Genomic DNA, 72,089 nt, shown 5'->3' on the forward strand with positions numbered 1-72,089 from the left:
GGTCACAGGTCTCCCCCACATGCCCAGACGTGCCCATTTCGTAAACTTTTCCATTAAGTCTCATTCAGGCCTCAAATTTCACCCGTGGCCTACCTTGACAAGAAATATAATAGTCCTTCAGTACGTTTCAAGATACAATGTACTGTATGCTAGTACCTGTTAGAGAAGAAGTTACAGAAGTCGCCCTTACATTTGAAGGCAGCCTGCATCTGCATCTACACTTGTACCCATACCCCGCAAACCATTGTGAGGTTCATAGCATATGGTACCTCCCATTGTACCAATTAGTGTTTGTACCATTCCATTCAAGTATGGAGCGTGGGAAGAATGACTGTTTCAACGCCTCTGGATATGCTGTAATTAACCTAATGTTTGTCCTCTTCATCACTACGAGAGTGGTACGTAGTAGGTTGTAGTATAAGGGGCAGTCAAATGAAAACGAGACAGATGCAAAGAAAATTAAGTAAACCGTTTATTAGTTCAGAAGTAATAGACTGTTAATATATTTATCCCACTGTGAGACAAGACAATCAGTGCCTTCATGGAACAAAATGTTGGGTTGACTATGGAACCACGTTTGTGTCCAGGCGTGCAATTCTTCGTCCGAAGCAAATCAACGGCCATGAATGGTTTTCCTTAGGGCTCCAAAAATATGTAAATTGCGTGGCGACAGATTGGGATTGTATGGAGGATGTCGAAGGGCTTCTCAGTGAAACCTCTGCAGCATAGTCCAAATAACCTTGGCAACATGAGGTATAGTGTGTATACGAAGATACATTGATATCCGCCCACGTCCCCTGGGTGCTTCACTTTCTTTGTCAGGCAATAAATACCGACGCATTCTACTTTGGTTGCAGATTTCGAGTTGGGTTTATTAAATCTAGACTGTATTCCATGACGGTGCCATGCAGCGGCCGTACTGCTGCTGGAAGTCAGATATGGTTTCATAGCTCTGGAGTGGCGAGTAGAGGAGAAAGTGTGCTGACTCCACGCCCGGTAACACACGTGGTACAGGAAAGGTGGCGTGTCCGCGAACTACGTGCAGCACTGTCGCTAGAGACTCAAGTTGGTGTGTAGTCGGACGGTGTTTGTTGCTTTTGTCTACGCTTATTTTGTAAATTTGTTAACGGTGTTGTGAGTGATCGTTGAAGAGTTGCGGTGACAAAGAGATGTTAACAGTTACTCGTATTTTCAGAAAGAAAAGAATACAAAATTCCCACGTTGCAGCATGCAGATCCGTCTGCAGAGAAACTAAAAGTAAATATTTTTAGGTCTCCAAAAAACGAAGTACAGTTTTCTAAATGGGGGAGAGGAATTCCTCGGAAAGACGAAGATCTAACTCGCAATAGTTTTGTGTTCAATTCACATTCCAGTGCGGAAAAACATCAGCACACTTCTTTAACATCGATAAACAAGTTGAAATTCCTTGACAACGGTGGAACCAGGAGCAGTTCAGCGGTTCCTCATTTATTTCTCAGTTTACTGAAATATCTATCGAAATATTACACAAAAGCAAATTGCCATTAAGTCACTAGCAAAAGAGAAGCTGCGAAAAGAAGGTGGTAAACAAGGCGCAGCAGCGGTGTCTACTAGTGTTTCTTTTGTCGAGGGAAATGCAGGGAACGGATCAGTACTGTACGCAGCAGTGACTACGTTAAGAACAATATCGAAGAGCAAGAAACTGAAAATTTTGCGATTACTTAACAAACTAAGAACAGTGAATGCCAAATCAATCTCCTGCGAAAGCAGCTCTCGAATGGAAAGCGTAAGATAGCTCAGTCATATGTCCTACACCATTGTAAACTCAATAAGAAACAGGAAATCTAGCTGACACTATGTAAAGGAAATGACAATTGAAAAGCAACTAAGGAATACGGTATGATAACGAGCTTCTTCTGGACAGCGTGCTCTTAAAAATTAGGTAGTCCAAAGGATACAGACGTTGTTTGAAGTACGGTTTGTTGCAACAACCTTCCAAAACAAGTCCCGGAAATTTAGTAAATGATTTTAAAAGCTCATGTAGAATTATCACACAGCGGCGGAAGCAATTAAGAATTATTTTCGGAAAGAACAAGGTGAAAAGAAAGGTGTGCTAATTTTTGATGAAGTTAAGCTCCAAGAAAACAACACGTCGCTGAACGTTGACGGTTTCGTCGATTTAGGGGAATGTATTCCAGAGGTTTGTAATAATAACCTTACAAATCGTGATCTGGTGTTCATGTTTGTTGCTCTGCTCGATAACTACATTCAAACTCTTGCTGTGTATGCAAGTCGCAACGCTACTCCTAGTGAAGTCTTGCATATATTCAATCAAGTAATGAATCAGGGGGAGAGCAAGCTGGAACGAAACTTATTACATTCGCTTCTTGTGGTAGTCAGCTGAATAAAAATGTCTGCCAATGTTTAGAAATTATGGGCATAAAAATGTTACCTGCTCCATACCAAATCTAGTTGACGAAATCAGAAGAATGTGGGCATTTTCAGGCTCGATACATGCCGTAAAGAGCGTAAGAAACAGTTGATGTAATAAAACTGATGCACTTTTCAGCGATGAAACCATCAACTACGAGTCACTTCCCCAGAATTCACTGGATTCAAAGTTTGCCACAAGTTAACTTCCGCTTACTTGGATCCAAAGCCATTTCAACGAATGGACATAAGATTAGCCCTCGAGTAACTTAGTAGCCAATGGCATAATATTCTTCAAGGAATTTAAAGCGATATGATTCGAAGAAAGTGAATCAACGGGATCATTCATTAGACGTATGAACAACTTTGTGAGCGCACTTTTATTTTTATAATGATACTCTGTATACAAAAACACAGAAGCTCACAAAACAGCAGTGAAATGGAGAAGCATTCTCGCCAATAAAAGTAACAGCTTTCCTTCCGAAAGAACTCTCTAGCTCCAAGGACTAACTACTGGTAGTATCTTTGGAATGTCTCAGTGTTTATGGGAAAGAGGACTCAGCTATTTCCAGACACCAACATCATTTCGGTATCATACTGTCTCTGAGTTGCAATGATGATCTGTCAGTAACAGACTTCTTCATATTGCACAAGTTTCAGTGTGTTTACACTTCGGTAAAACTTTCATGATCTTCCTGTGGAAAATGTGAATATAAATGTCAGTTTTCATTGACATCATACGCAAGCCAAACGCGGATGTTAGCTAGACATTAGTAAAAGAAGACCAGAGACAGAGTTTTGGAACGGCAAAACATAACTAAGAAAACACCGTGTATTGCACACGACTTCACAGAGGCTCAATGCGATGCACACCATAAATTTCATGAATGGATGAGTCCGGGTGCTGTTATTGCGGTAGTAACACGTACATCTGTGGGGCACAAGCGGAGCAACTGACATCTCGCGGTGGAACCACTGAACTAAGGGATCAGCACACTTTCTCTTCTTTTCGCTATGGATCTGTACAAGGACTGCTGGGCCAACGTCTGCGGTCTGTGCAGCAGCTGTGGTGACGTCACACAGCACACAGTGCTAGCGGGTGAATCAAGGCCACAGGGGCATCGGGCACTTCCAGTTCTCGCTGGAGTTCTTCCGTTGTGTATGACCTGCTTCCTTGCCGATATCCGATATGGGTGGCAGATACGTAGTCTGCTGACAGTTCAAATCGGACACGCACCCCATCAGAGTGACTCAAAAGACTCATCCGTTTTCACAAGACTGTATCTTCTACGGCACTGAAGATAGAAATTTTGGACAGACCTTAACTTACGCATCAAAACTACGAGGGTGGTTCGGAAAGTAAGGAACGATCTGTCACGAAATGGAAACCACAGTGAACATCAAAACTGTTTTGTTTGCACATTTAGCTACACCTTCCACGTACTTCTCTATATAGTCAACGCTCCCACTTCGACATTTGTCGGAGCGTTATACCAAATTTCCAACACCATCGCCGTAGAAGGCAGCCGCCTGTGCTTTCCGATAATTCTTTACGCTGGTCTAGAGGGCGTAGCCTGGCCCAAGCGTTGTCTTCGTATCCAGCGTTTCATGTGAACAGAGATGATACTCAGGACGAGCCAATTAGGGCTGCGTTGCGTGTGATCGAACACCTCCATTCGAAAAGGCGCAGGAGCGTCTTTACTGCCCCTGCAGAGTGCGGCTGAGAATTGCCATGAAGGAAGTGCGTGGCAGTTGTGTTAGGTGGGCTGCATTCATTAAGGCGAAGCCTCTCAGTGCGCCCTCCTACTTTGCGGGAGACATTGTTGTTTTAGGCACCTTTACTCCCTCAAAGTGTGCTCACAACTGAAAAGAGTGTCTTGATGCGATCAATGGGCATACTAGAGACACTGCCCAAAACGTTTCCATTTCACGACCGATTGTTCCTCACTTTCCAAATAGCCCTCGTATAAAAATGCCCATGCATCCATTGCAGGTGTCCGTTCATTTGAATGCCAGTGAGAGTCTCCTTCATGTTGCTGGTTCACTCTTTCGCCCTCACAGTTATTACTCAGTGTGCAGCGCGTCGAGATAACTATGACACAACACCGAAAGATATTTCACAGTTGCAACTCTGTGGCATGATCTTCGTGAAGAGCACTATACTGCTCCACCTACAGCTCAAAGCATTCGGCAATGACACCATCATTTTCAAGACTCTGGATGTTTATATAAGGGGAAATCCACAGGTCCCCACGTATGCTGTTTCAGGATGCAGAGCAGACAACACAGATTTCTAGATAATCCACAGAAGTCTACTCGTCATGGCAGCTGAGAGTCAGCCAGTCATGCGTCTGTCTGGCGTATTTCGTGGCGACATTAATTTTTTCAAACCATGCAGGATACAGTTACTACTAGCCCTTCATGATGATGATAAACAGACATAGGTAGCGTGTTGTGAAATCATTCCAGGCGTGCAGATGGGAGATGATACTTTCTTCTAACCTTTAGTGTTCTTTGATGGCACCCACGGTTCACAAAACAGGTTAGGGCACAGTTGCAGAAGCAACGAAAAAAACATGCCAAATTTAAAAGAAGTCAAAATCCCCAAGATTGGCGAAGTTTCACAGAAGCCCAAAATTTAGCGTGATCTTCGATACGAGATGTATTTAATGCTTCCCTCTACGAAACTGTCTCAAAATCTGGCAGAAAACACGAAAAGATTCGGGTCATATGTGAAGTACACCAACGGCAAGACGCATTCTATATCTTCACTGCGCAACAGCAATGCTAATGTTTATTATGACAATATCTCTAAAACGGAGTTACTAAATATGATTTCCGAATTCCTTCACCAAAGAAGATGAAGCAGGTATCCCAGAATTCGAATCAAGAAGAACTGCCAACATGAGTAACTTAGAGGTAGATATCCTTGGTGTATCGAAGCAGCTTAAGTCACGTAATAAAGCCTCAGGTCCAGATTGTATACCATTTAGGTTCCTTTCAGAGCATGTCGATACAATAGCTCCATACCTAGCACTCTTATAGAAGCTCTCGCTCTTTGAAATATCCGTGCCTAAAGACTGGGAAGTTGTAGAGGTCGTGCCTAAAGACAGGGAAGTTGTAGATGTCACACCAGTACTCAAGGAAAGGAACAGGAATAATCTGCTAGATTACTGACTCATACCACTGACGTCGATCTGCAGTAGGATTCTGTAATATATGCTGTGTTCGAACGTTACGAATTACCTCGAAGAAAACGATATTGACAAATAGCCAACGACGATTCAAAAAATGTTATTCTTGTGAAACGCAAACATTCTCAAGAAATGATGAGTGCTATCGACAGGGGATGCCAAATTGATACTATATTTTTAGATTTCTAGAAGGCTTTCGACACAGGTCCTCACAAGCGACTAATAATCAAACTGCGTGGTTATGGAATATTTTCTCAATGGTGCGAGTGGACTTATAATTTCGTGTCAGAAAGGTCACGGACACTAGTAATTGAAGGAAAGTCATCGAGTAAAACAGAAGTAACATTTGGCATTTCCCAAGGAAATTTTATAGGCCCTCTGCTATTGGCCGGCTTTGGTGGCCGTGCGGTTCTAGGCGCTTCAGTCCGGAACCGCGAGACTCCTACGGTCGCAGGTTCGAATCCTGCCTCGGGCATGGATGTGTGTGATGTCCTTAGGTTAGTTAGGTTTAAGCAGTTCTAAGTTCTAGGGAACTGATGACCTCAGATGTTAAGTCCCATAGTGCTCAGAAACATTTTTGAAATGGTTCAAATGGCTCTGAGCACTATGGGACTCAACTGCTGTGGTCGTAAGTCCCCTAGAACTTAGAACTACTTAAACCTAACTAACCTAAGGACAGCACACAACCATTTTTGAACCTCTGCTATTCCTGACGTATATAAACTATTTAGAAGACCTTCTGAGCAGTCCTCAGAAACTGCTTGCAGATGAAGCTATCATTTACCGTCTTGCAAAGTCCTCGGATGGTCAAAACCAATTGAAAATGATTTAGACAAAATATGTGTACGATGCGTAAGGTGGCAAATGACTCTAAATGATGACAAGTGTGAAGTCATCCGCTTCCAGTACTAAAAGCAATCCGCTAAATATCTGTTACACTCTAAATCACACAAATTCAAAGACAGTGAATTAAACTAAATACTTAGGGATTACTGTTACGACTAACATAAACTGGAACGATGAAACAGATAACGTTGTGGGAAAAGACACTTAGAACACCTAGAAAATGCAATAGGTCTATAAAAGAGACTGCCTACACTACGCTTGTCCGTCCACTTCTGGAGTACTGCTACGTGATATGCAGTACGTACCACATAGAGTTGACGGAGAACGTCGAAAAAAATTCAAAGAAGGGCAGCTCATTTTTTATTATCGTGAAATAGGGACGAGTGTCACAAGTATGATACGCGAATTGGGATGGCAGCCATTAAAACAAAGGCGTTTTTCGTTGCAGCAGGCTCTTATTTTGCTGGCGCCACTTACATAGGGAGAAAGAAACCAGTGCTCGCACGGAAAGATTTAAGTGTTCGTTTTTCCCTCTCGCTGTGCGAGAGCGGAACAGAAGAGAAATAGCTTGAAGGTGATTGGACGAACACTCTGTCAGACGCTTAATTGCGAATCGCAGAGTAATCATGTAGTTGAACATGTTGATGAATTCAATTAAGTGAACCACCATTACGTTAGAATATGACGAACAAGGAAGCCACACCATAATCGAACACTAGAGAGACTCTCCAAAGCCCCGTTTCCCGGGAAAAGATTTAGGGGCCACTCTTTTATTGCAGAGAAGATGGCTTCATGAATCAATTACCTGGATATGTTAGAGACATGGCCTTTGTTACAATTGCGAGCACATGCCGAAAATTTCTTTTTTCAACAAGACCAGTGCGCTGGCAACATCGTTTCAGAGCATTTCTTAACAGTGAGTTGCTCCAGCCATTGACCACTCGTGAAAGACTCCGTCCATGTGACTCCAATTACTAAAACTTTGGGTGAGCTGCGACATCAAACACTAACAGTAGTAAAGGCTCTGAATACAGGCATGCTTCAAAAAGTTTGAAACGAGAGTGTCCGTCGTCTGGACGTTTGTCGTGCTTCCAGTGGAGGACACGCTGAACATTTATAAATGAAAACATTATCCTGGATGCACACGTAAAAAGTGTCTTGATGGTGTATGTGCACGCATGTAAAAGGGGGTGGTTCTTTTGGAAACAAAATTCAGCCAAAGTTTCCATCTTTATTCATGTAGAAGTTATGGTATTGGGAAACTGAATGATTCTTTTTCTAAAATCCTCTACATATCACTAAGTAGTGCGTCACAAATGTAACTTTAATTGTTCCATACTGTAAGAGACCTTCCTATTCCAGCTGCGAAAGGAACGTGATTCTTGGAATGATAGTTTATACTTTATAAATACAGGGTGTTGGTATTTTGATGACAAAATTTTCAGAAAAGATGCAGAAGATCTGAAATATTAAATTAAGAAACGGAACACTGTATTAAACGACTAAATCGGAAGCCACGAAGCCAGCGTTACGCTGACAGTGCAATACGACAGTCCACGATTTCCGATGAGTGCAATGTAAGACACTGGGTTGTTATAGACTATAGTGGTAGATTTTGCTAGGCTTCACTTGGGTAAAACTGGAATAATGATGGATTTTTATCCAATGAAGTGTATAATTCAACTGCATTTGACTGTGGTGTTTTCAGAAAAATAGTAAGAGATGAACTGGATGCGACATTTATTTTCACAAAAAAGGCGCCTTTTCCCGCCATGGCTATGAACGCACTTCACCTTTTGAAATTACTGCTGCAAAACAATTAAGGTCCTCTCATCACTGGTTATGGAATAATAATGTAATGTTGGGCCCATTGACAGTAAAAGATTGCAACGTTCCTTTCATTCTACGTGGGAGTATCCACGACATCGTGCGAAGTCACACTCGTGGCCGCGGCCTGAATTCACGTAATCAAAGTCTCCACGATGCGCCACGAATGACACAAGTTACGCGACATTCTTTTCCACCGATTCAATCGGAAACGTTTACGGAGGACCATGATTAATTTCCCGCTCTGCTAAACACGTAAAACCACTCTAAATAAGAATTTCCAGTCTCAATTTGGCCCACAAGACCACGAGGTTAAACTTCAGAAATCCAAAGTCAATAATTAAACGACCTGTAGCTATCTAGGCCGGCCGGAGTGACCAAGCAGTTCTAGGCGCTACAGTCTGGAACCGCGCGACCGCTACGGTCGCAGGTTCGAAACCTGCCTCGGGCGTGGATGTGTGTGATGTCCTTAGGTTAGTTAGGTTTAAGTAGTTTTAAGTTTTAGAGGACTGATGACATTAGAAGTCAAGTCCCATAGTGCTCAGAGCCATTTGAACCATTTTGTAGCTATCTAACTGTTTTCAGGAACGATTTAGAGAACTGACCACTGGACTGGAATAGGTTCACCGCTGATAGCTCATACACTGCCTCCAACTGGCTCCTAACAATTCATATCCAGAATTTTATTACAACGAAAATACGTTACAGTTCGAAGTCAAATAGGAAGTCAGACCAAAAAATTACTCTCAAATTTGCTCAGAAACAAAACAGATTTATTTGCTGTCAATTAACCCCAGATGAGTGAGTCACTCCTAGAAACACCTCTAGCTAACTCAATGGCTTCACCCCAACTCTGAGGCCTCCCTTTTTACCGGGAAAGACCACGCTCAATAATCCGCAACACGCCGAGGAAAATAGAAAACTGCCTAAGAAAAATTCGGCGGCCGCGCACAGGAACGTACTTTGGAATGCCTTGTAGGCCTTGCGTACCGGAAAAGTAACTCCAGTATTCCAACATAGTAGCTACGAGGGCTATATTTTTCTTCAACTACTGATCGGACGCGAAATGAAAACCAAATGAATATCCGATAAAGCCTTGTGCAGATGTGCTGTGCAGTGTCTTTAGTACGCCCGATGATCGCGTCACATCGTACTTTTCAATTCTGAGAGCACAGTGAGCACATAAATATGATTAGAACAACAGCGTCTCCCGCCAAGTGCGCAGTGCTTGCTGAGGGAGGCCGCCTGATTACACGCAGCCCACCTAACGTGAATGTAATGCTTTTCTTTTTTCGTGACAGTTGTCGACCACACAATAACGACGCTCCTGCAGCGCTTTCCGATGGGAAGTGTTTGATCGCCCACCACACAGCCCGGACGTGGCTCTCTCTGATTTCATCTCTTTGCTCACATGAACTGCTGGCTATGAGGAGAACAGTTTGACACAGATAGCGAGCTACACATCAGCGTAGGGAGCTGGTGGAAAGCACATGCGACTGCCTTCTATGACAGGCTTGTTGGGATACAACAGATGTATAAATCGGAGTGGCGACTATGTAGGGACATAGCTGTAAGGTGTAGCTGAATGGTTGAAATAAACAATTTTCGATTTTCACTGTACTTATCATTTATCAACCAACTGAAGGTTTAAAAAATAGCCCTCATAATTTAAAATATGAATTCTGGCCAAGAGACCTAAAGACTTGCCACCTTAACCCCACGAGGGCTGGTGGGCGACTCCTTTATTTCACAAGCTCCAAACCGCTCCACGAAATTATTTAACGTTCAGGCTTTTCAGCCAGTCAGAATGAGGAACAGTGTCGGCATTCTCACTGACAATTTCCTTCTCCAATTTACAGCACTTCTTTAAGAAGTGTAAGTAGGCTGTTTAGGTTTTCTTATTGGTAACGCCACGTATCGCTCTGTATGAAAATCACTGGCTGTGCTGTGTGCAGTCTGTGGCTAGTTTGCATTCTTCTCTGCCATTGTAGTGTTGGGCAGCTGGATGTTAACAGCACGTAGTGTTGCGCAGTTCGAGGTGAGCCGCCAGCAGTGGTGGATGTGAGGAAGTGAGATGGTGGATTTTTGAGAGCGGATGATCTGGACGTGTATCCATCAAAAACAGTACATTTGTAACAATGGATGTCATGAACTGCTACATATATTATGAATTTTGAACACTTTCAAGGTAAATACATTGTTTGTTCTCTATCAAAATCTTTCATTTGCTAACTATGCCTATCAGTAGTTAGTCCCTTCAGTAGTTTGAATCTTTTATTTAGCTAGCAGTATTGGCGCTCGCTGTATTGCAGTAGTTTGAGTAACGAAGATTTTTGTGAGGTAAGTGATTTGTGAAACGTATAGGTTAATTTAGTCAGGGCCATTCTCTTGTAGGGATTATTGAAAGTCAGATTGCATTGCGCTAAAAAATATTGTGTGTAAGTTTAGTGTTGATCAGAATAGGTAAAGAGCGAAATGACTGAGTACGTTCAGTTTTGCTCAGCTGTTTGAAAATCAAATAATGTAAGAGGTTAATCAGCACAGTAATTCATTAAGTTTTCTAAGGGGACGTTTCATATGTCGACCCTTAGCCGAGGATACCTCACTGGAATCTTCTGATTTTTTCTTGTAGTTTGTATAATTAGTGTAGCTATCGTTTATTGTTAGCGCGTAATCATAGAGAGAATGTCCTTTGTGGTTGCAGTCTTTCATTGTTGTACAGTAAAACAGTTGTGGCATGCATGTAGATTTGCACCAAGTATTTCGCAGCTGCACTTGAAATTAACTAGATATTATTTTCAGTGCTATGTTAATGTGTTCTCTTATTTTTGCTCTTCAAATTGTGCTTTTCTGTTTTATCGTGTGAAATATTGTGACAATAATGGCGCGTGAAAAACATAACACTAGGCTCCAAAGTAAACTGAGAAATAATAGTGACGACGAGTGTAGCTTATCAGGACCACTGAGTAATGAATTAACAGACATTCGAAGTAGTAATTTGGTAATTGTGCGTAGGGAAATGGAGCGGGCGGCAAATAATGGTGTAGACAGTGAAACAAGTAGTGAACAGGGAAGCACTATCGATCGATCGGTCGGCAACAGCTCGCCTCAGGAATCCGAAATGACAGGACACAATATTGCAAATACTGTAGACTCAGGTATTGCGTCCTCACCGTTTTCTCAAATGAGTCAAGACACGTTTGCTTGTCAAAATGTGAATGTTGCCGGTGAAAATGCACTGCCAAAAAGCATAGAGAAACAGATTCCAGACACTAATACATTATTATTGCAATTAATGCAACAAATGGAACAAAATCAGAGACAAACATAGCAAAAGCTTCAAAAGTTAGACACAATGGAACAAAATGAGAGACAAACACAGCAAAAGCTTCAAACGTTAGACACAATAGAACAAAATCTTCGGAAGTTAGACTAACACGTGAAGATTTAACTACTGAGTTACATAACATTGAATCGAAATGTCGAAAAGTCTGTAATAACGTAAAAACACAAATTTGTGAGCATTTTCAACATATTTTTTCGCGGCATGAAAAAGCATTAGAGAATCACGAAGCAGCCGCAAAAGAACTACAAACTACTATTCATGAAAATCATGAGACCTTGCAAGCTAAAATTGACTCAGTTGCATCTACTGATTCGGTTACGCAACTTGCAAAAACTCAGGAAAACTTAAAGGACACAGTAGATATTCTGAAAATTGGTTCAGAAAGACACATGGAGGAAATTAGTTCATTATCAGAGAAAGTAGTTGAACTTTCGGATCAGCTAAATAATTTATCTACGAAGGTAGATGATAATCTGAATGACACAAAACTGGTAGTCTTTAATGACACAGAAGAGTGCGAACAAATTAGGAAATTCTAACAAAATCAGAATCAAATTAATTCGCAACGCCAAAGAGAAATCCGGGAAGTATAAGATCAGCTGACACAGGTAATACAAGAATTACGTATTTCAGAGGACACTCGCGCTCCAATACGGGAAGAGGGACATAGAAATACAGAACAGACAAAAAAAATAATACCACAAGGCACTTCGGAATTTATGAAAGAAATTGGCAAGGTACACCGAATTTTCAGATGGAACCGCCGAAACGACGTAACAATAACCGATACGCGATTCGCCAACATGATGATTTTGACTATAAGCTGTTTATTACTAGACGTAAATTCAAAACATTTAAGAATTCCGGCAACTATACTCACCCACAAGCGTGGCTTCATCAATTCTATCGTTGTTTTCCTCCCAACTGGTCATTAGAGCCCAGATTAGAATTTATGTGTGGCTATTTAGAGAATGAACCAGCTGTAAGAATGTGATCAGTCATTCACAATTATCACAATGAAGGAGAATTTTATCATGCCTTCCTCTCAGCATATTGGTCTCAAGCTACACAAGACCGAGTAAAACATAGCATCATAATGATGAAACATTTCGAACAATCTGAATTTTCCAGTCTTGTGAAACATTTTGAAGACATGTTGCACAAGAATCAGTACCTGTCAAACCCTTACAGCCCCTCACAACTCATCCGCATTTGCTTAATCAAATTGCCCGAACATTTACGACATATTATTTTGGCAGGACGTTGCAAAGACGACATTGAAGCTTTTCAGGGATTGTTACAAGAACTGGAAATTGACACTGACAATCACGGGACACGAAAACAAGAACACAACAATTACAGGTCACATCTGTCACAATTCCGTGATGAAAGAAATAATAACTGGACACGACAAGGCTATTCTTACAACATAAATCGTGACTAAAACAGACACCACCCGTATGACAACCATTGGCAGAGTAGTAATAGTTACAGAGAAAGATCGCATTTCCATAATAATGAATATGACAGAGACAATCATAGAAACAGACACTATGGCAACCAGAACTATTATTATCAAGGAACACAGAATAACTTCAGATGCAACGGTCCACTGTGCAGTGATAATTCAGGGAGAAATTCTCCACCACTTAACCGACAAGAAAGAAACTACAGGAACTACCGACATGACGACAGACGACATAATCATAACGACAGACCTGAATTACATCAGAACTGGCGGGATTCAAACAGGACTGGACCCACTCGACAAGGTGAATTTGTAGAAGTTAGATCTCCAAATCCCAATAACGACGTGTGCCAACAAAGAAACAGACAATGACTCACACCGCAGGCAGCCACGTGTGCCAGCTGGCACAGGGAAAAATAACATACTCGCTAACATTGAGAAAAATTTTAGCATTCCTTACCTATGTAACATGATAACTGCTTTGAAGTTGAAAGTCTGCGCACTATAAAGGGTAAAAGATTGCACCACATTTCACATGTAAAACCGTTTATTGAGAGATAATGTGCTTTTTAACTTTGTCTTTGCCATAAAATTTTTCACTTCACGTTACTAGTACTCTTTGTCACACGTACAAACTGTTAACATGCAACTATGTTTTAAAGTTAACTATCCAGTCAACAACCTGTGCAACTTATTTAGACAGTAATTTCGAATGCATTGTTATAGTGAACAGATGACAGAGTGTTATTGTGCATGTACATTCTTGCTTGTTAGTTGTATGATTACGTAACGACTATAAGGCTCACATACTTAGAACATATACCAGTACTGCTAACGAGATTTTAATGAATCATTTTGGTTTACTTGAGAATACATTCTGGATTTGAAGTACTTTCTGTGGGATTAAAGATGACTTAGCATTTGGTTTCTTTGACAGCTACACGATTATATCATGACGCTACTAATGTGTGACACAATTTACATTGTTGTTTTTGTGCTGTATTTGCTTTATATCTACACAGTTTTTCTGAATTCTTCTGGAAAGTAAAACATTTTTTAGTAGTAACTTTGTGGTATAGCTACAATAAGACAGCCTTTTTTGTAGCACAACAATATGTTACAATGTAGTACTTTCGTGATCATGGTACTGTACGTAATAACTACGATATCTATACGCATAGCATTTCGCTTTTGTTTATTACGAGGTAAGTACATTGACTTCCACAGAACTTTGCTTATGGACGACGATAATTACGACATTTGGCACATTTTTTACCTATAAGTATTGACAGAGATTATGTTACAACACGACGCACAATTTAGCGCTACTGGACACGCATTTGAGTGATTAATCTTGTACTTAAAACATTTATTGTTAAAGATTTTTGAATTACAAAGAACGTTTTCTGTGATACATTTCATTCCATTGCCATAATCTGTAACACCTGAGGGTATAATTACATTAATCCTCAGGGGTTACACGCTTACTTTGTGTAACATGTGTTTGGTAAGCACAAGGAGCCCTAGCTAATATGGTATTTGCTTATACAACTTTACACATCGGTATCATATTTCTCTAACACATAAATTACACAGCTATCTGACCATTTAACTGAGAGACAAACATTTTTTTTACTACATCAGTGACACATGTTTACACAATTACACAGTTGGATAACTTCACACTTATGAAATTGTATTTTATCTGTACTTTGTGAACTGTTCATATTTTTTCGGAACCATTGTGATACTATGAGAGCTCTGAATGATGTATTTGGTATGGGATCATGATTTTAAAGTACGTTTGAGGTAGATGACACTACTGAAATGAGCAGAGAATTTTTTTAGGTTTTGAAATTATTGCAGAAAGCTACGACATTTTTGAGATTTGGCTGAGTTTTTATGATGTTATTATTATGAAGATAATGTGTATTATGCTGTTGAGGTATGTTTATGATCAATAAGCTGATGCTATATGAGGAATTTGATTATGTTATGTATTTATTATGATGAAATATTGAAGTGTCGATGCAAGATTGACGTGTCGACGAATATGTATATGTGTAATATGGTAAGGAGTAATGAATAGTGGTTAGGGACTCTGATATGTGAAAAAGGATGTTGGAAACCAAGAACGGTACTTTAAGAGTTATGAAATGTGTGTAAATGCGTGAATGTATCACAATGCTAGCGAAAATTTTTTGGTCACTGTTATATCTATAGGATTTTGTTTCTACAGATTTGTAACGCAAATATTTCGACCTGTGAAATTTTATTTGTATCAAACTGTCACTGTAGCAGAAACTGATGTAAATATTTTGGTAAGGAAGGTAGGTCACTAAGCACCCAGCCGCGCGACAGTCGCCTGGGAAAAAGCCATTAGTGTGCGCCTTTCAGAGGCACAGGTGGAAAAAAAGGGAGAGGCCATTAACCTAACTATTGACATTCCTTTCTAGAAAGCATCGCAAATATGACACGCTCATTACTTGGAAAGATACTTACATCTGCACACCTGATTATGACAAGCGTCTTTCTACGAAAGTTGAGAGAATTTCTACTAACTTATGAAATGCCACATGACTATTGAATGATATTTTTATGCTTTACTTTGTACATAGTTGCTTCTTTCATTTGATATCTGGTTTCCAGCTGTGTTGCAACATTGGTTTTATAAAATCAAATTAAATGCATTTGCTAATGTGAACACATTCTGTCAACAGATCTATTAAATAATAATTTTATGATCCACATTCTTCGAAAAAGGATCACTTAGAAAGGAAAGAACAATAAGAATGGATTAATAACAGTTACTGCATACATAATTTTCTTTTCAACTACTTGGTAATTTTTTTGGTAGAATAACTTCTTGTGGTGCACCACTTTAATGACATAGATATTAAGATGTGAATAGACATTTCCCTTATCTGCAATGTTGCCTTTAGTGTACTATTTTTTCTGCTTGAGCTTTGTCATGTCTAGATATAAGTTATTGCATTTGCTGCTGCTGCTTGCCAGGCATACTGCTATTAAATTTCACTTTATATTACTCTGTTAAGCCAGTTTTACTACTGATTTATTTTTCTTTTTGCTGCACATTGGCTCATATTAGTGATAATGTTGCATTTGCTTTGCTAACTTATATATATATTGCTGCTTGCTTTGCCAATTTGCATTTTTTTGTCATTGCTGTTGGTGTTGTTTTGTACTGCTGCATTGTCTCGTCCCTTAGTATATACATCTGAGCTCAGTAGATTTAAGTTAGCTTAAGATGGCGTAGGCTATATAAGAGAAGGAGTTGTGATGAATTGGAAGAAATGCATTGAGAAGCTATAAGAAAATGGTTTGGCCAAAAACGTATTTTGAAAGAGGAGATGAATAAAAAAGTAGGGGTTAGGGACAACAGGTTTAGGTAGGATTTTCTTGGAAATAAATGATGAGGTAAGACATATGTGAACATATAAATACAGAAAACATGCTTTGATAGGATGTTTTTGGTGGAAACAAATGTTGAAATAAGACGAAAGATCTATGGAATGAAGTTTTGGGTTGGACTGCAGTACCAAATGTTACACTGAAAACGAACCCTGTCCTTTCCTCCTGTGTTATTCTGCTACATGTTTGTGTACCCTTGTGTATTTGTGTTCTTACTGTCTTTATGTGTTAATCTGATGAGAGTTATGTTGTAGACTTTTTCTAATACTATGTTATTTACTTTGTAAAGATGTTTAGACATTATTTATTCTGTTCTGTTTTAATGCTCATGTGTGAAGTTGATGTTTCAAAAGTTATTCTGATCTTTTATGTATGTACTTATGTTATAATTCTTGTAAAACTGATGTACATGTTTATTTCTGTTCTTTCGTAAAGCCTGTATTACCACAAATGTTATCCATACTATTATGTTCTTTAATGATGTATTTTGTACCTTTGTAATTGTATTCTTATGTTGTAAATTTATAATTGTATAGACATCAGTTTTTCAAATTAAGTATCATTTCACTGCACACGTTTCTGTTGGTCATAATATATGCACACTATGTGAGAAGTTGGGACTGTTAGTGCTTGCACATGTGTTAATAATGCACCTAGGGACTGGTTAACAGCATTGCTAGTTCTAAGGACGTTTGAAAAAAAAAATTTTTTGTGAGTGCACAAGTGATGGTTCATGAACTTGCTATATAGTACATGACTCTTCGATGGTGATTGTGCACCTACACAGTTGCAACAGATGGCTGCAGGCCGTGTCTACAAGGACTACAGTTGGTCTGCATATTTGATGTGCCACCAATACCATTATTACTACAAGAACTGCAGTGGGTCTGCACCTCTGGTGGCCCACCAACACCGTAATCTCTAACAAGACTACAGTGGTCTGGTCTGTGATGACATACCTACCAATATTCTTCAAAACTTCGACTGAGTCTGCTGTGGGTTTGCTCTGTTGTGGCCCATTTTCTTATTGGTAACGCCACGTACCGCTCTGTATGAAAATCACTGGCTGTGCTGTGTGCAGTCTGTGGCTAGTTTGCATTGTTGTGGCCCATTACCTGTCTGCATGTCAAGAGTCAGTACTGTCTTTCTGTTGGAAGGACAACACTACTTCTTCAAGACTGCATGGAAATCCACTACTTCTGTGTGTATTTTCTTTTACTGCTCAGACTTCGAGAAAAACACTGCAATTTTACTATGATAAACGATCAGGACTATCTTTATGGACTGTGAGAAAATTTTAGCTTTAGACCAACATTGTATCAATAAGTGTGTGCATTTGATTTCTTTGTTATTGTAATTGTGAAAATTTTTTAACAAATATGTATTAGCTGGTGCCCAAAACAATTTGTAAAATTTTTTGTAGGGAGCATGGGGGCTATGTAAGTAGGCTGTTTAGGTTTTCTTATTGGTAACGCCACGTAGCGCTCTGTATGAAAATCACTGGCTGTGCTGTGTGCAGTCTGTGGCTAGTTTGCATTCTTCTCTGCCATTGTAGTGTTGGGCAGCTGGATGTTAACAGCGCGTAGTGTTGCGCAGTTGGAGATGAGCCGCCAGCAGTGGTGGATGTGGGGAAGTAAGATGGTGGATTTTTGAGAGCGGATGATCTGGACGCGTGTCCATCAGAAACAGTACATTTGTAACAATGGATGTCATGAAGTGCTACATATATTATGAATTTTGAACACTTTTAAGGTAAATACATTGTTTGTTCTCTATCAAAATCTTTCATTTGCTAACTATGCCTATCAGTAGTTAGTCCCTTCAGTAGTTTGAATCTTTTATTTAGCTAGCAGTATTGGCGCTCGCTGTATTGCAGTAGTTTGAGTAACGAAGATTTTTGTGAGGTAAGTGATTTGTGAAACGTATAGGTTAATTTAGTCAGGGCCATTCTCTTGTAGGTATTATTGAAAGTCAGATTGCGTTGCGCTAAAAAATATTGTGTGTCAGTTTAGTGTTGATCAGAATAGGTAAAGAGCGAAATGACTGAGTACATTCAGTTTTGCTCAGCTGTTTGAAAATCAAATAATGTAAGAGGTTAATCAGCACAGTAATTCATTAAGTTTTCTAAGGGAACGTTTCATAGAAGCTGCCCCCTGGCAAGACTTCAAAAAAGTTTTCTGCTACAGACGTTGGAACCAGCTGCCGTGATGGGAAAATTATTTGCCATTAAAAATCACCCGAATCAGCTCTAACCAGCACCCATTTGTGAGAATTAGGAAAATCTCAGCGCATTGACTTCAGGCCAAACAAAACCCTCTTCTTCTGTGTTGTATTCTCTTTGCCCCTTTTATGTCATCTCGTTGTCTCTTCCGTAGAGCTGTACCATGGGAAGCAAAGAGAGGAGGTTGGTTGGTGGCTGGTATCTTCGTTCTATAACAGAAACTGCATACAATTAATAACTGGCTTCTTTATTCATAAAGAAAGAGCTGCTTGACTTAAAGTTACATATGCTATTTCTTATTACTAAGATGCAACCAGAACATCAGCATCGAGCAATGTGGTGCAGTGGTTAGCACACTGAGCTCGCATTTGGTAGGACGATGGTTCAAACCTGCGTCTGGCCATCATCGTTTAGGTCTTCCGTGGTTTCCCTAAATCGCTTCAGGCCGATGCCGGGATGATTCCTTTGGAGGGGATGGCCGATTTCCTACACTATCCTTCCCTAATCCGAGCTTGTGTTCCGTCGCTAATGACCTCATCGTCGATTGGACATTAAATACTCATCTCCTCCTCCTCTGGAACTTCAGCAGCTGGACTACGATTGAAGTGCATAAGTACTTTTAATTTCCAGGCAGTGCGATGACGTGCTAGCAACAAGGGCTCATGAAGATACTCGCTCAGGATGAGAGCACACCAGCAGGCTGTGGGGCGTGGTGGCGGCCTCCTTGCTCGTGATGCATGCGTGACCGAGCCTCTGGCGTTATCAGCAGTGACAGAAAAAGTTTTCAGCGATTTTCGAACTGTCTTCCCAATGCTAGAATCGAAGATGCTGCTTGAGCTCCAGAAGTGAGATCTACTATCTCGAATCTTGAAGTCAAGCCCCTACATCTTTCGACAGGGCACAGTTCTTATCCCGCTCACCTTGAACCATTCAGGCTCAGGCAGAAAGGCCACTGCAGAGACCAATGAACTTCACAACACGTTGTCTTCCACTACACATTAACTAGCACGTCTGGACAGTACATTCCGTCTGAAAGTTACCTGTTAAATAGCTACTTACAATTTCCATTTATATTTTTACGTTATTTCGCGAATCAGTTATTGCTCAAGTAATGCAGAGATACTATTCTGTGCCAAGAATCGACTGAAGACTACCTGGATAGCTTGCGTAGACTTTGAAGCTTACGGAAGTCATGTGTTTGTTTTCCAGTTCAGGGCTTGTAACCTCCCCCTCGCTTATCGACTTTAATGACAGTGAAAAATTAAACCGTGTGTACCTAATGGAAATTTGGGAAAAGCAATCGTCACCGAAGTTAATCTGTCGGTAAAGAGGGAGGAAAGGGTTACATCTAAATGAAAGGAAAAATGCAAATGAAACTGGTGGAAATTAATTTTGAAAAGGGGTAAAGTTAATAAAGAAAGTAAATGTGCGGCCGTTACGTTAACAATTAACTAGCGGTAATTAGATATTTGAGATTTGGGGGAAATTACGGTCGCCAGTCCTAAGGACAATTACTATAGTAACTGAAAAAGACAGGTTATTACACATATAATTAGCACTAGAAGCGTGGCAACTGAAGGTTGACACGTGTAGTGTGAAAACTGAAAGTTTGTCAGAAGTAATAAATTTCGCTACACTCTGACTTAATGTAGCAAAAGAATTAATAAAACCAGAAAATCGAAAGTTAATTAGTGACTGAAGTTAATAGTGAGCTTTCTTTCTGAAGCACATCGAAATTCAGTAAAATACGGTTAGTCTTGGACTACCTCAACAATCATTTCAAAAGCTACTTGAATCTACACAGTTTAGAAATAAGAGATTTAACTTTGAACTTGAATTAAATGATTCTAAACAATTAACAATAGTAAAATTTAGTATGTACCAAGCTGAGCTGTAGTCACAGGTAAGCTAAAATATGGTAACAAAACTCGCACTCATAATTTGTGCTTGTGTAATCTAAATATTGTAGCCAGCTATGAATACTTTAACTGAACTTTGAAATTAAAGCAGTGAAATAGAATAATATTGCTTTAATGCTGGCGTTTGAATTTCAACGACACTCGGGTTCATTCCGGAAAAGGAAGGGACCCTGCTTGGTAATGCAATTGGGTCAATGAGCAACAAAGGTTCATGCTACGTTGCTGTAATTTTGTGATTTGAACAGTTTGAAAAGCTGAGGTCTGCCATACAGTTCTAAAACTTTACGTGCTTCCTGTCTTCCTTGTTGGTTGATTGAAGGTTTGAAGCCGTCGATCGAGGAGGTAGCGACAGTCACTCATTGTCGGCCGTCGCTGTTGCAGAAGCTGGATGTTGGCGCGCCTCCTTCTCGACACTGTCACCAGGCGAAACCAGCTCTTGATGTGCGCCAGCTAATGCTTCCCGTCCGCGACACCGTGTCAGAACCTATCATAGCAAGTCGAGCGCAATTACATGCTGCCAAATCCAGAAAGCGCGGCAACTCGCGGGAGCGTCACACAGCACACCTGCTCCACTCGCTTCTCCAGCCAGACTCTCCTCTTCCCGCGCTCCACGCGACAGAGTTAACACTACCAAAGATCCTAAACACTTTTGTTCTCCACACGACCTACCGATGTATTCATTCGATAGCATAGTTTTCCCTAGGCCAGACCCAGCGTATAAATACAAATAATATTCACAAAACAAATCAACATAAATGCATAAATATATATATATATATATATACAGTAAAACAATTACAATATATAAAGACACAGAAATGTCATACCTTCAGGTAACAAAATAAGGAACAAAAATTTATAGTGCAGCAGATGTAAATAGGAGGATATGCATTTCTGGCGTTACAGGCTCCAGTCGAATCGTTGACTAACTGAGCAAAGAACTCTTGATTAAGGTTCAAATAAGTCTGTCGTGCGCTTCTCGGCACGCAGGTGAAACATGCTGGGCATAATGCAGCCGGATGCTGCGTTTGCTACTTGGTGAGGTAGTCCCTGTCATTTGGGTTACCCGTTTGCAGTGCTGCCCGCCTACTTAGATGATGCACGCACAGTAGCTCAGCGTGTTTCAGTCAGAGGGTTAGCTGCCCTCTGTAACAAAAAAAATACTGAGCGGATGGGTCAACGATGAACTTCAACTAGTATCATGGGATGTCCGCCCTGAACAAGTGCAACAACCAATAACGAACAAAATAAAAAGTGGTAACGTGCCTGCCTACCATGTAGCGGGCCCGCGTTTGATTCCAGGCAGGGTTGGAGATTTTCTGGGTCTTGTGTTGTCCTCTTCATCATCTCATCATCACCGACGCGTAAGTTGCGAAATATGGCGTCACCAGAAATACATTAAAGGGCCAAAGAATCTGCCACATCTGCCTAATGTCATGCAGAAGTGCTGCAACACGGGGTGGCATGGACTCGACTAATCTCTGAAGTAGGGCTCGAGGAATCTAACACTATAAATCCCGCAGGGCTGTCCATAAATCCTTAAGAGTGCGAGGGGGTATAGATCTCTTCTGAACAGCACGTTGCAAGACATCCCAGATATGCTCAGTAATGTTCAGGTCTGGGAAGTTCGGTGACCGGCAGAAGTGTTTAAATTCAGAAGAATGTTGCTGGAGCTATTCTACAGCAATTCTGGACGTGTGGGGTATCGAACTGTCCAGCTGGAATTGGCGAAGTCCGTAGGAATGCACAATGGACATGATCAGGACAGGACAGGACATGGACATGGACATGGACAGGTGATCAGGCAGGATGCTTACGTATGTGTCACCTGTCAGAGTCGTATCTAGACGTATCAGGGGTCCCGTATCACTCCAACTGCACATGCCCCACACCATGAGAGAGCCTCCACCAGCTTGAACAGTCCCCTACTGACATACAGGATCCATTGATTCATGAGGTTATCTCCATCCCCGTACACGACCATCCACTTGATATAATTTGAAATGAGACTCGTCCAACTAGGCAACATGTTTCCAGTCATCAACAGTCTAATTTTGGTGTTGACGGGCCCACGCAAGGCGTAAATCTTTGTGTCATGCAGTCATCATAGGTATATGAGTGGGTCTTCGGCTCCGAAAGCCCATATCGATGATGTTTCATTGAATAGTTTGCATGCTGACACTTCCTGATAGCCAAACATTGAAATCTGCAGCAATTCGCGGAAAGGCTGCACTTCTGTCATGTTGAACGATCTTCAGTCATCGTTGGTTATTGCAGGATTTTTTTCCAGCCACAGCGATGTCAGAGTTTCACTGTTTTACCGGATTCCTCATATTCATGGTACACTCATGAAATGGTCGTACGGGAAAATCACCACTGCATCGCTGCGTCGGAAATGCTGTGTCCGACCGCTCATGCGTCAGCTATAGCGCCGCGTTCAAACTCACTTAAATCTTGATAAGCAGCCATTGTGGCAGCAGTAACCGATCGAACAACTGCGCCGGACACTTGTTGTCTTATACAGGCATTGCCGACTGCAGTGCCGTATTCTGCCTATTTACATATCTCTGTATTTGAATACGCATGACTATACCAGTTTCTTTGGCGCTTCAGTGTGAGACGTTCAACCTAATGGCCGAACATCCCTGAACAGCCGGCCGCGGTGGTCTCGCGGTTCTAGGCGCTGCAGTCCGGAACCGCGCGACTGCTACGGTCGCAGGTTCGAATTCTGCCTCGGGCATGCGTGTGTGTGATGTCCTTAGTTTAGTTAGGTTTAAGTAGTTCTAAGTTCTAGGGGACTGATGACCACAGATGCTAAGTCCCATAGTGATCAGAGCCATTTTCTTCCCTGAACAGGAGCTCCCAGCCATCAATGCTAAACGAACATTTCTTTTCATTTGTGTATGCAGTGCCTATATGCAATGCTTTTTCATTGGGCATTCATGAGGTTCTCGCATTTGATGGTGAAATTTTCATTCATTTACATAAGTGAAATTTTCACTCATTTACATAACGAAGTTGCTACAAACGTCGTTTATAGAATTACAGCAGCTGGACAAAAATGTAGAAACAGCAAATACAATTACCACAGTCACGTATAATTATAAGAAGCACTCATGGCATGAGTCACACCTGCGAAGCAAAGGTATCACTGTAGTGGAAGCATGAAAATTTACTGCTAGGGTTCATTTGGTAGTTGTGTCTAACCCTAAGGGTCTCCCATTATGTAAGACGCAATTATATTCCACTCGAATAAGGTTCAAGCGCCGGCCGAAGTGGCCGCGCGGTTCTGGCGCTGCAGTCTGGAACCGCGAGACCGCTACGGTCGCAGGTTCGAATCCTTCATCGGGCATGGATGTGTGTGATGTCCTTAGGTTAGTTAGGTTTAAGTAGTTCTAAGTTCTAGGGGACTAATGACCTCAGCAGTTGAGTCCCATAGTACTCAGAGCCATTCGAACGATTTTTGAAGGTTCAAACCGCGTCGTTTCGAATAAAACTCTCGAGCGTCCAGAGCTGCTTCCACAGTCATCTTTAACAATAACAGCACTGACTGCTGCCGTTGACACAGTGATCTTCTTATACATGTGAGGTGATGATGTCCTCCTCGCCGTGTCCGGCGACAGCGACTCCGTCAGTCTTCTCTGTCCTTGTTGTGGTAGGCTCGGATGTGGCTCGCGAATCCGAATTTCGCTTTGAATATCCTGTTGCATGGAGCACAGTGACGTTGACCAGCAGAGTTTTAAGAATACGTGTAGACAGGCTTGAGCTGAGATTTTCGGAGCTCTCTTTTAGCATCCAGGTTCATTAGACGCTTTTGCTCGACTTGTTCGATGCTCTTATGTACAGTTGATCGCCACTCCGATCGGCGCAATGCTAGCTCCTCCCAACGGTTGCTTGGAATGCCACAGGCTGCAAGGTGGCGTTTAATGGTGTCTTTATATCGCAGGTGTTGACCACCTTTCCTCCCCTTCCCGCACGAGAGCTGCGAGTAGAACACCGCTTTAGGTAGCCTACTGTCATCCATGCGTACTATGTGACCACTCCATCTCAGTTGATGTTTCATTATTAAAGCTTCAATACCAGCCAGTTTCACGCGGCGCAAAATCTCCGTGTTTGGGACACGGTCTTCCCATTTGATGCGCAGAATTGATCTCAGACATCGAAGATGAAATTTATCTAGCTTCTTAATGTCAGCTTTGTAACAGCAGCAGGTTTCCGAGGCATAGAGTAAGGTGGATAATACTACTGCTTTGTAGACTGTAATTTTTGTTTGTAGTTTGAGATCATGTGATTTCCATACTCGGTCATTAAGCTTACCGAAGGCTGAGGCTACGCTGGCTATACGCGCTGCGATTTCCGTTGTCAGGCTGTTGTCACTTCTAATTTGGCTTCCCAGGTATTTGAACTTTGACACATTTTGCAAGGGTTTGTTATTTATCTCAATACTGGAGTCATCTGCATTAAGACCTCTAAGTGTCTGTTCGAGAACTTGCGTCTTAGTGATGCTAATGGCTAAGCCAAATCTTCTGCAGGAGGCATTTAGCAGATTTATGTAAGTCTGAAGAGTTTCACAAGAATTAGCCATCATGCATACATCATCCGCGTAGAGAATCTCTACGATGGATAGTTTGGTTACGCGACTTTTTGTTCTGAGGCGAGAGATGTTGAAGACAATTTTGTCTGTCCTTGTGTCGAGACTAATTTGATTACTACAGGCTTTGGTCGCGTCTCTGATAACAACTGCGAAGTAAAGTGAGAAGAGTGTGGGAGCCAAAACACAGCCTTGTTTTACACCACATGTCACGGGAAACTGTTCTGAGAGCTTGTCCTCATGGCGGATTTTTGCCATCATGTTTTCATGAAACTGCCGAATCAAACTTACAATTTTGTCAGGGCACCCAGTTTTCTTTAGTATGATCCAGAGAGCTTCCCGTGGGACACGATCAAAAGCTTTTTCCAGGTCTACAAAGCACATGAACAAAGGCCGATGTTGCTCTAAGCTTTTCTCTTGCATTTGTTTGACAACAAATATGGCATCCACTGTGCCTCTGTTTGGGCGAAAGCCACACTGGGTCTCTGGTAGCAGTTTTTCTGCAAAGTGTGTTAACCGGGTGTTAATTATGTGGGCAAGGACTTTTCCCGCTGCTGAGAGAAGAGAAATGCCCCTGTGGGAGCTGCAGTCTGATATGTCACCCTTGCCTTTATAGATCTTGGAAATACAAGCATCTTTCCAGTCTTGTGGAATCATTTCATACTCCCAAATCCTTAAGATCAGAGCAAACAATGGTTTCTTGATGTTTGGCCCCCCATATTTATATAGCTCTGATGGCAAGTTGTCTAATCCTGCTGTTTTGTCATTTTTCAGCTTAGCCAGTGCTGAAATGAATTCATCGTAGGAAGGGGCATCCGCAAGTTGTTCCTCAACTGGCAGGTCTTCAAGTGCTCCTTTGTATGGAATATCGGTTGTCTGATGGTCGGGATTAAGAACGTCATTAAAATGTTCCGCCCACCGAGACAGGATGTCACTCTGTTGCGTCAGCCGACAACTTTTATCTTTGTTATAGACTGGTGCTATCTTCCCAACTCTTGGACCAAAGATAGTTTTCAGGGACTCAAAGAATCTGCCCGTTTGGTGTGTGTCGGCATATAACTGTATTTCATTTGCTTTATTTGCCCACCAAGTGTCTTTGAGAGCACGTACCTTCACTTTCAGATTGTAATGCGCTGCTCTACGCTTGTTATCATCAGGGGTGCGAAGAGAGGTTCTGAAATCATTAATTAGCTTTCTGATCTCTGGATCTGAGTCGTCAAACCAGTCCTGGTGCTTTTTCTGAGGCTTTCCCAAGACTTCTGAAGCACAGCCACGCAGTCTGCTAGCGTATGCACTCCACTGTTCATCTACAGGGGCAGATTCAGATATCAAAAGGCCATCGACACCAAATTTTTCATCCAGTTTTGCTCTCATAGTCTGATCAATGGCCAAGATTTTGCAGGACAATTTTGTTGGTATTTTGTGTGAAGCTCGGCGTGGTGCCTTCAAAGTTATCTTTAATTTGGAGCTCACGAGTCGATGGTCTGTCCATCCCTGAGCGCCTCTCATTGGACGTGTGACCAGTACGTCACCAAGATCTTTTTTCCGTACTATCACATAATCCAGAAGGTGCCAGTGTTTAGATCGCGTATGCATCCATGTCGTTTTATATTTTTCAGGCAGACGAAAATATGTATTTGTCAGACAGAGTTCAAACTCGGCACATAGAGTTCGAAGATCCAAACCATTCGAGTTGCATTTTCCAATCCTATGGCGACCGAGGACTCCATTCCAAGCACTGAAATCATTCCCAACACGAGCATTAAAATCACCAAGTAACAGAAGTTTATCTGCAGAAGGAATATCCCTAAGGACATGTCGGAGGTCTTGGTAGAACTTGTTCTTCTCTTCATCCGGAGATGGCAATGTAGGTGCGTATACATTGATCAAGTGAGGATATTTCTTGGATGCCAGGTGAAGTCTGAGTGTTATTATTCTGTCACTGATACCTTTTGGGAATTCTGTTAGTGAACATGCCAATTTATTGCGTATGGCAAAGCCTACCCCACTTTCCGCCCTTTCAGTGGATTATTTTCCACTCCAGTAGTAGGTATAACCTCCGAGCGGTTCACATAACTGTCCAGAGTCACTAAGATGTGTTTCACTTATGGCAGTAATGTCGATGTTATATCTAGCCAATTCCCTTGCTATAAGTCCTGTCTTTCTCTCTGGGCACTGATTATGGTCGTTATCCTGTAAAGTACGGACGTTCCAGACTCCAATCATTAGATATTTAAGGTAACTGTTTATTTTATTATTTTTTTGACCGCATGTGTTAGTGAACAAGTGACCGCAGTTTGCCACTTGTGCTGGGTTGAGACGGGCTGTGTTTAGGCCACCTTTTCTAGGCCCCTCCCTGGATTAGGGAAAGCAGAGCGATCCTAAATAGGGCTGCTTTGTCGTCTGACGAGCTGCCGAACCAGTCCTCCCGTCTCTCACGAGTACCAGAACGACCATCACCGTCTGACCGCCTAACGTGCAGAGCACCAACTAAGGTTCAGGTACACCAAACCCTTGCCTCACCATCAGTACTCCATCGCCGCAGGACTTTCAATGCTCATAGTCCATTGAAACTTTGCCGAAGTCATCTGCACGTGAAGGTATTTAAAGTGGACAAGCAGTTGCGCAGATGCAGATCCACTCTCTCGTCCTCTGCCTCTGGTTGGCAGTGGATCGTAGGGCCGATACGAATGGCAAGAGGCAGGGGATGCAGTGAATGGCCATATGCCACTGGAAGTATCCTGACATACGCCCTTAAGGCACATCACAGGTGCCTTGCTTCGTCGGTACAGAAGCCGTGAGTGTTTACCTATCGATATTACCCGCCTCCTACACCGATGAAGAGCCTGACAGAAGGGAAGAAGGAAAGGGAAGGGACTGGAAGGGAAAGGGAGGAAAGGACGGTAGGTCATTGTGAGGCACACTTCGTCTGGCTCCTCTGCTGAGACCTGACCGGCTAGGTTGAACCTGCCAGTAGCTACGCTACCACCGGTATAGCTCTCAGCATCACAGGAACACGCAAACTCTCCCACCTTCACGGACAGTGCTACGATAAGGTGGAGCCTCCAGGGAGAGACATGTGAGGTAGCAGTGTCTGGAACGTTCAAGACTCCTATCGAAGAATGTCAAATGCTTTTCTGACATGATATCTGAACCAATGCTACATAGAGTGTGTTTCGTGCATTCATGGAAAGCAGACTTGCGGAATTGGCTTTAGACAAAGTCACTAAAAAAATGGTTCAAATGGATCTGAGCACTATGGGACTTAACATCTATGGTCATCAGTCCCCTAGAACTTAGAACTACTTAAACCTAACTAACCTAAGGACATCACACAACACCCAGTCATCACGAGGCAGAGAAAATCCCTGACCCCGCCGGGAATCGAACCCGGGAACCCGGGCGTGGGAAGCGAGAATGCTACCGCACGACCACGAGCTGCGGACAGACAAAGGCACTGTTATAGTTTGAGGTCAATACTATGAGAGTGAGGTTTGGTTTTATAAAGTGACTACACATCCAGACGTACTTTCGTTGTACCATGAGATGGTCGCTGTCATAGAAGCGATTAATACGCTAAGTGGAAACTGCCCCGTGCATGTGTACACCAAGAGAAGCGAAGACCTAGAGGCAAACATCAGCCACCGAGCATTGTGGTGCAGTGGTTGGCACACTGCGAGTGCATATGGGAGGACGAATGTTCAATGCCGCGTCCGGCCATCCTGATTTAGGTTTTCTGTGATTTCCCTAAATCGCTGCAGGCAAATTCCAGGATGATTCCTTTGAAAGCGCACGGGCGACTTCCTTCCCCTTTCTTCCCTAATCCGATGAGAACGATGACCTCGCTGTTTGGTCTCTTCCCCCAAACAACCCAGTCCAACCCAATGCAAACATCAGCCACATCGTTGTTGGTGAGTTAAGGCCTAATCCCAACAGGGCTGCTGTGTGGCAAAACTGCGTGGCATGGCCTTGGTTGCCATGGAAATGCCGTCAGCGGCGCGGCACAGCAGGCTCAGCGTTCCGGTTTGCCCATGTCGACCCGCGACCTCTGCCGTGTGCCGCGCTGCAGATCACAGAACGCGCTGAGCGTGAGGTTGGGTAAGGAACCCCCGGCTATACGAACTTCCGCCGAACTGTATGTGCGGGTGCTGCGGCAGCTATGAAATACTTGTCATCCGATATCAAGGAATCGATTTGGTGAAAAACTTTGGTTCTTCTGCATCTGACAGCCTGATATCTTCGCTCGATAAAGAAGTGAATTTCTTTTCGTTATTCGTTGTGGTCATTTGCTGTATCACTTTTAAGTAAACCACCACAAGAAATCGCATTGAGTGTTCAGAGGTAAAAACGCATTGAGTAGCCATTGCATATAGTTCGTTTTGGGTAATACATTATTGCATATGAGATCTAGCCAACATATCAAAATTGAAACTTACTGGCAGATTAAAACTGTGTGCCCAACCGAGACTCGAACTCGGGATCTTTGCCTTTCGCGGGCAAGTGCTCTACCATCTGAGCTACCGAAGCACGACTCACATCCGGTACTCACAGCTTCTTCTGCCAGTATCTCGTCTCCTACCTTCCAAACTTTACAGAAACACTCCTGCGAACCTTGCAGAAGTAGCACTCCTGAAAGAAAGGACACTGCGGAGACATGGCTTAGCCACAGCCTGGGGGATGTTTCCAGAATGAGATTTTCACTCTGCAGCGGAGTGTGCGCTGATATGAAACTTCCTGGCAGATTAAAACTGTGTGGACCTTTGCAAAGGTCCCGAGTTCGAGTCTCGGTCGGGCACACAGTTTTAATCTGCCAGGAAGTTTGCAAAGGTCCCGAGTTCGAGTCTCGGTCGGGCACACAGTTTTAATCTGCCAGGAAGTTTCACATCAGCGCACCCTCCCCTGCAGAGTGAAAATCTCATTCTGGATATCAAAATTGTTTTTAAAGTCGAGAAAAGAACGATAGGTATCACCGTTCTCGAGATATTGGATGACATGGTGCAGGATGCGCGGTGGCCGCGCGCGGGTCGCTCGCGATGCGACCGATACTTCGCCCTGTTCGTCGTAAATCATGTGGTTGCACCAACCCGAAATTTCGCAAATGTTTCAGGAAATCGAGAATTTTTTTTTACCGCATGATAAATATCCAGGATCTATTTATCTATAGAGATGTGAAAGTAACTATAGTTTCTTACAATGGATCGATGGACTTCTTTAAATGGCATTTAATAGCATGTGAATTGAGAATTACAGTGACATGGAACACATTAATATTTACAATGTTTATACAGGTCTCCAGAAGTTAACAAACTAATTTGTTGGTATGCCGAAAGATATAATTTGCCAGGTATCTAAAAATATCAATGACTTCCTTTTTTTAAAGTAAGTAACACTTTTTTCTTACTGGAATGTATGTTGTAATTCAATTTTGTTTTCCTATGTGATATTTATAGATGATAAAACAGTTCGCATCTAATTTTTTTGCAAAAATAAGTGATTACGTACAGTTGATTGAGTTTCTGGCTGATATTTGCGTCTGCTCTCATCTGGTCACTTGCTTGAGGTCGAACTAAAACTTAAAAATTTGGAAATTTGTGGTAAGTTCCTATGGGACCTAACTGCTGAGGTTATCGCTCCCTAGGCTTACACACTACTTAATGTCACTTAAACTAACTTACGCTAAGGACAATACACACACCCATGCCCGAGGGACGACTCGAGTCTCCGACAGGGGGAGCCGCGCGAACCGTAGCAAGGCGCCCGAGACCGCGCAGCTACCCCGCGTGGCACCAAAACTTAACTTACGGAACATAAGCACATTTTCACGCCGCACCTTTTTCTTCACGATTTTCATGTTCTTCGCGCTAATTGGTGTGGAGCGCTATTATACTTCTGTCACTAGCTGTGTACATTTTATCGAAAATTGTGATTTAAAGTCGTAAGTACAGTGTGTTCACTTTATGTCTCTTCCTACTTTGTTTTCATTATGTACATGTTGCCAACCTTACGAATTAGATGCTGGAAATTAACATTTGTTCATTTCTGTTTTCCTTATATCTGTATGTGTTTATGGCTGTCAGTAGGATTTACAGAAAGTAGAATGTGGATGCAAAAGCTGTCAGTATCGTTGAAAGTTTTGATATTCAGCTAATTTGAGTTTTGGTTTCAATTTTTTGTCGAGCGGTTCATGTAAAAGTGAACTCACTGCTTAGCTTAATAGATAAAATAGTAGAATAACACTTCAACAGATCATTATTTACAGAACATTAGCACCCAACTCCTTTGTCCTCACTTTTACATGAACCCCTCCACTAAACATTTAAACCGAAACTCGAATCAGCTGAAAACGAAAACTTTCAACCACTCTCTATTCTACTACATCCACATTCAACTTTCTACAGCTCTCCGTGAGTAACTACACACACACACACACACACACACACACACACACTCACGTGCACGCATGCACGCATGCACGCACGTACACAGATGTAAAGAGAACATAAATGAACAGAATTTGGTTTTCAGCATATATTTCGCTAGCGTGGCAATATGTACATAAACAAACCAAATAAGTAGTGACATAAACTGAACATATAGTAGTTACGACTTTGAATCAGTTTTTGGTGAAATATCCGCATCTAGTGACAGAAGAGTAATAGTGCACCGCACCAAATAGCGCAAGGAACATGAAAATCATGAACAAAAAAGTTTGTGACTTGAAAATGTGCTTATGTCTCGTACGTGAAGTTACAGTGCGACATACAGACTACGACCAGATGGGAGGAAACGTAGATGCCAGCCATATGCTCGATTAACCGTAAGAAATCACTTATTTGCATAAACAATAAGACTTGAACTGTTTTATCTCAAAGATTCCACTGGAAATGCCTTAAACTAAAAGAAGAAACGTGTCTGAACAAATAAAATGCATCAAGCAAGAGGCGGTTGTTATTACGAAACGAATATTTCTAAGCTTACTACTGGTGATGGCCACGTAAATAAACTTCTTATTAATTATTTCGGCCGGCCGGTGTGGCCGAGCGGTTCTAGGCGCTGCAGTCTCGGGCATGGGTGTGTGTGATTTACTTAGGTTAGTTAGGTTCAAGTAGGTCTAAGGTCTAGGGGACTGATGACCGCAGAAGTTAAGTCCCATAGTGCTCAGAGCCATTTGAACCATTTTGAATTATTTCGATTTGCCTTAAGATATTTTGTTTATCTGCAGTGTCTGATATACTTTATAATTACATGTAATAACATCAGATCAGGATATATAGTCTCTGATAAGTCGATTTCTTTTACCGAAAGATTTTACATCCCTGATCGAATCTTTGTGTCAAACATCATGTCATAAAATATCAAATATTATATTATATGCATCGTCTTCAATATCATAAAGTCCCACTGATCCCAGATTTGCAAGTAGTTATGAAGGACCAGTCATATAACTGGTTTCACAGTTACTAATTTATGTGTCCAGTTGTCGATTCGATATTTGGGTGTCAAAATACCGTATTTATTTTTTGATTAACATGCTTTCCCGACACCAATGGTAATTAAAATTAGTGTCATACGACAGTTTTGCTTCCTTCATTACGCCTGAGAAAGATCACACTCCACTGCACAAAAAATACGTGACAGCATATGCAGAACTGCATTACGATACTTTTTCCACCGATGACTTCTACACTGTTTGAGAATTGCCAGTGCATTCGAAACTCATAGATAACACGTAAGCAGTTACCGGCTGTAGGTTTACAAAGTAATATATGTCTTATGGAAAATGTCACAAATTCCAACGTGGCCAAAACAGTTATTCAACTTTATCATTCGCTGACAGTCGTCTCAAGAAAACTGCATTCAAGTTGTAACGTAAGGCAGTAATAGAGCTGCTTACAGAAATACAAATATTCTGGCTATAGATACCCACCTGACCTACCTAATCAACGTAATGTTTGCTGCTAGGTTACATTAACAAGAAAGACAATTCGTCTATTTTTTTTCTGTGGTCCTCAGTCTGAAGACTGGGTTGACACAGCGCTCCACAGTAGTCTATCCTGTATAATTTAGCTTCCATTATCTAACAAACGATCCATCGATGTCTCAGAATATGTCGATATGTGGTGTCAACTAATCCCCTCTTTTAGACAAGTTGTGCCGTAAGTTCTACTTTCTCATCAGTTTAATTCAGTACCTCTTCTTTAGTTATACGATCTACATATCTGATCTTCAGCATTCTTCTTTAGTACCGCATTTTGAAAGCTTCCATTGTCTTCTTCATAGAACTTTTCATCATCCATATTTCACTTACATGTAAGGCTACATTCCACAGAAATACCTCTATAAAATAGTACTCAACCATTTAAATTTACATTCGATGTCAATAAATTTCGGCCGCGGTGGTCTAGCGGTTCTGGCGCTGCAGTCCGGAACTGCGGGACTGCTACGGTCGCAGGTTCGAATCCTGCCTCGGGCATGGGTGTGTGTGATGTCCTTAGGTTAGTTAGGTTTAAGTAGTTCTAAGTTCTAGGGGACTTATGACCTAAGATGTTGAGTCCCACAGTGCTCAGAGCCATTTGAACCATTTGAATAAATTTCGTTTTTTAGAAATGCTTTTCTAGCTATTGGCAGTCTGCACTTTATAACCTCTCTACTTCTGCCTTCTCAATTACTGCTTCCCTTTCAAGTCACTGAAGCCTTAAAACTGCAGATCGGTTTCTGCGTTTCTGTATAAGTTGTTGATAATCTTGTGTCCTTGTGTTTTATCGCTGATACCTCCAGAGGTTCAAAGAGTGTCTTTCAGTTATGATTGTCAAAACCTTTTTTGTAAATATGTTATACAAATGCTATAAACACAGTTTTGTCTTTCTTCAGTCTGTCTGCTAAGTTAAGTGGTAGGATTAGTATTGCCTTGCGTGTTCAGACATTTCACAGGAATCTCATATTAGTTTCTATAGCCCCTCTCCCTCTCCTCTCCACGTCTTCCGTCCACCTTCTAGCCTTCTCTTCTTTGCTTAGTTCTGGCTTGCCAAATGAGCCCTTGAAAGTTGCTTCTCTTTTGAGCAGAGTTTTGTTTCCTATTTTTCTTATTTAGTTTCGGAGTGTATGTTTTCCAAGTGCAAAATAGTAGTTGCGATTCTGGACTCTGTCAATGTCATTTTTTAAACATCTCTATTCCCTATGGCCTACCTTATTTGCTGCATTTTTGTATTTTCCTTGTTGTCAATTACATTAAATGTATCAGGTTTTATCCAAGAATTTCTATTGCACTTTTTTTCCTTTTACAAAATCTGTTGCCTTCAGTACTTCTTCTTGCAAAGATATCCATTCATATTGTAGTGGATTCCTTCCTCTGGTTCAGCCAGTGGTTGCCTAATGGTTTCTTTAAGATTATCGAAAAACTGTGGGTCTTAACTTATTCAGGTTCTATCTGCTTAATTTTCTACCATTTAATATCTCTTTAGTTATGAACCGAAGTTCATAACCAATAAATTGTCGTCGGTCTGCGTCTGCACCGGAAGTGTCTTACAATTTAAAATCTGGTTTCGAAAACTCTGTTCCAAATATGCGTCCTTCTTTCATGATTCTTAAGCAAAATGTTGGCTAAGATTACATTACGCTCCGTGCAAAATTCTTCAGTTGGCTTCCCACTTCATCTCTTCTCCCAAGTCTATGTTTACCTACGATTTTCTCTTCCTCTACCTGCTACCGAACTTCAGTCTCTCATCGAAATTTAAACTTTTGTCTCGCTTATCTACTCGTATCTGAATAATCTCTTTTATCGTACAATGTTTCAATCTGTTCATCATCTGTGGTGTAGGCTAGCATGTAAACTTATATCACTGTGGTGTGGGTTTCAGCTTTATGCCTTGATAATGAAGACGATAATGGCAGTTTAGAGGTGGAGCTGAGTTTCGTATACTACTTCATTAGTAGTTTCAGTAATAAACACCCACACAGAATCGTTAAAATACATGATCTTAACATAGCAAATGCTGAGGATCAACTGTCAGACTTTTTCAGTTATAAATAAACGACTACCACATAACACGTAATGCATTATAGTAAACTGCGTTTAGATACTACAATTTGCAATAAAAAGCTGTTATGAAAGTTCAAAAATGGTTCAAATGGCTCTGAGCACTATGGGACTTAACATCTGAGGTCATCAGTCCCCTAGAACCTAGAACTACTTAAACCTAACTAACCTAAGGACATCACACACATCCATGCCCGAGGCAGGATTCGAACCTGCGACCGTAGCGGTCACGCGGTTCCAAACTGAAGCGCTTAGAACCGCACGGCCACACTGACCGGCTGTGATGGAAGTAACAATAAGTTTCTGTTCTAGGGCGATAGGTTTTCTAAATAAGATAGTTAACAGCTATGGACAGTAATCATTGATCTGTATATCGTGAAATAAGAAAACATGAATAATAAAATATGTGATAGGGTACATCGTAAAGAACATAAAAAAATGGTAGTCTTCACCTAACTTCGTCTCTCTTTCATGAAGCTTTACGGTATAGTTAATCAAATGCATCGGGGCTTTCAGTGGGTCCCGCTCCATACCTCAGTGGCGGTCCGTCATTGGCTAACGTTAGCGTCTACTGCTTCCAGATGGGAATGCCAATTCCACGAGCCGCCGCGTCACCGCAGAAAACGCTTGTCGCAGGAGTCGCTGCGTGCCGCACTGTAGTGGTAATCGAAGGGCAAACGTTAGCAGGTCCGGCTACAGCGTCGTCGCCTGCTGACATGCCTACCGGCTGTTGCAGTTTCTCCTGGCGAGCAGATGATACGTAGTTACCGGTCGAATGTCTGAATTCTGTGACAGAGGCTCTGAATGGCGTAGGGGTCACTGGGAGCGGGGATATTCGCTTCGGCTTCTATCAAGTTGCAGTTCTGCCTGCCTTAATCGTCACATCACTGGGGCTATCCCTGAACAGTATCCGCTTACGGTCTTATATTCTACCTCTACTACGAATTGTGGATGAGAGTGAGCACACAAGGTTAGCGGTTTCACAGATTTTCTGTGGCTATATTATTTCTACATGTTACCACAGGGCTTTGCACACAAAGAGAAATAAAAATAGCTTTTTTTCATATTACAATTTCCCCGTGTGTAGCACCTGCTGATTCTGCAGATGTAGAGTCGATAATCAAGTTCTTCCTACTTTCGGCCCAGTATGTCTCCATCAATATGCTCAAAACATTATTGATGCGAGCTCGCAGTTCTGGTAGGTTTGCTGGTAGGGGTGGCGTAAACACTGAATTTTCACGTAACACCACACAAAACAATCGCATGGTGTTAGGTCGGGAGGACGTGCTGGCCATTACATGAATTGCTAATCATCAACTCCACCACGACCGATCTGTCGGTTTCTCAATTTTCTGTTTAAGAATTCACGGACATTGTGATGGAAGCGGGGTGGAGTATCATCCTGCTGGTAGATGAAGCCCACAGTGCCAGTCTCCAGCTGAGGCATGAGCCAGTTTTCCAGCATGTCCAGATACACATGCTGTGTAACAGTCTTTTCGCAGAGGAAAGGGATTGTAAACTTCAAACCGTGAAACTGCACGCAGTAGAATACCTTTTGATGAATCTCGAACGTGCTGCACGGTTGCGTCGGGATACTTTAGTCCCCAGATTAGCAGATTGTGTCTGTTGACTGTACCATAAAAAAAATAGTGCTTCCTAACTAAAGATGTTGCAACTGTGCCAAAAATTCAAAGCGTGTGACTCTGTCATCGGGAATCAGGGCTTGCAGCGACTGCAAGCGGTAAAGCTTCAGTTTCAGTTGTTTCCTTAAGGGGACCACACCCTGCCTATCTAACCCATGTTAATTTAGGCAAGTATTTGACCCATTTCTGAAAAATCTATTTGATGCAGGACCTTAATATTTTTACTGTATGTTACAAGATGCTAATGGAGTCAACTGTACTAAAATCTACTCTATCCATTTTGTAGTTTTTTAGAAATATTTTTTTAAATTTATTAACAAAAAATATTAAGTTTTTTTTCTGCAGGAAATATTTTTTGTGAACTTTCTAATGGGGGAATATTAATGAATGTAGTATCAGAGGTGGCTTTTTATGTTATGCAGAGTCTCTGAAAATTTAATTCATTTATCTATGATAGTTTTTGATATAGTGGGGCACATGTACTGAAAATTTTAGTTTGTGGGAAACTGACTTTAAAGAAAAAACTTTTTAAATTTGTTACTTACAGTTAATTAAAACTGCCCTGCTGCATATGATTGCCCTTATTTGGCCTCTAGCAGGTCTTCCAGCTTCTTTTCCACCTTCCTGGATGTTTGCCTTGCTTTCTTGGCCATATTAGATGGAGACCTGTCTGCATCGGCTATCCTCATTTTATCGAAATGTTGCAGCCCAGTGTGATCATATTTTCACCAGGATTAATTCCCAGCTTTTTCAGTACCCAACACTTTCCAATATTACCACAACTGAATGTAATAACAGCGTCATGAACTCCTAGTTTCATTGTATGCATGCCTACAAATACAGTTTTAGGAAGGCGGTTCCAAATTATGCTGCTGAAACATTCATTTGGGTTCTGTGTCTGCCCATGCAGACATTTCCTTAGAACATCAGGATGAGCCAAGTCTCTGAAAATAGGTTTAATTGCTATAATAACAGCAGCAGGAAGAGAATGCTGGTGAGAATAAGATTCTGCAGTTGCCTGAGCCCTGTTGGATTCGCAGCACGAATTTTCTCCTGATGGACGCAATCCATGACATGGCTTATCGTCAGTAGAGGACTTATGGAAGAGTATAGCCCAAACAAACATCTCTCTTCATTGCCTCCAGGTTTTCTTTATTTCTCCTAATTGCCTGCCCATAGTATACCTGCAAATTTTCTATTTCAGTTTTAGTTAACCTATCCCGTCTGGTCAACAATTTTCCATTTTCTAATTTTTTTCCTTTCATATCAACAGTTAGTTTTCTCAGCCTTATTCCCAAACGTTTTTGAACATGGCCTACACATTCTATTTTGCTAATAATGGCATCTCCATATGGCTTAGAGTTCACCAAATTGTTGTATGCTATTCTGTCATCATCGCCCAAATATTTGGTGTACTGTAAGCCTCTTGTTTCTACGGAGCGATGAAATATTTGTTGTATTCCATGAACTTCCATACCACCACTTGTTCCTCCAAAATTAGCCACACAGTTATATTCTTTATGTTCATTGACTTTACAACATTTGCAATATTTAGACATTATCTCCACATCTAACATTACCAGTGTCTACGCTCGTGGCAGTCACTACTTCATTCAGAGAAGTATGTCCTCTTTTCTGCCAACTTCCATCAAGTACAACTGCAATATCCGAACATCCATCATTTTCTTCCATTGCTTCCCTAGCAGCCAGTTTCATGCTTTCCTCACTGACCTCACATACAGTTTCCTCTAATATTGCAGTCAGTTTTTCAAATTTATTTGGTGGTTGATGTAAGTTCATCACTGAACAAAATGTTCTCCCTGCCGCCATGCCCTTGCCAATCGATAGTAAGGCATAAACTAATGTAGTATTGATTTAATAAGGGCCACTTGCATCTGGTTTAGAGAAACTCATAAATGAAATCACAGCTGAGCATTTAGTGCAAATTAAATCCAAAGCAATTGCTAGGTCTTTTCTCTCACTGGCACTCTCACAAATTTTCACACTCAGTGACTCACCACACTGTCTACATTGTACAAATCTAGAAATTACATCTGATAATATTCTCAAATTTATAATAATGTTACTGCATCCCTTGCCACTTACAGTAAATTCGTTGTAACTCTCTTGAAATGGTGAGAGGTTCTTTGATGATGCACTTGTTGAAGAATTACAATTATAAACATCGTTGCCAGGCGACATAACCTCTTGTACAGACAGCTTTCTAAACTTGTTTCCTCTAAAATGTCGTTTCTTGAAAATTCCTTTACGTTTCGTCATCTTCAATAAACACAACAAAACACACGCAAACAAGCACTGCAAAAGTAAGTATAATAACTACTCGAAATCACACTTGAACAAACCTAGCTGCGTGTTTGAAAGCGTGTCGTTTACAAACAGCAGAAACAAAAGAATAACGACCGTTGCGTTCCAAGGATAGCCAACACACTCGGGAGTAAAAAAAAATCCCTAACGTGCAATGTAAGGAATATAAAGATCTAAAATATATGCAGGATAGTGGGTGACAGAAAAGTGGACGTGGCACATAAACATAAGTGGTAGGAAAATGCTCTTTAAATGCTCGGAAAAAAACTTTTCAGCAAAATCTTTTTCAGAGTACTTAAAACCTTAATCTATCGAAATATGATGAAAACCAAAAATCTATTTTTTTCGACCTGAACCATAGTGTGGTCCTCTTAAGAGCTTCCGAATGGTCGGTTGTGGTATGTTCAGCTGTCTGCTTGGTCTGTTTGTCGACTTTTATGAGTTACATGTGAAACTCGCCCGCACTTGCTCAACCGTTTCTTCACTCACAACAGGTCGATTCGTTGATTTTCCGATGCTTTAAACTGCGCATACCATCGCGAATGGAGTTGGCATTTGGTGGATCTTCGTTGAACTTCGTTCTGAAGTGTCGTTGTACTGTTACGGCATACGCTTTGTCGGCGCCTACTGTAGTCTTACCTGCTTACTGCTGCGTTCTCGTTACAGGAATTTGAAGTGCGACTGCAACAATAGAAAATTTTTTGAGTTTTTCCATATGACTGTTCAGTTTTGTGACAATATGTCAATTAATATAGCTACAGTGAATGTATGAAATCGCTTCAATCATTTACAATAACCTTGTATTGCTGTTCTGTGAAGAATTCTACGACAGTGTGCTGTTTTATCCACATATTTGTATCTGGCAGAGGGATCACCTTCAGCATCGACCTATCCTCCCTCTACTTCAGCCACTGTAGCGGCATTTAGCTTTTAACTTAAAAAGTTTAAGCGAGCATGGGTCGGACACCTCTCACCCGCCAAGGTAGCCGAGAGGGCTAATGCACTGCTTCCTGGACTCGGGTAGGCGCGCCAGCCCCGGATCGAATCCGCCTGGCGGATTAACGACGAGGGCCGGTATGCCGGCCACCCTGGATGTGGGTTTTAGGCGGTTTTCCACATCCCACTAGGTGAATACTGGGCTGGTCCCCAAGTTACGCATCAGATACACGACTCACAGGCATTTGAAAATGTTCGCACTATTTCATAGATGCAGAAAGCTGGGGTACACTACTTCCGTCCCGGGGGGTTCGCGGTGGTGGAAGGAAGGACATCCTCCGCAATTACCACTACCAAATCCGTCATAACAAAGCTTACCCCGCGTTGGAGTGGGATAAAGGCCCAAGATAGAAAGAAAGAAAGATCGGACATCTCTCTTTTCCTTGTTGCACTCCAACGATGACAATTTCTTCGACGTTCACAACGTGAACCTGAGACCTTCGGGTCTACTGTCACCGCACTAGTGATCTTGGCTGTGGAGTCGGCGATAGGAGTATGGGGCAGAGACAGTGTCACTACTTCCCTTTGCAGCGGAAGAAAGGTGGCGGGAGTCTGACGGGAACGCAAGGCGGTGTGTCAGCAGCTGGTTGTGAGTACTGTCACAGCACAGTGCACGAACTATGCTATTTGTAATAGTGAGTGGAAACGATTATTGTGTCAGATCCTGACGACATAAGAGACGAAACGGACTGAATATTAAAAACAACAGCGGTAGTAACCGCAGAAGTTAGCAAAGTAATCAGCACAGCGTACCACACAAACAAAGACTGCGTACTCTGCAAAATGCGTTTAAAGCATTAGTGTGCAAAAGTGGAAAACTCACGTGAAGTTTTTGCTTTCACAATTTGTGTCTCTTTTCGTAAAAGCCTAATCAACAGCTATGCACAACCACTCTGTAAAGTGTTAAGAAATAAATCACTTTCAGAAAAGACTGTTTGCAATAGGTTTGTAGAATTAAGCGCATGTCGTGCTTCCGTCAGTGGAGGTTGACTAAGAATCGGTTATTGTCCCAAAAAAACATCGACGCTGTTCGCAGCCTGTGACTTACCGTGACACAGAGACATCTTTGGGCATAATGAAGTCAATGGTGTATTTTACTTTTTACAAATATTTAGCTATGAGAAGGCACAAGATCTGGCTCTTGACGAGTGGTGAAGGAATGCTGAAAAAATTCGACTGAAGAAATGCTACATCCTTACGCAACATCGTAATAACAGATGAAACTTGGATATATTCCTAGGAGACAGGAAGTAAGCAGTTATCAATTGTTTAGATATTCAAAGACTGTACTAAAAGTCGTTCTTGAAGCACTTCCCACCTAATTACCGCTGGTTTCTTTGGATACTCTGTACACGACATAGTTTTAGTAGGTCGGATAATAATTCATTCTGAATGGTATATAACAATTTAATTGTAACTAGTCCCCCCCCCCTAATAACCGCGTGCGTTACAAAGCATCTTCTTGGATCGGGGGAGCAGCACTGGTCCCCGATCCGATACGCACGGGATATTAATGATAAGAGACGTGTGCCCGTCCAGCCTGGACGTAGTTTTTAGGCGGCTTCGCACATACAGCTACGTGAATGCTGCGGTGGCACCCACGTCCCTTAAAGGATTCGTTCTAACACTCTTCCACGTAATAAGATAGAGTAGGTGGGGGTGGCGCCAAGAAGGGCATCTGGCGACCGTCCACGACAACCATTGCCAGATTCAGATAAACTCGCCAACCACTTAAGATATGGGATAAAGCCAGAAAAAAGAAGAATTGCTCTTAATCGTCAACGAAATCAGAAAAATAACAATCGGAAACACCACATCACTCTTCATCATGACAAAACCAGCTGTCACACAAGTCAAACAATTCACCATCTGGGGGCAAAACATCGATTTAATTTCTCATGACCTATTTTCACCTGATTTATCTTCTAGTGTCTCTTTGTTTCCTTATGTCAAGCAAATGTGTGGAAATGATTTTTCATCGTCACAAAAACCCGCTAATGCTCCCAGTACCTTGTTTTTTAGATATAAACATCAGAGTGGGGAAAATATTTCCAGAATTGGTCCCAGCACATACAAAAGAGTATAAATTTTAAAGGAGGAGAAACAGAACGTGCTGTACTATAGCACTTTATTTTTTCAATGTTTAGAAATTTAAAAAGCGGCACACGTTCAAATGGCTCTGAGCACTATGGGACTCAACTGCTGTGGTCATAAGTCCCCTAGAACTTAAAACTACTTAAACCTAACTAGCCTAAGGACGGCACACAACACCCAGCCATCACGAGGCAGAGAAAATCCCTGACCCCGCCGGGAATCGCACCCGGGAACCCGGGCGTGGCAAGCGAGAACGCTACCACACGACCACGAGATGCGGGCAGCGGCATACGTACTTAACTCTGTGGCCACTTATTGTCTTCTGCATAACGAACTGTAAGATCGATGAGTTTAGCTTACCTTCTTGCCACGGTATCACATTCACTGACTTCGCCAACACATAAACTATCACTTTTCAAACTAAAGGAGGCTTCACGCCATAATATGAACTAGTCTCTTACTCTTGGCGGCGTTAATGCGAGAACACCGCTAATAACCTGTGAAGAACTCTAAATGGCTTCAGTTTCAGTTTTTCCCTTTGACTGGTTTCGTGGAACTAGTGACCAACTCACTATACGAAATTGACGTATACCCAACCTAATATTACGTAGAGGGTAGCACCCTGTCTGGCTGGTGTTGGCTGTCCATAATGTCTTGGTCTTAACTTACCTGTTCCATGAAAAAATAACGACATATTCTTTTAATATGGATCCGATTGTCAAAACACCGGTAGAGTGCTTATTTAGTACCATTCCCTTTGCTCGGCCGACAGTAACTATAAGTGCCTGTCAATATGCAGTGCTTTTGTTTGAGATCCGTTGTTCCGTAAAGGAACAGAGCAAACACAGTAGTTCTTGGCGCTGCTACTAAGGCTTCCGTTCCCGGAGAAGCAGAGAGCGTTTCACAACTATGAGCCGTTGTTGCACAACGAATCTCAAACTCACAAACTACAGCCCATCCGAGCTCGATCAGAGAGCATACGTAACTATCACGAACCTGATTGCTATACAGAATCCCATATGGGTGATTGGTGGGTGTGCTGACGAAGTCTGTTAATCTAATCTGTATCTGCTAGGCCCAGGTCGTGGCAAGGAGGACATAAAAAGTAGACTATCACGGCCAAAGATAGCATTCCTGGCCAAGATAAGGCTACTAGTATCAAACAGGGGGAAATTTCTGAGAATTTACTTTTGGAGGACAAGAATCTGAGCGTCTGAGATGTGGCGCTAAAGAAGGATGGTGAAAATTAGGTGAACTGATAAGACAGGGAATGATTAGGTTTCCCACAGAATCAGGAAAGAAACGAACGTATGGAAAACACTGAAAGAAGAAGTGACGAGGTAACAGAACACGTGTTAAGATATCAGGGAATAACTACCACTATGTAAAGCTTTCCACTCAACAGTATAAATAGCTGCTAACTTGGATAATATTGTCAAACTGATAAACTTCTGTTACGTACCATCCGTGTTCGCTCCTTAGTTTGCTGTGAAAAATCATTTTCCACGCAGTTGGTCTGGAATTGTCAGTATGAATTTACACGCAGCTCTCCACATTGTTCTAAACTGTGCAAGCCTCCAAATCTCTGCATAATTACCGTAGCTGACATCTGTTTGTACCTACTTACTGCAGTCACATAAGTAGTGAGAAGTAGCAGAAATGAGACTGGCGACAAACCTAACATGAAAACTGCTGATCACGAAGCAGGTGAAGTGATGGAAATCTGCTACACTGGAAGTATGACGGACGAACAAGAAGGACATAAGAAGTACAATAGCACGGACGATTAGGGCATTCCTGGCCAAAATAAGGCTACTATAGTCCGTGAGACGAGTGACTGGTACTGACAGTTCCGGCGGGCAGACGGCAGTTGCCGAACTTGGCTCACAGCACGCGGCGCCCTGTGTACTACACGCATTCTCTAGCAGCAGAAATAAAACCGAGACAAAATACAAGTCGTATTGGTACGCGTGAATTTATTTAAAGTTGATGCTTGAAATATATGAACTCGAAAACTGATAAGAGCTATTTAGTACAAGTATTTAAGATGCTGAAACATAATAAAGTTATTTGTTAAACTTCACAACTGAAATGAAAACTATTTTCGCAAGTTGTTGAACATTAGCAGTTTTGGTTTCCATTGTTAAGTATTAGCATTATTAATTTATTCTACTACAAGCTACAGAATAATTGGTCAGTGTATTAAGAGTTATAATCTGAAGAAAGTACTCACAATATGATGATCTGGTTGTAGATCGATAGCAAACTCCCTCCTTACATTCCTGAATACGTTGTAGTTACTGTAATGGAAAAACACCACTCACATCACTGTCAGACTGATTTGACATTGTCTTCCTCAGCACTACTCGAACTATCACTGCTCTCTCCCAGATGTATAATTAAATTTTCGATGCATTCTTCCACAACCCCTTCGGTTTTGGCCGCCTCTCTGATGGCACTTCCAGTGCTGTTTACAATTTTAGCCCACGTCTCGCTTGTCACTTTATTGATAGCTGCTGGAAGGAGAGTTTCCACTTCAGAGATCGTGAATTTTTTATTGTTTGCAGCAATGTAATTTTTTATCTGCGCCCACACTCCTTCAATTGCATTGAAATGACAGTGGTATGGAGGAAGCCGAACGATTTCATGCCCGTGCCTTTTAGCAATCTCGTCAATTACATATGTTGGAAATTGGGGTTTCTTTTGTGCCACAATTTCGAGCAGTTCCGCCTTCCTTAAATCTTCTCTGAAATCTACTTTTCGCCGTTTCAACCACTGAATGATATCGTCTTTTTTTGTTGCCAAGGTTGGTGCCTTATCGTGAACAACGGAATGATAAGGCGCATTGTCCACAACAATCACTGATGACTTGTCAGATTCGTCATAAGCGATGTCTCAAACCATTCTTGAAATACTACACTGTTCATTTCTTCATGGTAATCTCCCGTCTTTTTTGATCGAAACATTTTCGAGCAGTTTGGCACAAAACCTTTCGATGTTCCTGCATGTAAGACAATAATACGCCCTCCTTTGCCAACAGGCACTGCCATTGTTCCCCTCGGGCGTTCCATCATTCCAGTCTCTACGTAAAGAATGGCTGGCATTGATCCAAGTTTCATCTAACCACACTATGCTTTCGAATTCCACACCCATGATCCTGCGCAGAAATCTGCACCGCCATGCAACTACATCTGTCCTTTCCATTAATATTTTGCGTCCGTTAAACAGTGAATAGCTGAAGCCTATGTCTTTCAACACTGTACGCAATGAAAATTTGCTCCCTTTAAAAAGATGGTCTTTCTGAAGCGACACCAGTAATTTAGATAGAGTGGGATGTTCCCTTCTCTTATAATAGCTGTATATATGACGACGAATAGCGTCTTTCTGAAAATCGTCCAAAGCTGTCACCTGCTTATTTCTCGGTCGCTTCTTTCCTGGTGTGTGCAGCTTTGTTGTGCCACTCTCGTCACAATCTACACTATACTGTTCTTTCCCTATCTTTACAACAGTGTTCTTACTTATTTTCAATGCTGCTGCAGTTCTCTTCACAACCTGAACAACAGGAATTAAGGGCCCACCTTTGTCCTTTTCTTTCTCAAAGTAATCCCTCACAGAGCACACGAATTCACGGGCCTGGGTGTGTAGCACACTTTTCTTCCTCCGTTTCACTTCTTGTGTTGGGCTGGTACTACCCGCCGCACTAGACATTGTTTACAACGAAACATAAACAAAGAAACACTAAAAACAACAAAAACGAAATAAACTGCGAATTCAACTTCAGACAAACGACGAACGACCGCACCGCCTGCACGCGCTCACTGGTAAGTTTCATAAGGGCGCGCGACCGGGTTTCAGAGCGGCAACGTGGCCCTTGCTACCCGCTCAAAGTCAGGCCGTCATTGGCTGCCTGCCTGCGGTCGCTAGGCAACGGAAAGACGCTACCGAGCTGTCAATACCAAAGACTCGTCTCCCAGACTATAGTATCAAATATCGCCCTTAATTTGAGGAGCAAATTTACTTTTGGACGACAACACCATATGGCAGGGAATCATCGACTGTGGGAATCTCGGAAAAAAGAGAATCTAAGCATCTGAGATGTGGTGCTACAGAAGGATGTGGAAAATTAGGTGGACTGATAGGGAATGAGGAGGTTCCCTGTGTGTAAAACCAGTCAAAAGACCGATGACTCAAAAATGAAAGGCTGGTCTCGGTCTCCATCTACAAATTTAACTGTGCACATTCCTCTCCATCACCAAACTGACGATTCCTCAGGATGTGTCCCATCAAACTCCCCGATTTTTTAGTCAAGTTGTGGCAGAAACTTCTTTTTCCCTCAGTTTTGATCAGTACCTCTTCACATGTTATCCCATTTACCTACATAATCTTCAACATTCTTCTGTAGCAACACATTTCAAACACTTATATTCTCCTCCTGTCTGTACTGATTATCGCCAAGGTTCCGCTTGCGTACAAGGCTACATTCAAGGCGAATACATTCAGAAAAAACTTCTTGAACTAAAATTTAAATTTTATCTCCATAAATTTCTCTTTTCCATAAATGATGTTCTTGCAATTGTTAGTCAGCATTTTACATTCTCTCTACTTGGCTATCGTTGGTTGTTTTGCTGCCCAAGTAGCAAAACTTACCTGCAGCCTTTTCCTTAGCATCGCCTGATTTAACTCGACTGTATTCAGTTACTTTTCTTTTACTTTTGTTGGTGTTCATCTCATAACCATATCTAGATACTGTCCTTTCCATTCAACTGATCCTCCAGGTGTCAAAATAAATGTTGTATATTGCTTTATTGCCAATACTGGACATAAATAGGAAACAAAACTGATTTTTTCTTTCAGGTACAGTCACAAGAAATCAAAAACAAAGATGATAAATGCACTTCCATTTAATAAACACAAACAAAAACAAAACATTAAGAAGATTCCATTGCAAACACTGCAATTTCTTCTCACTGGCATCCTGCATAACACATTATTTATGAACCAGTTGGGCCTCCTCATAATTGGCGACGCATCTAAAGATTGTTAGTCGTACTCCTTACCAAACTGCCCAAATAAGCCTGTGAGATACTGTTCCATTCCTCCACAGCTGCCTCTGTGATGCCCTGTGAGGTCTCTGGAGTGACAGGGCAATTACAAAATGATCGTTTTAACATTGGCAGTCATTCTCAATGCAGCAGAGATCTGGAGAACGTGGAGGCCATTCCATCCGACTGGTTGTATGCTCCACCAGGAAGTGTTCACAAGATTGTGACGATGAGCGCAGGCATTAGTGTCCATCAACGTTAATTCCTCTCCAATATGTTCACCAAATGGAGCCTCAGTGCATGCAAGTATGTCGTCCCGATACTTCATATCAGTCATCCTCCCATGTATTGACACGAGAGGTGTCCTGCGGCCATACGTGGTTCCACCCCAAAACATGACTGCATCGCCTCGACAAGGGTGGCCGTCACATTTAGGGTATAAAGGTTCTCCCTCTTGCCTCCGCACACAAACATCAGTATTTTCAGGATAGAGAATGATACGGGTCTCATCAGAAAAGTGCGTTGTATACCACTGCTGCCTACTCCGCAAACAGTGTTTTCCTGCCTATGTGACACGAATCCCTATTCGAATCCGATTTAGAGGAGGAGTCTTGAGAAGTCTTCTGGCTCCTAATCCCTGCTCGTGGAACCTAATTCATATTGTTTGTGTTGACACCTACACTCCTGTAGGTGTCTGAAACCGCCACCGTAGGCGTCTAGCGTTGTGCTGAGACTTTCTGCTTGCTCTTATAAGCAGATATCGGTCCTGCACACTTGCTGTTTTTTTCCACGGCCGCTTCTATGACAATTCTCAACTGATCCGCTAGCTAGGAACTTATTCCAAAGACATTATTTTGACCTACAGCGACATTCACTGCGGCGTACACCTGTCTCATTCACTGCTCCATTAGAGTGACTCTACTGAGACTCTGGTCGTACGTTATTGTTGTCCGAACAATCCTGAAGCGACACCTCGTAATGGCACAAAGCACAAGTGTTGTAATGTTTGCAGGTGACAGACCCCACATGCTGACCTCTCAGTGTAGAAAAATGGACTGCTTCCTCTAGAAGTACATTGCAAATAAACCAATATATTGATGTTATAACGTATTCTGGATCACACGTTCAGTATTTATTTCGGCAACTGTTTAATGCCATCTGCCAGCCTTAAAATTTTATTTTTCTCCCTGATGAATGTTCTTTTCATGTCTACACGCCCTTCGTGAAATATTGCGGAGATGTAGGAACGATGTCTTTGGGTGCTGTGTACTGTGTATTTAAACTGGGGACCTAGAAACGACGGAGAGGATTCGTCCCTCCGTAGCCCTCACCGAGGGTTATTTTGCGGTTCGGCCCTCAGTGGATACCCGCCCCCGGGAACTTCTTACACCAGGTGAGTGTAGTCCCAGTTGTTTGCGTGGTAGAATAATTATGGTGTACGCGTACGTGGAGACAGTGTTTGCGACATAGTGTAACTGAGGCGGAACAAGGGGAACCAGCCCGCATTCGCGGAGGCAGATAGAAAACCGCCTTAAAAACCATCCACAGGCTGGCCGGCACACCGGACCTCGACACTAATCCGCCGGGGACCGACGCGCCTTCCCGGTAGGGAAGCAGCGCGGTAGGTTTGGGTGGGGAGTTCGCACATTCTTTCAATGAATACTCCATTCCCGACAGCATCTATCGTGCCAGATGGTGAATAAAACTCACCTGAAAAAGTTTTATCCAAAAAGTTATATAATTCCAACTTCCTTCTTTGCTTCCTTTACTTGTACGTACTGAATAACTACGGGTACAATCTACAACCCTGCCTCACACCTGTGTCAATTGCTGCTGCCCTTTCATGTCCCTCGATTCTTGTAACTGCAGCCTGGCTGCTGCGCTAGTTGTAAACAATATATCGCTCGCGCTGCCTTCAGAATTTCAAATAACTTATTGCAGTCGGCTTTGTCGAAAGCTTTCTGTAAATCTACAGATGCTATACACGTAGGTTGACCTTTCTTCAGTTTATCTTCTCAGGCAAGTTGTGAGGCCTGTACCGTCTCATGTGTTCCTACATTTCGCAGGAGAAGAATTCATGGAAACAGTAGAAAAAATTTGAGACTTACGTAGATAAGGTACTTTGATCGCCTTAAAAGTGAAAACGTGCATGAAAAATAATCATCGAACATAGTCTAATTCGATCATAAAATAGTTGCAGTTACCTCGCGGATTCTCGCGGACACTATAGAGACGCAACCTTTTTTATGTCCTGAGAGGTGATCATAAAATGCACAAAAAAATTTAAGTTCTTAACATCAAATCGGACGCTTGTCAAAAGTTGTATGCATGCATCGCTTGAAAAGTCCTAGTACCGTTTCAGAATCAGATGCGGAGAAAAAGAAACCATACACAGACGTCGCTGAAAACGTTGCAAGTCGCACGCTAACGCAACTCCCACCGAGGCGAGTGGTCGAGTTAAAGACGTTCCTCTTCCAGGTCTCACAGAACTTCTTACTGGGCTCCAGTGTTCGGAAGTCTTACAGCCCTTGGAAATCTGAAGGCTGGTGAGCCCCGCAATTTAAAATATAACCCATTTGCACCCGACATACAACTAGCCAACTAGCTAGAGAGTCGGTAACTCACATATAGGAACGTACTCTGCTAATGTATATAATACTTGCTCATTAGATTATCACTTTCCGAGCGAACATCGTAACTCTTCTTCCTGTCTTTAACTTCGTGTGTGTGTGTGTTGTCATCCTCAATAATGCAAGTGGCGTACTCATGGGAACATTATTTGACAAAATGAGTCGCCAAACTATCTGAAACTGTATAACTGTTGTCATTAACTTCAACCAAATTAGTTGCAAAATCGAAATAGCAAATTAAAGAAATGATGCTGTGGAATTCTGTGTTGTGCAGTGCAGTGAATCAGTGCTGCAGAGTGTAACGTCATAGCATGTGATATGCGATTCCAACACACAAAGCTAACAGAATAAATATCCTACATAAAATTACAAAACTAATTTCGAAAGACTAAATAACCAAAGTGTTTCTGTAAAAATTCCTTGTGATTTTAAGTAAGAAAACTTACTAAATAAAATTCCAAACATTAAGCAATGCACATGCAAATGTAACCCTGCACAGTAAGAATAAGTTTTTCTGACACAAAATGTAATCCGAACTGAATTTTACGTAAATGTAACCTGGTAAAGATTTTCAAATGCAGTCCATAATTATGAATGATCTTATTGTCCTCACTGTAAACTGAGCCAAACAAATTTTCATACCTTACATGTGACAACGGAAACTCGCTGCTGTTCTAAAGCGATGAAAGTACAAATATAGTGCACCAGCAAACTAGCTAAAGAAAAGCTCTGTTTTCCTCAAAGTGCAATCCAGCGATAGCTGATGGAAGAAATTCGATATACTAAGTGACTGAATGAGACTAGCATTCTAAAACTGTATTGAACCTCTGATACCTTAACATTTGTCATTGTCTTCACAACAATCGATTCTACAAAAAAGTGTATTACTCTGTGTGAGATTAGTTTCTGAAATGATGGAGTGGTAAATTTCCGAGTGCAAGTTATGTGAACTGATAATTTGTTTCATCACGTCTGAACAGTTGAAAAAATAAAGAAAAATTCCACTAAAACGTTCCGTTCTTCAAACACATCATAAATTACGCGCAAGCACTCAGTTCAGCAACAGTATTATCTGAAAATCTTCATACTTCTCAGATTAATCTTTATCAAAGCATATTTCCAAAATTCAACATCCTCTGAGTCTTTATCCCTGTGCTTTGTAAGCTATTTCCAGGCCGCTCAGTAGTGTAACTAACACCCGACTCACTGGCATCGACAGAACTGCTGGCAACCAAGTATCACAGTGTATGTACTCAGAACTTCTGTGGCGTAACATATCAACTCTTGGAGACTACTGTTCGAAGTGTGTCCAATGTACAAATAGGAAGTGTGACACATCGAATGAAAAAAGAGCTCACATCACATTCTGTCAATACCAAAAATAACCTGCAGAAATTGCATCTCTCTAGCTAGAAAACTGCATATCTGAAAATTATGAAACTAATCTCATTACGCCACTGGTGCTCTAGAAAAACCACAATAAATTCTTTCCGCTTGCAGATTTTATGTTGCCAGGCTCAAAATGGACAAAACAGAGTTAAATGACTTTCTCTACGTTTTAATGTAGTCTTCACAGTATTTTAAATATTTCTGGCACTTACTGACAACTTTTATATCACAAAAACAATATTGATCATAGAAAACTTCAAAAACTTTTAAAACACAAACGGCAGCCATATTTGTTTTTAGATTGGAGTTTAACAAGTATAATTATTAAACTGGACCTCTCTAAAAAGTTCATAAAAGTGAAAATTGTGGTCAACTATTAGACCTAGCGATCTGAAACTTCGCGTTTTTGAACTTTACAATAGCCTCTGCTGAATGGTAGACGCGAAGTAAGAGGCTGTGAATCATTCATTTCATTTGGGATGGTTGCACAGGTTTCTAAGCCTGCTGTGTGCAAGCAGCGACATGCAGGCGTAGAGGCATACAGCCGGGGGAATTCCGATATAGATAGTGCGGAAAACATTCACTCGCGACGCTTCGCTAGTTCTTTTGCAATCAGACCTTCTGGAGCTGCAAAGCAGTTTCATTGCTGAAAATTAACAAGGACAAAGCGCTGATCTGAAGCCTGCTGAATCTCACAGTGATTTTGACTCTACACTTCTACACTGCTCAGCTTATGTCACTTGAGGACCTCCCGCGTTGAGAAAACCACCTGCTGGTTTTAGGTGACACCGCGTCCTTGGTACGGAAGACGCAGCATGGTGTCTTGGGTGGACAGTCATCCACTGATGTGGGAGTAACTTCGGCTGTGCCCAAGGAAGTTTGTTGGGTCATCTTGTACGTAATGACACTGGACAAATTTAATAGTAACTTCAGACCCTTCGCAGGTGATGCAATTATTTATGCTGAACTATTGTGCGATATAAATCTGCACGAATATCAGTCAAATCTTGATAAGATTTCCAAGCGGTACAAAAATTGGCAACTTATTTTAATGCTCAGAAATATGAAATTATGTACTTCACAAAACACAACAAAAGTAGTATCCTATGACTACAGCATCAGTGAGTCAACGAATCATTCAACTCACATAAACACCTGGATGTAAAAATTTGTATGATACGGAATGGAACGATCACATAGGCTCAGTCGCAGGTAAATCAGGTGACCAATTTCTATTCATCGGTAGAATACTAGGGAAATTCTATCAGCCTTCGAAGGCGATTACAAACAAAACAGTCGGGCGACCCATAGCAGAATATTGCTCTAGTGTGTGGGACTGCTGCGAGATAGGACTGACAGGGGTTATTAAACTTACACAGAGAAGGGCAGCACGAATGATCACATGTCTGTCTGACCGTTAGCATCACTGAACTGGCAGACGCTCGAATACAGATGCCAACTTTTCCTTGAAAGCCTGTTTACAGGCCAGATTTAAGTGAGGAATCCTGGAACTTACCACAACTCTCTAGGTATCGTACTCATATGAAGCACGAAGACAGATTAAGCTAGTTAAAGTACGCACAGAGTCACTTAAGCAATCTTTCTTCCCAGTTTGTATATGGTATACGAATGGACCGAGAATAAATCTTGATAATTGCCACAATGAAAAGCAGTCGCTACTATGCACCTCACAGCGGCTTGCAGAGTATAGGTGTAAACATATATTTTCAGTTCCCGTGTACAAGGAAGCTAAAAGACTCATTACAAATTCATTTCTTTTCATCTCAGTAGAAGAATCAGGTGCGAAAACAAGAGGTCCGTTTGAAAAGTAAAGAATGTTTCAAGTACGACCCAGGCGATATGTCCGGTGCTGTGTGAGACCCAATATCGGGGATATACACTCCGGTCGCACGATATGTCTCGGACTCCAGCACGTGGCGTATGGTTTTCAGCCGAAACAGCCACTAGCGCCCTTAGAGAGGAGTTTGACACTACCGTTGCGCCATTTATCATTTTAGGTTGGTGTGTCAGCAGGCTCGTGCATAGTCCGAGTCGGTAGCGGCGGTGTCGACACGACAGTTGCTAACTGAAGGGGTCTGGGTTCGATTTCCTGCCAGGTCAGAGATTTTTCCGTTCGGTGACTGGAAGTTGTGGTATCCTTATTAGCACCGTCATAACTGACATGAAAGTCGTCTGCATGGCGTCATCTGACAAGTCTAGGACCATGTCGTTTCGTACTACGGTCTGGCTTGGCCGTAATGAATGTTGTACATTGTCGAAAATACACTGCTGTATCTTCCACTGTTGAGATGGCTGTATGAGCACACGCCGAAAGTCAATTTTATTATTAAAACATAAAAGACTGGAGAATGAACTGACCAATTCAGATACTGTTGCCCTATGTCAGTGATGCAACTGCCTATTGCAGTCTGTGCGTGATGGAGTGGTTTATGCTGAAATGCTCGGGAGTGGCTTGGAGGTCGCAAAATTGAGGAGTCGGCAGGTAGCGCTCCATGCTGAAGAGGGAGGCAGGTGTTTTGCCCTCAGGAGTGGAGTGATTGTTTAATAATGCTGCTGGTTTCTTATACCATAACAGTGACCCACGGTCATTAACGAACTTAGATTTGCAACAGGGAAAGTTTCAAGTCTTGCAGTGAACACATAGTGTGTTGTTGGGCGATCACTCTGTTGTATAAATAATTCAAAAGCCAACATGCTTAAACACTGTTTAGTAGATGACCGACCGTTGTTAGTCGAGCTGCGGTCATGTGTCAAATAGTTTTATCTTGTGACTTCTGTTTTATATATCTGATGGAATAGAATGACCATGAAAGCAGTTGTTTTTTAATTTTTATTTCTGCGACAATGATTTTATATCAGCTGGCCTGCCTCATGTATTGTTATATCCAAATGATTTATGCATGTTAAGCTGCATTCAGATCCGATGATGGCACCTTTAGTGTTTTGAAACCGGTCATCTAGTAAACAATGTTTAAGCGATCTTGGCTTTTGAATTATTTATAAAGTTTCAAATGGGTTCCCGTTCGCGGATGCGGAATTTCGATCAGTTTCTCCAGTTTCTCATGGGTGATGCGGTTTAGTAAGAGCGCTCGTGAGTCATAGTTAAACGCCTCATATCACATCCTGGAGTTTTTAGTGGCCTGCAAGCAGCATTTGATGAAAGTGGTACGCTTTGTCGGAATTCGTTGACAGTAATAAACTGCATTAGTTTCCATGGATGTATGAGGTTCTTGCTGTTGTGGTCTTCAGTCGGAGATTGGTTTGATGTAGCTCTTCACACTATTTTATCCTGCACAAACCCCTTCATCTCTGCATAGCTACTGCAGCCTTAATCAATTCGAAACTGCTTACTGTATTCAAGCCTTTGTCTCCCTCTACAATTTTTATCCACCAAACCTCCTTCCATTGTCACACTGACGACTCCTTGATGTTTCAGGATATGACCTAAAACAACTGATCCCCTTTTTAGTTAAGTTGTGCCAAAATATTTCTTTTCTGCCAGTTTTTTTCTGTTATGACCTGACGAAACTACGCTCGCCGAGCCATAACTATGGGTTCTTTGATTTCCCTAGGAGACGGCCCGTTGGAACTACAACTGATGAAATATTAGTTCTCTTCGTTATTGGATAATAAAAAGACTTAACTTAACTTGATACAATCGTTTGTCACAGGAGTGCTTGATATTTTACAGCTGTCATTGACTTCACGGTCACTTTATGCACTAATTAACAAACACTTCTCTTCAAGTACAATTTTCAACATTTGCAACATGACATTTCCATCCGGGACTTAGTCCTACTCGACGATGTCGACTGCTTCAGCTGTCATAAACTAGATGGAGCGCTTTTCTGCTCAGCTTTATTTTGGCCTCTGTGTGAAGGAGAGAGTGAGAGAGAGAGAGAGGGAGAGAGAGAGAGAGAGAAAGAGAGAGAGAGAGAGAGAGAGAGAGAGAGAGGGAGGGAGGAGGGGGGGGGGTCGAGGGCTTGTCTTCTTTATCCACTCCCATTCGTTATTGTGTACTGCTGCGAGACATCGCTAATGTCTTTGGTTTCGATGAGCGTTGATGACTGTGGTGTGCCACAGTGATCTTCGTACGATACCACAGATTTCGTACCTACTCACTAGTTATTCGAACAACCCATTTAATTTTCAACATTTTTCTTTACCGCCACATTTCATTTCAAAAGCTTTTATTCTATTCTTATCTGCATTTCTTATCGTCCACGTCTCACTTATGTATAAGGCAGTGCTCTGAAAGCCATTCTTCAGAAAACATCTTTCAAATCATTTATCATTCCGAGAGATATTAGTCGCTGGTGAGCCACGAAGACACATTAGGCGTTTATTTCATCTAATACGAATGCCAATGTCTTTGGCTGCACAGTGCATATACATCTACCTAGGCTATGCTATGGACGAGTAATTAGCTGGCCAATCTGGCCAGAGTCAATGCGGCAGAGTTTGAGCAATGTACTCGAGTTGGCGACCAAACACAAGTACGCTTATATTTCCGGGAGTGTTGGGGCCACATTCTGTACGAGGACGCTGCCTGCACAAACTTTGTCTGATATTTCATTCCTATGGACATTTTGTATGTTGCAGCCTACAAGTATTTGCAACGAGATAGTGGCTTGCATGCGCGTAGTATTTCTACATCTGCGTCTACATCCAAAGGGTGAAACACCTAAAACTTGCAGCGTAAATATTGCGGATATGGAAAGTACTACTTATGTGTGCTTTTCACGGAATGGATTGGTAATCAGGGGCTCGTATTGTTAGCAAATAAAAAGATTATAATAATACTTAGAAAGTGTAGTTTTGTGCAAACATTCTTTTTTTTTTAGATGGAACAGTGTCTGTTGATATTAACAAGCTAAAAGCCGAACACATCAGAATGTCAGTGGGGTTTGTTGAAGGATTCGAGTTCGAGTAGTTTACGAGATGTCGTATTCTGAAAAGTTGCCACATCGACACTCGTTTTTGCCATTCAACCTGTATAGTTGCTAAGTACGATGTTGTTATGTTTGCTTATAGTGTGCGTGTGTGTTCCTTGAGCATTGTGACTTTCTGGCCATTTAGTGTGGGACAGTTCTAGCATTAGCTTGCGAGTCGATGATGGGATTTATCAGTGCAGAAAAAGCCGACGTGCTCATGGTGTATAGAGAGCGTAATAAGAATGCAGTTCGTTCTTGCCATCTCGGCAATTATTTATCAACCTCTTCAACAAGTTACATGAAAATGGTGGTGTAGCACGTAGCCAACGTAACAGAAGGAAACAAGTGACAACAGAAGAGGAGGAAATTAATGTCCTTGCTGCTGTAGCAGCTGATCCGCACGTTAGCTCCCGCGCAATTGCACGAGGAAGTGGCATGAGTCAGACAATTGTCCTACGCATTCTCCATCGACATAGGTTACAACCCTACCACATCTCTCTCCATCAATAGCTGCACATGGAAACGATTATGAGTATCGTGTTAAATTCTGTACGTAGGCATTAAGACAGGATCTCCAGAGATATCAAGTATCTTGTTTAGTGATGACGCCACATTTATCGATCGTGGCCAGGTAAACCACCGAAACATGCACTATTAGTCTATCGACAATCCCCACTGGCTTCCTCAGGTAGAACATCATCGTAAATGGAGCGTAAACGTGTAGTTTGGAATAGTGAACTATCAGATCATAGGCCCGTGCTTCATAGACGGAACACAGAACGCGCATAGGTATCGCAGTCTCTTATCAGAACATCTTCCAAAGACGCTAGAAGACGTTCCTCTGCAAACAAGGAGGAACCTGTGGTACCAACATGATCGTTGTTGAGCCCATATTGCACTACGTACTACAGCAAGTCTTCACGAATTGGATTGAAAGCAGGCGACCTGTACCTTGGCCAGTGTGGGGCAACCTTAGAGACGCTGTCTACAAGAACGTACCAACTACATCCAATGCTATGCAATGGCATGTTACTGCAGCCTACTCGGACATCTCTGCTGAAATGCTAGCACATGTGCAGCTCTCGTTCCATACCACATTAGAGTATGCACTTGTGTGGTGTGCGTACTGTAAGACCTTTGGTACACACACCATCAGATTATTTGACTGGTCGCTCTAACGAAGTAGGCGAGTGTCAGCAATATGTCTCGTGGTCTTATCGTGGCGTATGTATCTTCTGCCGTTAGGGCAGACGATATAAATGCCACTTGCACGCTTAGAGTAGTAGATTGACGGTGACCAACGTTAAACAGAACTTGATTAAATTTCACACACATTAAAATAATAAAAATCATAGACATTACATAACTTGATTCTGGATGCTGTTTACAATTGACAATCTGAAGTTCCTTTGGTCTTGGCACGTTAATCTTATTCTCACATATCTCTGATACTTGACAAAGTGTCTGTACATTTATCTTCATGGCTATGTACAGGAATATGATAATCTTCTTAGGTGCAGACTGAAACTTGACTATAGACTGGTACAGACTAATGCAGACTGGTACAGACTGGTGCAGACAAATGCAGACTGAGTAATCGGAGGTCTGTAGACTCGTTATAATACCTCGCTCGTTCAGGTATCACTGCGCGAGTGTGATCCGCGAGGAGAAAAGGTTCTACGTTAGCAGCAATCTCATTGGCTGCATTACATATTAATACGCGGATCGGCGGAAGCAGAATTTGGTCCGTCTCTAAGGCAGCGCCATCTCATAGTGTGGAGATGGACAAGCGCTGTGCCTGTGCTGTTGTGATTAGCGGGATGCGCTCTAGTGGGAAAGTTGTGTACGCGCTGACTACGCGGAAATATGTACACAACAACTTGTGTTGTTCTTTAGTATGTGCTGTCACAGGTATTGCACAAGTTTTGGTGCAGGAACTTTCCAAAATACGGTACCTTGTAAACGAATCGAACTTGAGTTGTGAAACAAACTCCGTTGGCATTCTAATTTAACCTCCTTTTAGATTTTTACTGTCATTAGGAATTTTTCTGTGTAAAAAGTGTATGTTTGCAAAATGGTTCAAATGGCTCTGAGCACATCTGGGACTTAACATCTGTGGTCATCAGTCCCCTAGAACTTAGAACTAATTAAACCTAACTAACCTACGGACATCACACACATCCATGCCCGAGGCAGGATTCGAACCTGCGACCGTAGCGGTCGCGCGGTTCCAGACTGAAGCGTCTAGAACCGCTCGGCCACACCGACCGGCCATATGTTTGCACAAAAATACACTTCCTTAGTATTATTACAATCTATTTATTGGTTAACAATAAGAGTCCTTCACTACCAATTTATTCTGTGAAAACCGCACAGCCGGCTGGGATGGTCGAGCGGTTCTAGGCGATACAGTCTGGAATCGTGCGACCGCTACGGTCGCAGGTTCGACTCCTGCCTCCGGCACGTGTGTGTGTGATGTCCTTATGTTAGTTAGGTTTAAGTAGCTAAGTTCTAGGGGACTGATGACCTCAGAAGTTAAGTCCCATAGTGCTCAGAGCCATTTGAACCATTTTCAAAACCGCACATCAATAGCGCTTCCCACTTCTGCAATATTTGCACTGCAAGTCTTAGGTGATTCACCCTGTATACTTCACTAGCCAACGAATGGTGCAAGGCGGAGGGTACCATGTACCAATACTAGTCATTTCCTTTCTTTTCCCACTTACATATAGAGCGAGGGCAAAAGGACTATCTTCTATATGCCTCCGTACAAGCGCTAATTTCTTTTATTTTCGTGGCCCTTTCGCGAAGTATACGTTGTGCAACAGCAGAATCGTTCTGAAGTCAGTTTTCAATGTCGGTTATATAAATTTTCTGAGTAATGTTCCCGGAAAATAATGTCGTCTTCCTACCAGGAATTCCTATTTGAATTCACAAAGCATCTTCGAAATACTCGCGTGTTGATCGAACCTGCCGGTAACAAATCCAGCAGCGCGCCTCTGAACTTCTTCGAGTGTTCCTTTAATCCGGCTTGGTGGGGTCATAAACACTCGAGCTGTACTGAAGAATGGATCGCACTAGTGCGCTGTACGCGGCTTCCTTCACAGGTGAACCACACTTTCATGAAATTCTCCCAGTAAAGCAAAATCGACCATTCGCCTTCACTACTACTGTACCTAGGTGTTGGTTCCATTTCATATTACTTTGCAACGGTACGCCTAGATATTTAATCTATGTGACTGTGTCGAGCAGCACACTACGAATGCAGTATTCGAACATTACGGCATCGTTTTTTCTATCTATCTGCACTAACTTAACCTTTACTACACTTAGACGAAGCTGTCATTCATCCCACCATCCATAAATTTTGTCTACGTCATCTTGTATCCTCCTACAGTCACTCAACGTCTTCATCTTCCCGTACACCACAACGTCATCAGCAAACAGCCGCAGATTGCTGCCAGTCCTATTCGTCAAACCGGTCCTATCACACTTCCCTGGGGCGCTCCTGACTATATCCTTCTCTCTGATGGCCACTCGCTGTCGAGAACAACGTACAGGGTTCTGTTACTTAAGAAATCTTCGAGCCAGTGACATATCTGGGAACATTCGTTGCCTTTATCAACAGCCTGCAGCCAGGCAAGGTGTCAAATGCTTTCCGGAAACCTTGGAGTATGGAATCTGCCTGCTGCTTTCATCCAAAGTGATATTATGTGAGAAAAGGGCAAGGTGAGTTTCGCACGAGCTCTGTTTTCTGAATCGGTGCTGATTTGCGGACAGAAACTTTACCGTCTCAAGGAAGTTTATGGTATATGAACTGAGTATATGTTCAAGAATTCTGCAGCAATCCGATGTTAAGGATACTGGTCTGTAATTTTGCGAGGCCGTTCTTTTACTTTCTTATATACAAGTCACCTGTTTTTTTTTTTTTTTTTTTTTTTTTTCTCCAATCGCTTGGGACTGGAAATGCAAGCTAAGTAAGGGGCCACTGCCTTAGGGTAGCTACTCTACGAATAGGGTTTCCACCTGGAACTAGTGTATATATGTTGCAAACTCTTTCAGGTGCTTCTTTATGCCAGGGGTGCCTACTACTATATCCTCAACACGGGAGTCTGTGCGACGGTCAGACGGCGGGATGTTTGCACGCTCCTCCTGCGTGAATGATTTCTCAAACGCGAAATTCAGATCTTCTGTTTTCCTTTTGCCGTCTTCTATTACCGCACCAGACTGGTCAACGAGTGGCTGCATTGTAGCTTTCGATCCACTTTACGATTTTACGTATGACCAGAATTTTCTCGGATTGTTCAACTTTATGGACATACCGTTGTTGTAAACAAAGGGCAGTCTGTTGTTCAAAGCGAGAGGCTTTGTTCCAAGGAACAATATGGCATTCCATCTATTCATCTGGGACTGTATCCCATGGCACAAGTTGCTATCCCACTAATTTATTATGAAGTTAAGATTGTATGAGTTCCTTTCTATGCTAACTGAAGTGCTTGGTTAAAAAATTATCTATGTGTTCTGTTAGAGGACAAATTGGAACGTCCCCTTAGAACAATTGTATACGAGACTGTGCTTAAACTGACACACAATAATTTTAGCGCAACGCAATCTGACTATCAAAACTCCCTTCAAAAGAATGGCCCAGACAAACATTAAACTATACGTTTCACAAATCACTTACCTCACCAAAAATCTTCCTTACTCGAACTACTGCAATACAGCGAGCGCCACTACTGCCAGCTAAATAAAAGATTCAAACTACGGAAGGCACTAACTACTGATAGGGATAGTTAGCAAATGAAAGATATTAATAGAGAACAAACAATGTATTTACCTTAATAGTCATAATATATATAGCAGTTCATGACAAATTACAAAACTCCGCCATCTCTCTCCCCACATCCACCACTGCTGGCGGCTCACCTCCAACTGCCCAACGCTATGCGCTGTTCACATCCAGCTGCCCAACAATACAATGGCAGACAACAATGCAAACTAGCCACAGACTGCACACAGCACAGCCATACAGAGCGCTACGTGGCATTACCAATATAAAAATCTAAACAGCCTACTTACAAAATGTAACTTTGCTACGACAATGTCTCACTTTTTTATCGAATAATAAGCGGAAGTTACTTTTGAATTTGTCTTCAGATATTTCGATCAGACAGTGATTTCTAACAACTAACTTGTTTTTTTGTGCTCATTTATCATTTTTTAAATTAGTTGATGCGAGCGCAATGCACTAGACACTTTCTGCCTTTACCATAATCGTTATTCAGATAATCTGTCATCACCAGAACTATTTACACATTCTTTTCATCCATTTTACAGCATGTATAAGGTAGATTTGTATTGCTGAGTGTTGTTAGAATTCCTACTGATCATAAGTGTATCTGGAGTGATTATGTGCTTCAAGTTCATTGTGAACAGATTTTAGGTCAAAGTCTCTCCAAAAGAAAGAGCACATATATATTTGCAGGTAGCATCAGGAGATTGGAGTTCGTTGATTGCAATGTTGCATTCACTGGAATGCATGTTCAAGTTCGCCTTAAATTACTCGTTGCGCTATGAAAGTCTTTCCTAGTTCTGAGCGTATCAATGAAATAGCAGGCAATTCACGTCCCTTTTCTACCATGGGCCAGAGTTTTGTATAAAAGTGGGAATATTTTCGGGGAATTTTCACTGAAGTTACACCAGTATGTACTCAGTTTCGTTAAAAAAAATAAAAATAAAAAAAAGACAGAAAGCTTCCAGACCCATACAGATGCCTTCAGGTAGGACACTGTAACAAATTTCTCTTTTTCATAAATACATTCTTTCCTATTGACAATCCGCATTTCGTGTCCTCTCTAGGTCGGTCATCATCAGTTATTTTGCTGCCCTAACAGCGAAACTTTTACTGTCTCAGTTCCTTAATTAATTCCATCACCTTCACTTGACTTAATTCGACTACTTTCCATTATCCTTGTTTTAGTTTTGTTAATGTTCATCTTAAAATCTCTTTTTCAAGACATTATACATTCGATCAACTGCCTTTTCAAGTACTTTGCCGTCTCTAACAGAATTACAAGTTCATCGGCAATGTACAGTCCGTGACAAATTCGCGAGACTCTCTCCCCTTACCGTTATGCTGCACTGCACAATTTTACTGTATGTTACGCAGCTTAGCTTGCAGCGGGATGAAGGGCTACCTACACACAGTCTGCAGGCGGGAAGTCGAAAATTATCCGGGCATTATCAGGCTGTTTAGAGGCTATATCGCTGGTCATTAATTTATCGATCATGTTTATCTTTGTGTTAAATAAACTAATGAAAAACGGTATATAGTATGCTAGGTACTAATACAAATGAAGTAAAACTTATCACTATAACGTTACAAAAAAGGATTCTTTAATAAAAGAAAGTAATCCAAATTTTCATGAATTAGCAGGATAATAAACACTTTCGGCTTCGGAACTATATGTGACTGCGTTCAATCCACAGCGATAGTGAAGTAGTGTTACAGAAAGGACTACTACGAAAGTATGGAAAAGTAGCAACAGGGGTAGATAAGCCTCCATAACGAAACCCAGTTAACAAATCATTCAGTGACCCTAATAATTCAACAAAACTGAGAAAAGCAGAAAAATCAGGCATTAAGAAGTGTGAAGTTCTGCAAGTTTAAGCAAAAATTATGTGGGGAAGTTGTCTTAAGTTTTCTTTACTGATTGTCATTCTACCTGTTATTGCCTCTTTCACTTAAGAAGTAAAAACATTGCCTCCAACAAGATCAGAACAGTAAACTTACACAGTCTTCCCCGCAAAGCGCACAAACTTTAGGGCGAAGCTAGGATACAACTCTAGGAAACATCGCTTCCTTGTTGTCTCAGTGATGGATAAGATGGAGCATTCGCAACACAAACAGCGAAGCAAGCAGCAGTTTCCGTTGGTCCAAGCTTCTTGTCTCTACGTCACGCCTTAAGTGAGTGTAATTCACTATATTTAATCTAAAAGACAAGAAAATATCAAGTAAATTTACCGGAACGATTGTGAACCGCTCCAGGAAGTAAATCGACGGCCAACGTAGTTGCCAACATATTCTGTAATGTCGCATTTTTTCTATTAGACTAGCAACAGGTAGAATACATTTGCTCAGTCGTTGTGTTTCTGGGGCTGCCTAACAGTGAAGACGTTCATGCTCCGAAGATGCGGCAGCACGAGCTGCCACCATTTTGACTGGGAACTGAACTATGTAAAATATAAGCCAATGTGTCTTATTCGCATTTCTGTAGTTATGATTTGGCTTTGAAGCGTAGTTACGAATAATATCCAGATGCACTGACTACACCTCGAACATCATAAATATAGACCACGGAAATTATTTGGGCGGCTCTCCTCCTCAGTAGCTGTTGTAGTTACTTTCGTTTTTCTGTAAACTGCAAACTAAAAAAAACATTCATGACAAGTGATTCGATTTTTAAGCATCATCAGATTTTATTAAAATTATATGAGTCAATAACATTTTCCCATTTGAATGCATTCATTGGCTTCACGCCTAAAACATAATAAAATAATTGAAAAGACAAATAACACTGATTACGAAACGCGAATATCCACAAAGAAATTTCGTAAGCTGCGTATAACAAACAGTGTTAAATTAGAAAACGAACCATGCAAGAAAATCTATTCAATGATCGAAAAACAGGATTCAAAAGACGCAAAGAAAACTAAACGGGTAAATGACGCACTGTAAGTTCGATTCCAGTTTCTGATAACATGAAAGGAGAAGCAGTTGAGAATGTGAAACAAGGAACAAAAAGTGTTAACCTTAATGTCTCGAATATGTCACTCTTAGGTAAAACTGTCATTCATTCTATAAAATCGAAGGGGCGCATGGTATGGTCAACTCGTAACGATTGCAGTATAACTACTGGTGATACTTTGTCAATAAAAGCAGATGATGAATGAGCTCTTCTATTTTCAGACGACTTAAGTCAGACAGCTAAGAAAGTATTACTGTAGTTAAATTTTAAAACAGACTCCTGTGGTAAACATTACGGTACATGCCGCCAAATCTGACCCTCAGTGGACAATGCTAATTTCATTTCATCTTCGAGTCTGTTATACAGGCTTAATAATGCTTTCGAGACAGATCCTATACACATCAACTTGTCTCCCGAAACAACAGCTCGTCAGCTCTCGTTTAAGTAAAACGCTGAGGATTACATAAATAGGGCAAAACCTGAAGGACAAATAGGCGTGGAGACGAGACACCTCACTCTTTACATCACCATGGAATAATCTGAAAATTTGGAACGTTGGTAAGGCAAAAAATTTAGATGAAACGAGTTGATGAAATAAAGCAAACATTTCGAGTTCAAACCTAAATCATTTCTTCGATATGTATTCTTGTTTTGAAATCGCCTCTAGACAGATAACAATTGCAATATACATATCACTGAAGATCTCTTCGAGTCGTTTTGGAATCTTACTTTAATGACTCAAGGTTGCGGACGGGAGTGTTTGCCATCCGATGGTATCGTCATCGTAGTTACGGTATGATGGAGCATGTGATCTCACTATGTGACACAAGTATGCCGTTGTCCGAAAAATTTGTAGATGGAACGAGATCACTTTCCTTTGCCTTGGTACTAATTACACGTTTTAGATAAGGCTGACCTTTCTCAACTTGAGAGTGTAAGCCTAGGGACCGACGACCTCACCAGTTTGGTGCTATAGAACCTTACCACAAATTTCCAAAATTTCTGACCCAGAAACTTGCAACGCTTTCAGTCTCCACATGGCACTCATCTAGCACCCTGCATTTTGTGTTTCAGAAAGCGTGGTTAACAAGGGAAAGCCACCATAGGTCACTCTGCCCACAGTCTGCCACGCATGTTCTTCCTGACTGTCCATCGATCCACGAGGAGCGCGTGCCGGCCGGCCATCTGTGATGGGCCTTCAAACCTCCACTGTCATCTACATTTCCCACTCCCCCACTTCCACTGTCACTTCCTGGAGTGCCGCCCCTGGCCTCCCTCCCCATACCTCGCCTCCCCTACCCCCACTCACCCATTCCCCACATCCACCCATGTTGTTTACCCCACATCCACACCCTTCCCCCAGCCCCCACACCCACAACTGCTCCCTCTCCTGCCCCCGCCCTCACGTACACCTCTGTTGCTGCCTCTGCTGTCATCCCTCAGGTGTTTGGCTTCCCCTCTCTCACCCCCTGCTTTATCATCTGCATCCCCTGTCTGCTTCACGCCATGCCAGGCCACCATCGCCACCACTGAACCAGTCGCATCCCCCAGTACCACCACCACCTTACATGATCTGCCAAATGCCCCCTCCATCTCCTGCCCGTCCATCTCCCCTCCTCCCAGCCTACTGTCTCCAAAAAAACCCTGAAGCACGTCACTGCCGACTCTATTCCCGCCATTTCCCACAAAATGTCAATGCCACCACCACCCCCGTCCCTCCCGCCATTATCTCCATGGCCACCTCCCCTCCTCCGGACACCCATTCCCCAGCCCCCACTGTCCACACTTTTGTACTGTGAACCCCAGACCCCAACTTCCTTGATGCCCATACCCTCACCATAGAGACACATAAGTATCTACCTGGTGTGTCCATCCCCAACTGATTGCCTGCTGGGACTCAGCCCTAATCAAGTCCCCCTCCTTTCATTTGGACCTCCGCTGTAAACTCACACACATCGTGTTTGGCCCTCACACATCCCTGACACCCTTCCTCTCCTCTTCCTCTCCTCATCAGCCCCAGCCTCCCTCCCGCCACCCCACCTACACTGCCATGATCACCAAGCTCAGCCCAGTGATCACAGAGGATGAGCTGTTGGTGGAATGAACTCACACCCAGACCTGGAAATCTGCTCTGCTCGCCATATCCACAATGCCTCCAGTCCCACCAATCTCATGCGGGTCTTTTCAGATCCGCCCCTTCCATCCACCACCTCCTCACCCATGGTGCCCTGATTTTCCTCCGCCGCCACTGTGTTGAATGCTCCACATCCCCTCCCCAATCCTACTGCTGCCAGTGCTGCCTCATGTACAACCACCACTTGACCCCAATTGCCACCCCCACCTGTACCCATTGCAAGGCCTCCCATTTTCTCAAAAACTGCCCCAACCTCGCCACCCCCCTTCCTGTAACACCTGCAATGGCCCCCATCCCACCTACAACCACAACTGTAAAGCTAAACCCCTCCTGACACCCCAAGATATCAGCGCACTCCATGACGGTGGGGAAAAGAGAATAAACAAAGTGGGAATGATCAGTGATGGAGAAGACCTCAGAAAGGTGGGATGCGAAGTGGTTGTCGGGAAGGGGGCAGTCGTTATGGAGAAGGGGTAATGAGGAGCAGAATGAGAACCAGTAAGGTGATGGAAGGCTGATCAGTACTTGGAGGAGTTAATAGGGAGGGTGACATTGAGTCATGTACAGATGTGGCGCCAGTCCCGGCGTTCTTTGTTAAAATAAGGTTCCGTACGTGTTGCTGTATTTGCCGATTGTGTCGGAATGTATCCCTGCCACAAGTGCACAGGAAGGAGCGATAGAGGTGGTGAGATTCACAGAGGAGAAGGACAGCCCACAGCTGGAGAGTGGGATGGTGGGGATGGATGACTTTAGTGGGAATATGGGTCTCCACGGCGTCAGTAATGGCATTCTGAAGGAAGAACGAGGTGTGGACAATGTCATCAGGATTGTGATAGGCAAGACGGTAGCTTTCGACCTGGATGGTGATGGATTCCCAGTAGGAAACCCAGTTGGCACAACAGTAGTCATGGACTACCTTGGGAGGAGGTGTAGGCCAGGGAGCCAGGGGCGGGTGGTGAGCAGACTGTTGTAACGGCGACCGGAACCGTCACAGGGTTGAAGTAACAGAAAACGTGGCGAGACTGACGGAGCGGCCCGCGAACAACAACACAGTGGAGAGGACGGACACGACCAACGAAGGACCTTCGACAACAACAAGAACGAGACAACAGAGTCAAGACAACCTAACTAGACAACCACGTCCACTCATAAACAAAACACGAAAGTAAATACGCTGTCTAAGGCGAAGCGATATGTCGAGAGACGTGCGCAATATTAGACTGACTGGCTGAGCTTTTTTTTTTTTTTTTTTTCCTTTATTGAATTTCAATTCCCCCCGAAGGGGGCGGGCTGGCAGCAGCTTAGGACGCCGCTCTGCAGCCTACAGATTTTCTGACAAAGAGCAGGAGAATAAATAATAATAAAAAACAGGCGATAAAATCGGGGACTTAGTGAGTAACAAGGTGAAAAGAAAATGGGGAAATTAAAACAAACAACAGAGGGATGATGAAGCGAATAAAAATACATACGGAGCAGACAGGGGAAACAATAGACAATTAAAAAAACACGGCGACAGTCTGGATTCTGTTCGCAAAGTATATAAAATGCACACCCAGCGACAGCATGGTTTCTGTTCGCAACACAACACCGAATAGTCACTAGAACACAGCACGAAAAAGTCGGCAAAGGTGACACCACAGTCGAGAGCAGGTGGGGGGAAACTGGACAGGAGATGGGAAAACAAAAAGGGGGGGAAAGGAGAGTAAAAGCGAAGGGGGGGGGGGAACCGGGAAAGGAGCTGATGGAGGATGAGGACCCATAAGAGGGGTGGGGGGCAGACGCGACAGGGAGGGGGGTAGGCAGAGGAGGGGAATACAAAAGGACTGGGGGGGAAAAGGGAGGTAGGGAGAGGTGTAGTGGGGAGGAAACAGGACGGAAGGGGGGGGGAAGAGGGAGCCCAGGGAAAGGACAGAGGAAAGGAGGGGGAGGGAGGATCAGAGTTGATAGGAAGGATAAATGGAGGGAGAGAGGGCATCATCCGGGAGGGGGAGTTGACGGAAGCCACCTTGGGAAAGGAGATGGAGGGTGTAGTGATGAAGGGTAGGGGGGACACAACGGTGAAGACGGGGCAGGGGGCGAGGATGGGAGAGGAGAGGAGCAACCAGGGGGTGAGGGGGTTCAAGACGGCGGGAGGTGTAGAGGATGCGGACATGTTCGAGGAAGAGGAGCAGATGGGGGAAAGGAATGAGATCATAGAGGATCCGCGTGGGGGACGGGAGGCGGATACGGAAGGCGAGGCGGAGTGCATGACGCTCAAGGATCTGGAGGGACTGATAGAATTTGGGGGGGGGCAGATATCCAGGCAGGACTGGCATAACAGAGGATGGGACGGATTAAGGATTTGTAGGTGTGGAGGATGGTGGAGGGGTGCAACCCCCATGTCCGGCCAGAGAGGAGTTTGAGGAGGCGGAGGCGGTTGTGGGCTTTGGATTGGATGGATCGGAGATGAGGGATCCAGGTGAGGTGACGGTCAATGGTGAGTCCAAGGTAGGTGAGGGTGGGGGTGAGATGGACAGGACGTGCGCAGACAGTAAGGGAGAAATCCAGGAGCCGGAAAGAGCGAGTGGTACGACCTACGATGATTGCCTGGGTCTTGGAAGGATTGAGTTTCAGGAGCCATTGGTTACACCACGCAGCAAAAAGGTCAAGGTGATTCTGGAGAAGGCGTTGGGACCATTGGAGGGTAGGAGCGAGGGCGAGGAAGGCGGTGTCATCAGCATATTGCAAGAGGTGCACTGGAGGGGGGGGTTGGGGCATATCTGCTGTGTACAGGAGGTAGAGGAGAGGGGAGAGGACAGAGCCCTGGGGCACACCGGCAGAGGGGTAGAAGGTGCGGGAATTGGCATGATGGATGGTAACGTAGGAGGGGCGGTGGGAGAGGAAGGAGGCCACCAGACGGATGTAGTTGATAGGAAGGGCGTAGGTTTGGAGTTTAAACAGGAGACCGGGATGCCAGACACGGTCGTAGGCCTTTTCAAGGTCAAGTGAGACAAAAATGGCGGAGCGACGGGAGTTAAGCTGGAGGGAGAGGAGATGAGTGAGGCGGAGGAGTTGGTCATCAGCAGAGAAGGAAGGTCGAAAGCCACATTGGGTGTTTGGGAGGAGGTGGTTTTGGTGGAGGTGGAGATGGATGCGCCGGGAAAGGATGGATTCCAAGAGCTTGCTGAACACCGACGTGAGACAGATAGGACGATAGGAAGAGGCATCAGATGGAGGCTTATTGGGTTTGGAGAACATCAGGATATGGGAGGTTTTCCACAGGTCAGGATAGAAGCCAGTGGCAAGGATGACATCGTAGAGGGCGGCAAGGAGGGAAAGGAAGGAGGGAGGGCAGTGTTTGAGGTGGCGGTAGGTAACGCAGTCGTGGCCGGGAGCAGTGTTGCGTTTAGTGCGGAGTGTGAGGCTGATGTCCTGTGTAGGGATGGGAGTGTTAAGTGCAGATGGTGGGGTGTGGCCCAAGTACTGGAAGCTAGGAGCAAGGGGAGGAACAGAGGTATTTGTACGGTCCATGACATCAGGGAAGAGGGAATAATCAAAGTGGGGATCATCTGGGATGGAAAAAACATCAGAGAGGTGGGAGGCAAAGTGGTTGGCCTTACTGAGGTTGTCAGGAAAGGGACGGTCATTAAGGAGGAGAGGGTACTGGGGGGTGGGGCGGACTGGCTGAGCGAGAGGCAGGTGCTTAAGTACTCTGTCAGGGACGCCGCTGTTGGCCGCTGCAACCACATGTTCCACTGTGGCGCCCTCACGCTAAATGCGGGCCAGGAGGCGCGCGCCGCCACAGCTTATGGCGCGATGGTGCAGAGACCTCTAGGGGTCTTCGAGGTCCATGGCATCTCGCAGGGATTCAAATTCCGCGGCGCGCGGTACCAGACAGATGTTATGGTGAGAAGGGTGGGGAGGTGGTCGCTACCTGTGGGATCAAGGATGTCGATGGCGATACACCCAAAGAGTTGGTGGAGGCAATGACAACATCGGGGGTGGTGGTGCTTTCAGGATGAGTGTGCTGGGATTAAGGAACAAGGTCACCTTGGATCATTAGGAGGAACTGATGCCACCACCGAAGAACGGCAGGAGAGAGGCTATGGATGCTGATGTTGGCGGCTATCACATACGTGGAGAAGGTGCAGTCAGTGTGGAAATGAAATAGTGAAGAGGAGCAGTGGAGTGGACTTATATGGTGGCGCAGGTAACGGTGAGGGAGGGAAAGAAGACACTGAGGATAAGGTGTTTGGTGGGGTCACTGGGGACAGGTTGTAGCCAGATGGGGATGTGCTTAAGGTGGCTGAGGGCGACTCCACCCTGTGCTCGAGGACCAGGAGCATCAGTGCAGTGGAGGATATAGGGAGAGGTGCAGATAGTATGGTGGGGCTGGAGAAAGGTTTCATTCAGGAGGAAGGTGTCCACGCAGTGGTGCGAGAGGCTGTTCATGAACAGATATTTGTTGTGGAAGGAGCAGATGTTCTGGAATAGGATGCGACACATGCCGCACTGTGATAGGGAGAGAGGAGAGGGTGAAGAGAGGGAAGGGAAGAGGCTTAAATTAGAGTGTCGAGTTGGGTGAAGGTGAAATGGGCTTGGTTGTGGGAGTATGTGGCGAAGGTGTTGAGGTGAGAGACGGAGCAGGCAGCAAGGGAGATCTGTTGGAGGGTGTGGGGGGACTGGAAAGGGTGAACATTTTGGAAAACTATGGTGAGGAACTGGACGATGTCTTCAGCTGTGGGGGGAGGGGGTGGACGGAGGGAATTCTTCTGGTTGACGGGGGGATTGATGGGACAGAATGGGACAGTAAGCTTGATGGCAAGACATTACACTTAACCTCCGGTCAAATCGCAACATGGCCCCTGGTCACGACTGAGTCACCTACTGCCACCTCAGAGAATGCCCCTTTTTCTTCCTGACTGTCCTTGCCAATCTATACAATGTCATCCTCTCTCTACCGACTTTTACCCTGACCTGTGGAAGACTTACCACATCCTCTTATTCCTCAAACCCAACAAATCCCCTTCCATTGCCTCTTCCTCTCGTCCCCTCTGCCTCGCCTCCATCTTCAGTAAGGTCTTCGAATCCATCCTCTCCCATCGTATCCATCGCCACCTCACTCAACACCACCTTCTCCACCTTACCCAGTGTGGCTTCCAACCCTCCTTCTCTACCGAAGACTAACTCCTTAGCCTCGTCCACCTTCTTTCCCTCCAACTTAACTCCCATTGCTCTGCCATTTTTGTTACCCTCGATCTCCAAAATGCCTTGGTCTCCTCTTTAAACTCTAAACCTACGCCTTGCCTATCAATTTTGTCCATTTGGTCGCTTCCTTCCTCTCACATCGTCCTTCCAATGTAACCCTCCATGATGCCAACTCCTGTCTCTTTTATCCCACTGCTTGTGTCCCCCAGAGCTCCGTCCTCTCCCCCTCCTCTATCTCCTGTACATCACTGATATCCCAAGCCACCCCCACCTGTCCACCTCCTCCAACATACTGATGACACCGCCTTCCTGGCTCTCTATCCTACCCTTCAATGGTCCCAGCACACACTCCAAACCCACCATGACCATTTCACAACTTGGTGTAAACAGCAGTTCTTTCGTATCAACCCCTCAAAGTCCAGGCAATCATCATAGGCTGCACCACCCGCTCCTTCCATCTCCACGATTTCTACCTCACCATTTATGGTCATCCCATCCAGCTCACCCACTCTCCTCACCATCCAGCAGAAAGCTCATTCCTGCCTCCACATATTGACACTCCTGTCTGGCCGGACAAGGGGATTGCATCCTTCCACCATGCTCCACACCTACAAATCCCTCATCTGCCCTATCCTCTGTTATGCCAGCATTGCCTGA

This window comes from Schistocerca cancellata, chromosome 2, assembly GCF_023864275.1.
Source record: "Schistocerca cancellata isolate TAMUIC-IGC-003103 chromosome 2, iqSchCanc2.1, whole genome shotgun sequence".
NCBI classification, from domain to species: Eukaryota; Metazoa; Arthropoda; class Insecta; order Orthoptera; family Acrididae; genus Schistocerca; species Schistocerca cancellata.